This window comes from Populus alba, chromosome 4 (assembly GCF_005239225.2).
Source record: "Populus alba chromosome 4, ASM523922v2, whole genome shotgun sequence".
Lineage (NCBI taxonomy): Eukaryota > Viridiplantae > Streptophyta > Magnoliopsida > Malpighiales > Salicaceae > Populus > Populus alba.
The window spans coordinates 8,266,819-8,338,907 of record NC_133287.1 but is presented as its reverse complement, the minus strand read 5'-3'; the positions used below and the strand labels follow the sequence as shown (position 1 = coordinate 8,338,907).

Sequence of the window (72,089 nt, the reverse complement as noted above, 5' to 3'; positions counted from 1 at the left end):
GTTTATTTAATTTTAAATATATGATAAAAGAATAGGGATCTATAGCAAATGATATTTTTTTCTTATAAAAGAAAGAAAAAAAGACGAAACAATGAGAAAAAATTCATGGATATATAAAATTAGAAATAAAAAAAAACAAAAAGGAACAAAAACATCTAAGTCAACTCGAGAGTATGAAAAATATGTAATATAGGTAATAAAGGCGAGCTAACCCGTGGTAACTTCGCAAAACTTATGACCTAAGTCATGAGAATAAGATACTCGATTAAAAAAATAAAAATAAAAACCACAAAGTCAAATTTGTTAAAAAAATAAAAATTAATGCCATATGATGAAATTAAAAAAATTAAATAAGTAAAAAAAAAAGTCGACCCATGCCAACTTTTAAAAATTATGACTCAGGTTATTAAATTGGAAGCATCATACATGAAAAAATGATGAAGCATAATCCTTAGCAAATTAAATATTTGAAAAATGAAATGAGAGAAAAAAGGATGTAAAATTAAAAATAATAATAATTAAAAGAACAAGGGTGAAAAAAAAAATAGAGGGCAATTAAATTTTTTTTATTGGAGGGTTATATTTAAAAGAAAAATAACTCCAATAAAAAGAAAAAAGAATAAAAGAAGGAGGACTAAATTGAAAAAATAATAATAATAACACACCATAAACTTAGATTGAAAGATAAAATTGAAAACTAATAAAACTTTTTATAAATGGGCTAAGGGAAAAAATATAAATTAAAAGAATAAGGATCAAATTGAAAAAAAAATGGCAAATTATAATTGAAGCACTGCATTGAAAAGAAATAAAACTTTCACAAAATGGATAAGGACAAAACTAAGAAATTAAAATAAAAAATGACATAATTTTTTTATTGGAGGGTTAAATGTAAAGAAAAAATAACCCCAACAAAATAAAATAAAAAAATGAGGATTAAATTTAAAAGAAATAATTTTTTTACAAAATGATTAAAAACAAAAATTAAAAATTAAAAGAAAAGAGGCCGAAGTAGAAATATAAAAATATAAGAAGACTAACCTACAATACATAGGGGAAGAAAAAGAAAATGAGGGGTGAAAAAAAGCTAACTGGTGACAAACTATCCACTTGCCAATGACATGCATCGCACCAAAAGGAAGATACATGGTTGTGCATCTAAAGACATTGCAAAATGGCAAGGTCTACACTGAAAGGCACAACACACGCCGATCAAAGTGCATAAGCGTCTCTCATATGTTGGTGTTTATAGCGCACTTTTTAAAATTTAATTTTAATTTTAATTCATTTGTATAAAAATATCCGAATACCCTAAAAAAAAAACAACTTGAAAAGTAAAAAATAACCCTTAATTGAAGAATTTTTATTTTTGGCTTTAAGAGCATATAAGTAATCTCATTGTTCATCCAAAATTTAAAACCAAAACTACCGTTAGATGCCAAACATATTTTATTGTCTCTGAGGATATTTTAGTATCTTTACTATTTATTTAGAAAACAAAACCTTATTACCCCGTCAACCAAGACAAACATTGTATGATTTAGGGTTTAAAGTAGTTATTATACTATTATACTCCACAATAAAATGTCTTTAGTGCTACAATAAAGATACTGTTTAAAACCCCATCCCCTTTTAGTATATTTGTTACTAATTTATTTATGCTCTATCATTGCTTCTTAGATTAAAAAATATTTAAACATAAAAAAAATATATTTAAGATTGTAAAAAACTTCTTAACATTATTATTAAACTTGGTATAATAGTTTAAATTTATAAAATCTTAAACCAACTTTTTGTTTGGTTTTGATTTTAAATTAAATTATGTGGAAGTCTCCTGGACGTGATCTTGTTAAGTAGGCAAATCCAAAGAAAAAAACTCAAAGGAAAAATATAAATATGTCAGGTTTATTATAGTCAACCCGTTAAACTCTGGATCATAGTTATGGATTTCAATGAGTTGAATTAAATTTTTAAATTTATTGTATGATAAAAAAAAAAAAGAAGCAAAGATCGATTTATAATAAAATTAATATTAAATTATAAAATTCAATATTAAATAATAAAACTAAAAAAAACTTAAAATATCAATAAAAAAAGAAGTCAAAGGCATGCCCGCGATACGAGAGCCTTTGATATTCTATTTTGATGATGCCTTCTCATCCAAAAATATTTTACCATTGAAGGATTCTCTTAATTAGAAAACAATTTTTAGCAGGATTATCTTATATTTATGTGTGTTGATTTGAGGAAAAAAGATATTTTACCATTTTCTCCTTTTAGTTTGACTTTCTTTATTGCAACTAATTGGCTTCTAGATATTTTATAATCTTGTGTGACTTGATATCGTCTCCATCAAATCTCTGGACTTAATTATGATGAATAGTTTTTATTTTATTCTTAGCAGTTTTTTTATTGGTAGTTAGTGTTTGTTTGATAATATGGTGAAAAGTAATTTTTTAAAATTATATTTCTAATTAAAAATATGTTAAAATAATATTTTTTTAATTTTTTTTATTTATACATCAAAATTATATATAAAAAATCACTCTTAATATATTTTTAAACTAAAAAAATTTTTTAAAAACAAATTTAACAACAAAAACATCCACTCACAGCACTCACTCTCGAGTATTATTATAATATATGACAAGACATCTAATATTATTAACAAACAAAGCAAAGGCCGAATGAGACCAGCTTCTACAATTCTATGTTGATAACATAAATAAGAACACTAAAAGGCTCACTGTTTGATAATATGATAATTTTTTTTTAAAAAAAAATAGTAAATTGATATTTTTTTTGTTATTTTTTTATGATTTTAATAATCTTGTTTCTGCATTTCAAAAGTGATTTTAAAAAATTTTAAATTTTTTTTTTTTTTTATTTACTTCAAATTAAATATATTTATAGTGTTTTCAAATCATTTTGATATGTTGATATCAAAAATAATTTTTTAAAAAATAAAAAAATATATTATTAACATGTATTTTAATACAAAAAATTATTTAAAAAATAATTGCAAACACATTTTAAAATAAACTGACTTATTAAATCTAATAGTGTCTAACATTATATATATATATATATATATATATATATATATATATATATATATATTCAATTTATGAAAGTTTGTGCGTGTTCAAATGGCATAACAGATGAGAAATAATTGAAACAGGAAAGGAATCGAAGGTCTTATAAAAAGTAAAAAAAAGTCCAAATCAAAATATGAAAGCAAACACTAATGTCTTCCACTACATGGAAAAGAAAGGGATTGGTCAGTTCCTCCGTGACATGAAAGGAAAGCGTATACGATTTACCCGCCAATCACGCATGATGCTATTGTTTCCTTCCTTCTTATACATGGATTTTTGACCTTTCGAGGAGATTACAAACATGTTTTGAAAATATAGTTATAATTATATTTTAAAATATATTAAAATTATTTTTTTATTTTTAAAAAATTATTTTTAACATTAGTGGATCAATAAAAAATATAATATAGTTATAATTACTTTTTAAATTGTTTTTCACTTCAAAATAAATTAAAATAATATATTTTTTTCTTTTTTAAAAAATTATTTTTAATATCAGTACATCAAAATACTTTAAAAACACTAAAAAATATTAATTTAAAATAAAAATATTTTTCAAAATTTCAAAAATTTTCAAATCACAAACAAATAAGGCATAGAACACTTTTAAAGCAGCGAGTGGTCGTCGTTTTATGAAATGTCAAGATCAAAACGAGGTTCTCTTCTGGAAAAGTGGAGACCAACGCCACATGAGCTGCAAGCTTCCGTCAGTGAAATGTATAAATGGATGTGTAACTCAGTTTTTAAATGTTCAGATAGTTTTATGAGACGTCAAGATCAAAACTTTGCAGCTCAGTTTTTCTCTCAAGGTGATAGCCTCATTGTTCAATGAATCATTCATTACGTAGAAGTCACCAGTGTTAGTGGTGAACATGATTACGAGTTCGTGATATCTCTCTCTAGTGATAGTGATGGTGTTGTTTTCACTTTAAATTAATTTGTTTTTATTTTAAATTGATTTTTTTGGATTACTTTAATATGTTGTAATATGTTGATATGTATATATATATATATATATGCGCGCGTGTAAATAAAAAAATATTTTAAAAACTAATTACTAACATATAATTAAACAAATATATTCTATGCATGCAGGTACCCTCCAAGCCCTATCCAAAAGCAGAACAATGTGATGTGTAAAGATTGCAGTCCATTCCTTACCAACTCTAATATTCGGGCAAGGCATAGGTTAAGGAACAAACAAGGATGGCCTAGGTGGTCAATGTTGTCGAGGGAGAACTTCTTAGGTTTTTCTTTTTTGTCAAAGTAGCACGGTAAATTTAAAGATTTAAGAGAATGGTATTATTTAAATAAGATTTAGTGAAGTGATATAATTTGACATAATTATGTTTTTAAAGCATGATATCCATTAAATGTTATGTTTTTAAAGCGCAACAACTTAAAATATCATTTCACAAAAACGATAACAATTAAAATTTTAACAAATTAAACACCAACAACACATAGACACTCCTTTTCTCTCTCTTAAAAAACCCATGGTCTCTCTCATATGTCTCTTAAAAAACTCGTTAATTACTTAGATTTTGTCCTTAAAACAACTAAATTGAATCCGTCATAGTCTTTAAGTATCATTTGATGTTTTTGTGTTGAAAACTCATTGTTCCCTTTGCTGCCACCGCTGCCCTAACCATTCTTGTAGTCCTATAAGCAAGGTAAATATATTACATTGTTATTATTTTGTATTTGGTTTTATTGAAATCAAATAATTGTTAAGATTGAATATAGGGTTTATGATGAATTTAAGGTTTGTTAAATCAATGATAAATTAGTTAAAAATATATTCAATTAGAGTTTATTTGATATAGTTGAACATGAAAATAAGTTGAATTAATTATGTGTTGTGTTTAATTTAGATTAAATTGGTGTATATTGTTGCAATATGCTAATAATGTAGTTAAATACGCACATACGTTCATGCCATAGAGCATGAATGCAGTTGAATTATCACGAATTACATGTTTCATTTAGTTGTTGATATATATTAAGTTGAAGAATTTAGTATTTTCTTTGAATTAAATTAATTTGCTATGAATTTGTGTTTGATTTAATGAAATTGAGCATGAAAAATATCAATTGATAATGTATTGTGAATGTTAAGTTTGCTTTAACGTTAAATTTTGAAAATTTGATTGAATTTGCTATGAATTTTGCGAATTAAGGTTGATGTAATGCAATTTAGTTAAAATTATGTTAAATTGACTAGAATTCATTATTATATATATATAGAATGTCTAATAATATATTTATGTTATGTCATTATGATAGCAATATTATTCCTAAAGTAAACAGTAGTACCACATACAATGACGGGAGCAGTTTGTTGTTAACTAGTGATTTAGGCATGTTGGGTATAAAAATGAAATAAACTATTTTTCATGGACTTAGGGTGAAATTATAATGATATTGATGTTGAAATAACTTGAAAGTGTCAAATTGGTGAACAACAATATTATCTTGTATCGATTTTGTATGATGGTAGTGTTAAGAAAATGATTGATTCTTTCATTCAAAATGGTTTAGCATGATTATTGTGTGAGTAGTCGACCAAAATCTTTGTGTGTCCTAATTTCTGCTAGTCCTACAAATTCAGTTGGTAGAGGTAAAAATAGTTTATTGTTGGATGATTTACTACAAATTATAGATGATAATATGTTTAACAATTCTTTTGCTAATCAATATAGATTTGACTATTATGAGCCTAGTGACAATGAAGATAATGATACTGAAATTATTCCTCCTGTTCCTGAATTTGGAGATGCTTCGGTGTCTAGTTTCGTTGTTTACATGATTAGGCACTTAGTCATATAAGTATGACAAAAAGGTCTAATTTAGAGGTTGATCAAATATTTAATAGTAAAAATGAATTGGTTAATGTTGTTAAGCAGTGGCACATTGAACACTCGATTGAGTACTCAGTCCAACGGTTGAACTCAACATTTGTTCAATTACAATATGTGCAAGCACCATAATGTAAGTGGTATTTGCATGAGGGATATCATAAAATATCAAATTCATTTATCGTGATCACATGATATTTTCTAAGCTTTTAACAACACCTCTTACCATTATACATGTTAAGGTGTTGGCTATCATTGAGGATAAGGATTTCATGTGATACTTATCTCTTATGAAGAGTGACAAAAACATAAGAAACCCTAACAAGTTTTATCATTTCTATGATGACCACAATCACACACTGAGAAATGTCATGCCTTAAAAAAAAAGAAATATAATAATTGATCTTTAGAGGATATCTCTAATAATTTATGAAGAAAAAGATGTAACATGAACAAATAAGAAAAAATTCTCGTGATGCACTAACTAAAATCAGAAGCTTTTTAAAAATTATATCTCCATTATATTATGAAGTTTTGAATAAAAGAAGTAATGTTTCTCTAAATGTATATCCATATATCTAATGAAAAATCTTCACAATAAGATCTCATGTCCCTAACAAAAAAATCTTTATAAATGAGATTTCCATGTCTTTATTGAAATCCTTATGTTTTCAATCGAGTTTTATGTATCTCAAAACATTTCTTTAATATCTCTAACAAAAATCTCCATGCAATATGGACATTGAAATCTCCACATCTTTATATAATAGCTTCTTACGCAATGCTTTAACAATGTTTTTTTTTTTTTTTTTTATGATCACAAAGCATTCTCTATTTTTAAGAAATAATACACTTTATTGGAAGAGGAACAAACTAATTGATCAAACCCTTATCTCTCTTGCAAAAACCACTCATTTTCTTATATAGGTATGGTCATTAAAGGATACATTCTCATGCAGACATAGCCATAAAAGATAACATTTATATATTAAGTATTTTTTTTTTCTTATTTTTGTTGGTCAAAGTCTTTTGAACATGTCTGTTTAAAATACTTAGGAAAAATCATAATATAATAAAAAGAAATCAGTCAACTTGGTTGGTTTGTCATTTGGTTAGGCTTTCACTCAACCAAACCGATCATGAGTTTATGCTTAACAACCACCTTGACCAGCCAGTCACAACTTTGCCCAATCTTTTCTTGGAACATATCTTCATGTATTTTTTTGGGTTTTTAAAAGCCATGGACACAATTTTTTTCAGTACTTTTTCTATGCAAAAAAATATTCATTTTTTATGTCAATTGCAACATTACTCTCCTGACCATCTATGATGTGTTAATTTATCTCTTGTCTTCTACATCTATTCTTCTTAACTAACCAATATCTCCATCAATGAAATAGTAATGACGTCACCTATATGAGCATGTCATAAAAGCATATGATCTAAATTTCTAGAAAAATATTTTTCTTCTTTATGAGATAAGCTTAAGGACTGGGTGTATAAATACACACCATCACTAGTAAGCAAAGCTAGACCTATTCTTAGTTATTAAAAACAAGTCTTAAGTCTTAGGTTCCGTTTGTTTGCTGGAAAGTAGATTCTTTTTAGAAAATAGATTTCTGGAAAGTAAAATTATTTTCCGATGTTTGGTGATGTCATGAAAAATAAGTTGGAAAATATTTTTCGGTGTTTGGTTATGTCATAAAAAATAATATGGAAAATAACTTATTAATATTTTTTATTTTCAAGTTTATTAAAATAATGAGGAAACAAATCTTACAAATTAAAAAGTTGAATGAGAATGAAATTGAAAAAAAATAATCTAATTTCATAAATTATCTCAGATAAAATAAATAACAATTAAAATAATAGAGATCTACTCTAACAGATAAAAAAATTAGAAGAAGATGAAATTAAAATAATAATAATAATAATTTTATAAATTATTTCAAATAAAAAAAATAATAATAAAAAAAATAAAAATACATGCTCCGTGTAACTTTATTTTTCTCCTTCAACACTTACTAACTTAAGTATTGAAAATTCTTCATTCTAATAAAGAATTGTTTTTTCAAGAACAACCCACGTAAACAACAAAAGATCTAAATTTAAGTTCATCGCTCCAAGCCCATCATTACACAAATCTAGAACACAATCATAAAAAAAAAAAAAAAAAAGTTTAATTTTTTGAGGACTTCATCAATATGCTAAAACTAATCCAATTATGCTTTACCTTACCGTTCAAAAGATAACAAGAGAAACTCGATTCCTAATTTACTAGAATTCTAGGAAAGTTCCATCCAAATTTCATAAAGAAAAGAAAAACGTGTTCAATCAATACTTTAGCTGCCTTCCTCTCAATCAATGGGGACCCAAATGTAGTTTTTGGGCATCCATTTTTCTTTTTCAAAGGGACCCTCTAATGTTTGTTACGTTGAAAGTATTATCATGAAATTTTTAATAATTCAAGGAATGTAATATGGATAATACTAAAATATTTGGGATGCCATGCACCTGCTTTTCTGCAGGAGCTATCTATTTTATTTTTTCCTCTTTATTTTTTTTTAATTTCATTTTATTTAATAAATTTTGTATAACATTAGTTCAGAATAATTTTAAACTGGTTAAATCAATTTGATTATATCAAATCAACTCTTACATGTTTTAATAATTTAAAATGAATAAAGCATTGTGTTAATAAGTTTTTTTTTTAATCAATTTTATTCTTTTTATCTCAATTTTTCTAGGTTTTTTTATTGATCAGTCAAATTGTCTTTGAACTGACTAAGCTAACCGGATCACATTGAAATACTTTTCACACAATTTAATTTTAAACTTAAATTAAAAATAAATTCAAGTATGAAAATCTCAAGGTTTATAAGCCAGTAATAATAACAATAACAAATGGTAATTTATAGCCTGGATATTTTTATTATATTTTTAAAAAATTGATCATGATCAACATGTAAACTTATTACTTATTCTAAAACTAATCCAATAATACTCCCCGTTACTGTTCAAAAGAAAAACTAAACTCCTTGTGTACTAGAATTCAAGGGAAAGTTCCATCAAAATTTCATAAGAAAAGAAGAAAAAGTTGTTCAACCAAATACTCGAGCTGCTTTCCTCTGTCAATCGAAGGGGACCCAAATATATTTCCATCAAATGTTTCTTTCCCGAAGAACCCTCTTGGGAAATTACATCACAACAGGGCTAAAATGTTTATAATCATCTGATATTTTTTATTGATTTCTCAAAGGGCCACCAGTATTCTTAACCCATGTTATGGGGAGTGTATGTTTATGACGGTTGATATGTTATTCAAAATATTTTTTATTTAAAAAATTTTAAATTAATTTTTAGTTATTTTTAATGATTTTTATGAGCTAATCTAAAGATTTTTAAAAAGCCTCCAATGACATCCCCAACAACCAATGCTGATTGTTACTAGCCATACAATTTAACTAGTTACATGACCCGTGTAATATCGCAGGACATATATTTTTGCATAAAATATATATATATAAAAATAAGATTTAAAAGTGTTAGATTTTTCTGCAAAGTTATACTTAAAAGTTTTGGGTTTGGCTGCAATGCCTGACCTAAAAGTAATATTTATAATATTAATAATAATATTAAACTTACATGATCGAAGTTTAAGTGGGTGTGACTGCAATACCAGATCCAATAACATTGGATGTAGGTCTGGCTGCAAGGTGGTGTCATAAGAGTGTGATAATTAAATAAATTAATTAAAAAATATAAAGAAAAATGAAGAAAAAAAACTAATGAAGAAAAATAAAAAAATATGAATTAACTGGGTTAACCCGTCAAACCTGGAATTCATGTCATGAAAGTTTGATAACTAAATAGAAAAAAAATTTAACGGGTTTACCTAGAATTAACTGAATTAACTCATTAAACCAAGTTAACCCGTGAAGCCAGGATATGTGTCATAAAAATCTAATAATTAAATAGAAAGAAATTTAACATCAACAAACTAAACTAAACAAAAAAAATTAATTAAAAAGAAAAAAATCTGGGTTAACTTGTCAAACCAGATTAACCCATTAAACCCAGGATCCATATCATGAAAGTCTGATAACTAAATAAAAAAATTAACATTAACAAAATAAATCAAACAAAAAAATTCATTAAAAAGACAAAAAAAAAATTAAAAATGAAAAAAAGAATAAGACAGTTAAATAATAATAATAATATAATATATTAATAATGAGTAAAGTGAAAGCGCGTAAAAAAAAAAGCTTTCAATCACTTATGTATAGGAGGCTTTAAATTACATAACTTTCCCCATTATTATTATTATTATTATATAATATATTAATAATGAGTAAAGTGAAAGTGCGTAAAAAAAAAAGCTTTCAATCACTTATGTATAGGAGGCTTTAAATTACATAACTTTCCCCACACGTTTTAGAATATTACTTAACAATATCACCAGTCATAGTACTTGATGTGTTTTACTTGATAGCTTGAATGTTGACGTGACATGACAGGTTGCTTGATAATTTATTGACTTTTCATCTCATGTGGTACATCACGTCTTTTATTATTACCTTTTGTTTTATTACAGCCAAATTACCATATAGTGCAACTTTAGAGAATTGTTTTTAAAATTAATAAAGTAACATAACCATTTTTATAATTTTATTTTATCACATTTAAGAAGCATAATATTTAGCAAATATTGTTATATTTAAGTGCGGCATGATGATTGTAGCATTAAAAAATAACTATAACTTAACAAGACATATTTTTTAAGTGCAAAAACTTAACACATAAATTTAAGTTCATTTCTATATTAAAATATAGAAACAAAGACAACAACTCTCCACTATATATATATATAAAATCATCAATTACTTGTTTTTATATCCTTAAAACACCAAAAACCCAAGTGCCTCTTAGTTTTTGAGCATCATATAATGTTTTTCTCTTCAAAAGCCTTTGTCGCTGCTATTGTTGCCCCCTCCTTCCTAGTTATTTAAAAAAGATAAACATACTATATTACTATTAATTATATAGGTTTTATATTTAATTTGTGTTTGGTTTAATTGAAATGAAATTAATGTTTAAAGTTAAGGTTGAATTTAGAGTTTGTTGAATTAATAATAAATTAGCTATAAATGCCATCAATTAGGGTTGATTTGATATAGTTAAACATGAAAATAACATCAATCAGGAATTAAGAGTTTCAATTAATTATGCATTGCATTAAATTTTGGATAAATTATTGAATTAGTGTTTTTATGTGAATCGGTTGGAATAAGTTGATAATGTTAGAGTTGGCGCTTGATGAATTCACACAATAGAACAAGAACGAGGTAGAATTTTGATGAATTATATGTTAAGTTAAATTGTAGATAAATTGTTGAATTTTGTATTTTCTTTGAATTGTTTGAATTTGCTATGAATTTAGTTGTTTGTACTAGTGGATGGACATATGGACATTAGTGGTCCCATTGATATTTTTGAGATGGTTGAGCAATATTTTTCCAGATAGGGTAATGCAACAGTTCAACTATAGATAGCACATTCTAGTTGACATCGATATGAGTGATGCATTGCATGCCGTAAATCATCAATAAGATACATAGAGAAATAATATATTTACATAAATGCATCCTATAATTAATTACGAAGAAGTATATAATTTGATACATAGGCATCACATGTTGGGTCATTACATCAAATCCTGAGCAGGTTCCTCCATTTATAGACATGTAATATGAGCAATATGTGATTCAAAATATCATAAATAATCAAGTTTTTTTATAATTAATATATGTTAAACAATTCATTTTATTTATGAATCCTTTAATTTAACATTAATATTTTATTAATATTATGTTGGCTTGTTGCTACTAGAAGGTCAAGAGACCGCATCCAGTACGAGTGATGGTTTGATATTTGTTGCAATGCTCTTGAGAACTTTGAAGATATGTTAACTCTTGATGAAGTAATGTTAGAAGACGAGGTTACTCGGGCATGAGCAGGAGCGCGATGCATTCGTGTTATTAATAAGGCTAGATCATCTAATAGACGACATAAATATAAATAAATAAATAGGTTATATTGATATATTTTTAGGATTTCAATTGGTGAAATGTTGCATTGTTTAAGTATTTCATATTTCTCATGTATTTTTATTTATTTGTATTCGTCTCATGAAAACATTTTCATATATAATAGTACATAAATGTGGTGGATGAAAATAATGGAATCTATGAAAATTTTATTTAAATTAAAGAATTTCTTAATTCCTAAAAACATGACTGTTTTTTGTGTACATTAATTTTCCTGGCTTGGAAATCTGAGCTCAAACTTCAGATCTTTGGCTACCTTAATTACAGGAATCTGAGCCTCCATTGTTGACTGTTGGGACCTCAAATTCAATCCGAGGGAGCAAATGGCTAGGGTTGAATGCACCAACCCACCCTGATTTATATTTAAAGCAAGTCACCGATGACTAATAATAATAATAATAATTAGTCGACATTATATTAAAAACTATGAAATATCTTTAATAATTTAAGCAAGAAACAAAATATGAAATTAAAATAAACATCATATTAAAAACTATAAGCTCCCTCGGACCTCATCTCTCATCTCCTCTCGCGTTTGTCTCCTTGTGCTCTCTATCTCCCTCTGCACTTGAGCTTGGAGATGCTGTTGAGATGGTGTCTTCAGGGGCTCTGCTCTCGTCCTTGATATTGGATACAGCCTGATTTTTTTCCATTTCATATAAAATTCTTGAATTATTCTTGTTTTATGGTATACACCATTATTAATTAGTTCTTTCCCTTTTCAAATCATTTTAAACATGATTCTATCTTTATGCCAAGTAAATTTGATATTGATTTATTTATTTATTTAATATAAACCCATTCATTGTTACCAAGAATAACTATCAATTAATTGAAAAAAAAATAAGTTATTTTGAATGAATTTAAAATGAAAATTAAAGAGTATATATCATCATTTTAAGATTTTTTTTTGTTGTCTTTGAAATCCTAACAAAAGAGAGTATCTACCTTTTTAACACTACTTTTATAAATTAACAATTCTTTGGAATTTGTTACTTTGATTTTATTATATAAGCAATATAATACTCGATGCAAATAACTATCATTTTTATTTTTGTTTATTAGAGAATTTGTTTTGAGACAGTTCAGAGTAATTTTCATACTTCTAAAAAACATATATATATATATATATATATATATATAATATATATATATTATATTCTCTGTCTCTAATATTTTAAGTTTTTATCTATTAAAAAATAGTAATTAATTATTACCTCAACTATAATATATTTACATGTATTTTCCTTAATCTTGCCTTTGGATAATCTGTATTTGAGATTTTGAATAAGAATATTAATAATAATTAGTTGTTAAAATAATTTTGTTTAATATAATGATCATCCTAAATATTATTTCCTAATTTGACTATCCAAAAATCCCGTGTATTAAATATATGAATGCACTAATAAATCTCATAAATCCAAAATATATGGAAATCTTGCGATAAATTAGCATTATTCCTTCGAAAAATTAATTCTAGATAAATATTATTGTGAGATGAATAGCATTTCAGTTTAATCTTTTTAATAAGTTGACATATATATATATATATATATATATATATATATATATAAAACCAAGATTTCCGCTCTTCCTTTCTTTTTTTATTATCAATCTTCTTCTTAAAATGTCCCAATGTGATACAAAAAAATATTTGTAATTTCCTTTTTCCTTTATTTTCTATAAGAAATAATGTTGTGTCGATGTGATGAACAAAAACCCCGAGATATGTTGTCCCAGAGTTTATGAAAATTTGTTAATTCCCATGATTTCTTAAGTTTTAATTTTGTGTTTCAATATTAAAAAAAGCTTATTCCTTTGAATATATTAAAATAATATCCCTTACGCCCTCAATTACAGAAGAAAGATTACTTAAATGACACGGGCAGCCACCAATATCCAAACTTCCAAGTACTCCTTTTTGACCAGGTGAAAGCTCTCCATGGATGACCAATTAAGAACGTCACATGATAAAAGCTTAGATTTGAATGAACTTTTGCGTAACATATTAACAACAAACAACTAATTAATTAATAATAAATTAAAAAAATATTTACAAAACACTATTTATTTCAATATTTTTTTAAAATACTTATATAAAAAAATTAGATTAATCTAAATTAACTAAATTCAAACTTATTTTGAATCAACTCTCATATCAGTTTAAAAAATATATTAGTATAATGTTTTATTTTAAATTAATTTTAATATTAATTTGTCCAAACTCTGATAATTTATTTAATTAACTAGTAATTCAATTGTGTATTGATCAGTGGCGGCTCAATTGCTCCAATCAAATGGAGGTGAAAACCAAACCGGATAAAAAAATAATGAATTTATTTATTTAAAAAATCTAACCACGTAAATTTAAAACTTTTAGAGAGAGAGAGAGAGAGAGATCCATATTATTCACATTTTATACCTTGCGGTAAAAAGCTTACATGGCATCGACACCTTCCTAGACTTAAGAAAGCAAGCTGTTTTTGGTCATAAATACAAGAGCAGCCATCATTCGGACCCCCCACTTCACGTCTCCACTTGCAAGACACAAGAACCATAGACAAAATCTCCCGTCTTAGCCTCAGTTTTCTTGCTGAAACGAATCATCACTTGCTCTCCTTTTTTGTTTGATCTTTTTCAGCAATGGAGAACTTGATGGGCTTGCTTAGAATTCATGTGATTAGAGGGGTCAACCTTGCTGTAAGAGATGTCTGTAGCAGTGACCCTTATGTTGTGGTCAAGATGGGCAAACAGGTATTACATATGTCCTCTTGGACTGGTTCTTGTGTATCTTTGCTCATTTCTTGCATCATTTTGACTTCTGAATTCTTGGTTCTCTTGTTTTTTTATTGGTTTTTATGTTTGGTTGCTCTGATATTTGATGTTATGAGTTACTTGGGAGTAACTGTACAAAGGGTTTTACCCCTTTCTGTGGTGCTGGTGTTAATCATAGGTTTATTGAGTTATTAAGGTTAATTGGTATTTAAGCATGAACTGGTCCTGTTGCTGTTGCGCTTGGATGACTGCTCTTGTTGTTATTATCATCTCTATTCAATTCAAGGGGATCCGGGAAAAAGAACTGGTCCTGTTGCTGGTGCGCTTGGATGACTGCTCTTGTTGTTATTATCATCTCTATTCAAATTCAAGGGGATCCGGGAAAAGAAAATTCTTTTCCCGGATCCTAAAACTCAACCAGCAATAAACTTAAAAGCATTCTTGTTGTTGACTCTGGTTTTTGAGTCCTGTTTTTACTCTTCAAAGTTCCAGCTGATTTGTGATGCTATCTTCTATTCTGAATTCTCTCCAAGCAAATAAGTTTCTTGTTGTTAGCCTCATCAATCTTATCAATTTCATAGATGCAGATCAGAAAGTTGACTTTTAAAATGAAGAGTTCTTGCACTAAGCAGTCTAATGTTTCAAGAAGTTCAAGGTCGTACACCATAATCTTTTCAGATTTGTGAGAAATTCTTGATTTTCTATATTATGGTGAAGTTGCAGAGCCTTTTCCCACTTGAGATTTCCCCTCACCAAAAGTTTCTCTTGTTATTTAATTACTCATTTCCTTTAAGAAAAAAGGCCGGTTTCAATAATTAAACTATGTTTCACCATCAAAATAGAAAGATAATTATAAACAAACAAAATGTATGGCTGCGTCTTTTTCGTTCTTAGTACTAGTTGTTAAAAAGAAATGGAAATAAAATATTTATGTTGGTCTCTTATAATTTGCTGTGGTTAGATTTTTGTCCTGTGCTACACCAAGAATCTTGGATTTTTCTGTTTTTTTTTCCTGAATTGATTTTTATAATATATTTTCTCTTGCAGAAACTGAAGACTCGCGTTATAAAGAAAAATATCAATCCCGAGTGGAACGATGATTTGACTCTTTCTATTGTGGATCCAAAACTTCCAGTCTTGATTGTGAGTATACTTGTTTTTTCGCTCGATATAATATGCTTGACTATATTGATAGGAAATGATGACACCAAGCTGGAAAGGAAACAGTTTTAGCGAAGATGGAAGGACTGAAAGTTTGAAGTGGCTTTTCGGTGTGTTTGGCACTTAAAGAAGCAGGCATCGAATATGCTTAGCTTTGACATTAAGATTGTAAATAAAATAGAATCATGAAGGTAACAGTATGAAGTTTCAAAAACATTTGACCACAAATCGTTAAATTAAAGAAATTTAGACAATAAATTCTTGTCGCAACAGTAACGCGCACTTAGAGCCAACATGCTTGAAGTTTCACTTGTTTTTCCTTGCCGTATCCTTCTGTGCTTTGACACAATAACTTATAGGTTACTTGCTGTAGATGGATTGATTAAACAAGACAGAATTCCCTTGTTGCATTTGAGTGCAAAAGGTATTTAATTTGCCATCAGCATGCAACGGATTAGCAGTATGAAATGCATTTCATTACTCTAAAAAAGACAGATTTTGCAAGCTTTTGATTGCCATGCGCTGTTGATTGATGTTTTTGTGATGAAATGCTTCTTTTGGTGCAACTGCAGAGAGTGTATGACAAAGACACATTCAGCTTAGATGATAAGATGGGAGATGCAGAATTTGACATCAGTCAATTCATAGAAGTCGTGAAGATGCGATTGGATAACCTCCCTAGTGGAACCATAATAAGAAAAATTCAACCTTGCAGGGAAAATTGCCTAGCTGAAGAGAGCTGCATTGTCTGGGCTAATGGCAAAGTGGTTCAGAACCTGTTTCTTAGACTGAAGCATGTGGAGACTGGTGAAGTTGAACTCCAGCTAGAGTGGATTGATATCCCTGGTTCAAGGGGATTGTAGATTGCGCCTTTCTGTGTTCTTAAGGTCTGCAATAATAGTGTACAGTTAGAGCTCGGAACGGTCCGCCGGTCAGCCGCGGACAAGTTTGTTTGTGATATTTATTGCTATGCGTGGAGATCAAATATGGAACTTGTATTAGAAGTGAGATTTTGCTATTTACATGTTTTGTATTTCCTAATCTGTTGCTATAAAAACTCCGCCGGAGACGGCTTCTTGTGCCATTGTGAGTTTTTGTAGCAAAACAAGGAAAATAAGGAATTTTTCTGGGCAGTGAACATTCTTGAATGGCTCCTGTTGTAGCATAATGCATAGTTATTAAACTCGTAAATTTGGTTTGCCTCGGCAGGTTGACCGGAAACCTGTGAACTGAAGTTCTAATTTATGTACATTTCTAATCTAGTTCATGTGTAAGATCGTTCTTCATTGATCTCAGGTGGCTCGCTATCACACCTTATTCGTTCCCTGTCCTTAGTTATATATACTTAAAGAGGGATTAGAAGCTCCTTCCTTCGGTGCGGTTCATGAAATGCTTTGTACAATCAAAGCTTCAATGTTTGGAGCTGCCTCGGTATTTAAGATATTCAGACGAGGTCTAAAATTCAAAAATGACACTACAGGTTACAAAATTACCTCGCATCCCAATAAATTCTAATTATATAAAAAGTAAACACATATAATTTGTTTTATTTTTTAAATAACCAAAATGACGTGATTTAAACCACACACGAATTTATTTTAAAGACAAACTTAATAACTTAGCAGATCCACTGAGAAAACTTACCAGTGGATGTCTCTAAGACCACTGTAGTTTCCAACTGGGCCATTGTTGTTCATAGCATTGATTTAATGATCCATCCTTTAGTTGGATTTCTACAAAACCTCATCATCAATCACATACCAAAGAATAATTTATTTCTTTTAAGTTTTCCATAAATCTTTTTGCTTAATGAATATTCCATAAATCTTATGAGTAGAAGAGTGTTTTGTTTTGATGGAGGATTTCCTTTCTTTTATTCGAAGGTTAAGTGATAAATTGTATCGAGTGGTTTTGTTGGTCATGCTTACCCGACTGATTTTTATTAAATTATAGAAAAAATAGAAAAAAAACTAAAAACAAAAATCGGTGTGGATATATCTGTTTATCCAAGTACACTTTTTTTTTTTTGTTGAAAAAAAAAGGATGAATTTTAAGGAATTAGCATTCCTTTCTAAGAAAAAAGGAGAAGAAAAAGACATGCTAAAAGCCATTGTCCAAGGCAAAAGGTTTGTTTTGCCTAATAATATTAGATACACAAAGAATTAAAGATGTTCTCTCATCATCATTGAAGATGAAAAATATGTCTCCACCAGTTTTCTTGCTGTGCTGAAAGAGTCAGGGATATCTACTAACAAAACAATGTGGTGTTGCTCTACAGCACAGAAGATGACCAGTATATATTATTTGTGAAGTCCTTTACTGTAAAATTTGTGAAAGAAGTAGAAATTGCTTCAACGTTATTACACAAAATAAAAATAAAAATAAAAATAAAATTGTGAAATAACATTCTAGCAGAACAGGGTTTAAAATGCGGCAACTCTGATCCTTCTGCTCTTGATTTCTTCACCTCCCTGCAAGACTGACATTTCACATGGGGAATCTGCAGTTTTACCTGGAAGTAGAAATATTGATATCTGCAGATTTACATTTCCCTTGTTTTTTTTTTTTGTACCGAAGAGAAACTCGAGAGGATGCCTCAGAAACATAAGCATGGAGACTTCTTTCTGAGGTTTCTCTACCAAGAAAGAGATTCCAAGAAGTGATGGCTAATATATTGGAAGCAGCAGGTTTTCAGGAGGCAGACAGAGAGGGAAACAACAGAAATCATGAGGGAGAATCCATCTATGAGCAACCTTACCTCAAGATTGTATTGGCATTCATTGAAGGTTATTTATTAAAAACAAATACATTTTCTGCATTACCTTGCAGCATCTGGTCCTTTTTTATATGATTTGTGTTGCAGCGGTAGGTGAGAGCAGCTGTGTGTTAGCTGAAAACGACTGCTGCAGAGAGATTAATCTGATTGTAACTCTTGCACTAATTTTATCTAAGCTAGAATAAGGGGATTCCCATCTGTTGTCACACATGTATTTTGCATTTGTACACCTATTTTAAGGGTTATTCACATGGGTTGTCACAGGCAAGGCGAGGCTAGGATAATTTATAAAGGAGGGTCAAAACTAATGTAACAAGATTTTTTTTTTTTTTATCTAATTTACTATACATGAATGGTAACATAAAAAGATTACATGATTTAGTTTTGTGCAAATAACCTACTACAAAGTTACAAACATAAAAAGATCTTTGTATAGAATAGAAAGCTAAGAGTAATATCAAATTGAATCAAAACTATAAAATTAATTTCATCTTCGTGATACATTTACTATTTTAATTTTATTGGTTTTCATACCAGTTAAATATAAACGTGCAAAGTTTATAAGAAACATTAGTTAAAATGAAGTGTTATTTATGTTTTCAATTTTTTTTTTTCAAATAAAGTAAAGTAACCAAAAATTAATAATAAAAAAAGATTCTTACATAATTATTTTAATTATATTCGTCATTCTTTCAATAATTAAAAATCATCGAATTATCATATATATAATATATATATTATGAATCTTTCAACAATTTTTTTTTTATGTAAATAACCAAATTATTTGCAAGAAATCATCTTCCATTTGATTGCAAAATCTTGTTTAAACAATCTTTATTGCCTAAAAAGCTTGTTCAGCAGTTTGTTGAAATAAGAATAGTCAAAATAAGCCAAATCAATCTGTCAACTCGTGTGTAAATTGTTGATTTTCCCATTTTCTACCAATCATTGGCATAGTTCAACAATCGATGACAAGTTCTTTAATTCTAGATGATTGGGTTTGTCAAGTTTATAATGTTATAGCTGGAATCTCAAATCAATTTTTTCATGGTTAGAAAAATATTAAGGATAGAACTTATAGGCATTTTCAGGATCCAAAGTTGTGCTTTACATAAGAAGCTTGGTCACTTGCTTACTGAATCTATTATTTAGCTCTTGCAATTGTTGATCAATGATAGTTACAAATATATCATCTCAGTACTGGTGCTCAACTGTAACTGAATTTTTTTGGACAACAAGATCATCCCACATTAGAAAAATAATCATCCATATTGGAATGTTAATATCTTCATACTTACAAAAGGATGTCATTTATTCTAAAAGAGTTTTCCAAATATCATCTCTTAACTTCTGAATCAAAGTCTTTGTGTTGGGCATTAAAGTCATAGTATTTAAAATGTAAGTATTTTTGTTGTGAGACTTAGCAAAGCATATCAGTAATTCTCATAACATTCTTCATTACATGTAAGATGATTGCAAAATCAAATGACATTAGCAACTTAGTAGATCCATTTGAAGCAATGTTCTCAAAAACCAAGCAAGTCGCCTTATATATTTTTATTATACTCCAGATTGATTTGAAATACAAACTCCTTTTACTATCTTTAAGTTTTTTCAAACCACCTGTTTGATTAGCTCTTTAACCTGTTTCAATCTCACTAATAGCAATTAAATGTTAAATTTTGGCTGCTTGAAAAATTAGAAATTCATCATTGCACTTGCAAGACATACTAATAATGTTAATAATAAAAATCAAATTCTAAACAAAAACGTAAATATCATATACTTTTTTAGCTACAACAATAAGAGCAGATTGTAATTGATGGCTAAACAATGTACATGATATGAATATGGACAATATTTAATGAATAAAGCAGTTGTGTGTTAATTGAAGAACATATGCTGCAAAGAGATTAATCTGATTGTAATTTTTACACTAATTTTATCTAAGTTAGAATAAGGGGATTTCCATCTATTGTCGTACACAAGTATTTTACAATGGTACACCTATTTTTAGGTTTTTTTACATGGGTTGACCCAACAAGGCGGAGCTAGAATAATTTATAAAGAAGGGTAAAAACTAACTTAACAATAATTTTTTTTTTTCTAATCTACTATACATGAATGGTAAACATAAAAAGATTACATGATTTAGTTTTGTGCAAATAACCTACTACAAAGTTACAAATATAGAAAGATCTTTGTATGGGGTAGAAGGCTAAAAGTAATATCAAATTGAATCAAAACTATAAAATTAATTTCATCTTCATAATGCTTTCACTATTTTAATTTTGTTAGTTTTCATACCAATTAAATATAAACGTGCAAAGTTTATAAGAAACATTAGTTAAAATGAAGCGTTATTTATGTTTTCAATTTTTTTTTTGAAATAAGTAACAAAAAATTAATAATAAAGAAAGATTCTTACATATTTATTTTAATTATGCTAGTCATTCTTTCAATAATTAGAAATAATCAATTATCATATCTATTGTGAATCTTTTAACAATTTTTTTTTAAGTAAATAACCAAATTATTTGCAAGAAATCATCTTCTATTTGATTGCGAAATCTTGTTTAAACAAATCTTCATTGCCTAAAAAGCTTGTTCAATAGTTTGTCGAAACAAGAAGAGTCAAAATAAGCCAAATTAATTTGTCAACTCATGTGTAAATTGTTGATTTTCCCATTTTCTACCAATCCCCGGCTTCGATCAACAATCGATGACAAGTTCTTTAATTCTAGATGATTGGGTTCGTCAAGTCAAGCTTATAATGTTGTAGCTGGAATCTCAAATGAATTTTTTCTTGGTTAGAAAAATATTAAGGATAGAACTTATAGGCAATTTGAGAATCTAAAGTTGTGCTTTCTTATCATCTGCTCACTGAATCTATTATTTAGCTCTTGCAGTTGTTAATCAATGATAGTTATAAATATATCAATTCAGTATTAGTGCTCCACTGTTACTGAATTTTTTTGACAACAAGATCATCCTACATTAGAAAAATAATCATCCATATTGGAATGTTAATATCATCATGCATATGAAAGGATGTCACTTATTCTAAAAGAGTTTCCCAAATATCATCTCTTAACTTGTGAATCAAAGTCTTTGTGTTGGACATTAAAGACATAGTATTTAAAATGTCAATATTTTTGTTGAGCGGCTTAACAAAGCATATCAGTAATTCTCATAACATTCTTTATTATATGTAAGATGATTGCAAAATGAAATTACATTGGCAACTTAATTACAAAAGTTATATCACGATATTGAAAATAAGTAGAATATATAGATTCATTTGAAGCAATATTCTCAAGAACCAAGCAAATCCCCTTATACATTTTTATCATACTCCAAATTGATATGAAATTCAAACTCCTTTTACTATCTTTAAGTTGTTGCTAACCACCCTCTTGATTAGCTCCTTCACCTGTTTCAATCTCACTAATAACAATTAAATGTTTAATTTTAGCTACTTGAAAAATTAAAAATTCATCATTACACTTGCAAGAAATACTAACAATGTTAATAATAAAAATTAAATTATAAAATAAAATGTAAACATCATATATACTTTTTTAGCTACAACAATAAGAGCCGACTGGAATTAATGTCTAAATAATGTACATAATATAAATAAGTTAACTTGCCTTAAATTGAACTTGATTCGAAGTTTTTTGGTTGTATCCTAGGAAGAAGCGGCTTCAATAGAAGAATTTGGGTTATAGGAAAACAAGGAGAGGAAGGGATTTTTATCTTTTCCTAGCTCTGTCTCTAGACCCAATTCAATACTTAGATCACTATTTAGGCAAGTGGCCTGCAAGTCAGCAATCAACTCAAGTTATGATTTTTTTTTTTTAGATTTGATGTTGTTTTGATAAAAAAAAAAAAAAAAAAAAAATCGATTCAAAGTAAAATCTGGTTTGGACTAGGCTCTGGATTGAAGAGTTATAGAGTTGACTTATAGTTTTATAACTATAGTTTTTTATAGGAGAATGACAAAATGTTTCCCTTATAAAATGTTTCATTCTTGTTTCTATCTATTTTATAGTCTTTTAATTTAGGTTTCCAATGGAATTTCTTGCATCTCATTCATTTCTGGGTCTATCTTATTTGGTGTTGTAGAGGTGCCGACTCATCTTTAACCTTGGACTGTCTCCAAAGGAAAATAGCTTCACAAATACTGTAGTTCGTGCTCCGGGCAAGATGGCAAACTCCGGTTGTTCAAACTTCAAGTAGTCACATGCTTTGGTCTCATAAAACATCTACCAGTTTAGTTACTTTCACAGTATCTATCAAAAATTCTTTATATCAATCTAAACATAAATTCTATATAGTCTCATTAATCTCAGGTTACTAAAATTTATATAATTATTAATTTTAAAATCTTATAAAATTAATTGAGATATACATAAATTAATCTAAATAATTATTATTAACAAAAAAAAAAGAAAAAAAAACCAAAAATCCCACCCCACAAAAACTGCCTCGAAGAAGGGCCCTAAAAGACACCTGCTGCGTCACCCCTCGGAGAAGCAAGAATCCGGCCCCACCACTCATGGAAGCAAGAAAACTGCCTCGAAGAGTGGTGGAGCATTCTTGCATGTCTCTCCATCCAAAGAGACCTCAAGATAGCATTGGTGCCTATCCTTCTAATCCTAGCAAATGCTTCGCACCTCACAAGGGATAAGAGATTTCTTGCCGGGCTAGTCAAGGTAAGAATCTTTAAAATAAAGCTTAATTAACCTCTCAATTATACTTGTACTGAAGTTTGCTGGAGGCATAAGTTATGACTCGATCCCCACCAGCTATTCTCAAATTTTAAAGCTCCAAAAGAAATAAAATACACACACACACACACACACACACACACTCTCTATTAAAGCTGGAAATTCAATTTCAATGCCGGAAAATCTGTTTTCACCAACACCAGATATCATAAATCCAAAACCAACCATATATTGTGACTCCCAACTATATCATTATATTTGTTTGCATCAACCAATCAAAACCACCAAATAATTATGCAGCTGGAAAAAGGAAAAAAAAAATCCTTGGAAGATAAAGTAACTAGTGGCCCTATTTATTTTTGTATTTAAATGTTTTTAAAAAAATTTAATTTTTTTTTATTTTAAATTAATATATTTTAGTATTTTTTAAATTATTTTGATACGCTAATATCAAACTAATATTAAAAATAATTTTTTTAAATAAAAATATTTAAAAAAACAATTATAACTCTACTTCTCATGCTCATCATGAAATAACATTTCCTTTGAAGATAAAGTAACTAATAAACAGTAGAGTCAAACCATTCCGCGTTGAGCTCAATATCATTGCAATATGCAGCAACCATAAATAAACAATAAATAATAGTTTTTTCTTGATAAAGATTTTAGAAAAAATCTTTTTAATGAGATTTATGTAGAATTATGGTGTGTTGATAAATAAATAATTCTAAATATATTGTTGGAGTAAAACATAGAATGCATACACAAAAAATAAAAAAAAAATAAAAAAAAATAAAAAAAAATAGTTCTCCTAATTTCCAAATTCCATCGCAAAAGTTTCATGAAGAACTATCTTCATCTCATAATAATCAACAAATAATATACCATAATTAATTTCCTGTAAATCTACATTTAGCAAGAGAATTCCAATTCTATTTGACTCCAAATTTCTCTATCCCTCCTTGGTAGATCTTATCTTGGCCTTAATCATGCTTATCGAAGAAACAGTTAGTAGAGATGAGATATTTTTAATTATCTAAAGATCATGTCAAATCTAAAAAAAAAATTTAAACCCAATAATAAAATATATAAACATCATAAGAAAACATCCAAATAAATAAATCAAAAGATTAAAAACTAAGGTTCCTAATTATCTGAAATCATGTGTTTCATCAAAAACAATTACCAGCAATAATCCAAATTAAAATTAAAATTAGCTACTAAATTCCACTATTATTTTTTCTGTTCTTGCAAATTCAACTTACCTCAAAACAGAAAAGAGCAACGATGGAGTTCAAACAAAAATAAAATAAAATAAAACCCCAAACTAGCACCACTAATTACCCTAATTGTTTTAAAGACTACTCCTGAAACGTTGAACCAAGTCTAAGTAAGAAAATAAAACATGGTAATTAATTAATTTACGCTAACCCTTTAGTCATCATCTTCTTAAACTCTTCAAAATTAACATTACCATCACCATCTTCATCAACTTCACGTATCATCTTACGACAATCACTCAAGCTACACTTCAACCCCAACATCTTCATTACGGAGTGCAACTCATCAACTGAAATCAGTCCATTCTTGTTCGTATCGTATAAATCGAAAGCATCCCTCAATTCTTTACTGTTATTGCCACCACTGTCGCCAAGGCCACCATTCTGGATGAAGTCGACAAACTCGTCAAGATCAATGTAGCCATCACCATCTTTGTCGAATTCTTGCATTATCAACTCGACCTCTGCTGGTGATATCTTGGTACCCAGTTCGCTAAGGTTGTCTACAACTTCACTGCAAGAAATTTTTCCATCACCGTTTTTGTCGAACTTGTTGAATACCTTCCTTATGTCGTCCATGGAACCGAAGGCTGTTGGGTTTCTTGATTTTGCCATTGTACAAAGAAAAAACAGAGAGAAAAGAGAAAAGACAGAGACTTTAGTTTTGCAGCTGCTAGAGAAGGAAAAGAGGAAAAGAGTGTTTTCTCTCTCTTGGTGTGTATTGAGTAGATCAATAAGCGTTTTATATAGGAATTTGTGGGGTTGTTTGACTTCAACGCGGCTTTCACGCGCTTTAGAAGATTTTTCTTATTTATTTTTTTAATTTTGTAAGTGACCAAATATGTACTTTTTGCAGAGTGGTGGAGAATAGTTTGTGCTGTTGATCTTTTGAAAGAAAGCTAGGAGTTGGGACACGTTTTTTTAAAAATTTTAAAATTTTTTAGTTTTAAATTATTATTTTTTAGATATTTTTAATATGATAATATTAAAAATAAATTTTTATTTTATAAGAATTTTTTTATGGAAAAGAGTGACATGCAATACTTTAAAGTCTCATTCACCATGTCTTTACACTTAGGCCTTGTTTGTTTCCCGGAAAGTAGTTTCCGGGAAACCATTTTCCAAACTTTCCTGTGTTTGTTTGTCATTAGAAAAGTTGGTCAACGGAAAACAATTTCCGGTCAGCGGAAAAGACTTTCTAGTCAACGGAAAACACTTTCCGGTCAATTTTAGTCAAAAAAAAAATTGACTTGGTTTTCAGGAAAGTGTTTTCCTTTTAGCTGTGTTTGTTTTCCGGAAAGTGGTTTCCGGGAAAACACTTTCCAAACTTTCCTGTGTTTGTTTGCCAGTAGGAAAGTTGGTTAATGGAAAACACTTTCCAGTAAAAGGAAAATTTGGCTTGGTTTTCAGGAAAGTGTTTTCCTGAAAATTTTGAGGGGAAAACACTTTCCGGAAGTTGTGAAAAATTTAGAAATGTCATTATTTGCTGATTATATCAAATTTGATCCTCAAACTTTTGATTATTATATATATTTTGTTTTGAATATTTATTTTTCAATTTCATCTCTTAAAATTTATTTTTATATTAACTTTGGTCCTTATTTTTATAATTGCTATTTGCTTTTTTCTTATCATTTTTTTATTGAAATTTTTTATTTATCAAATTTGATCCTCATTCTTTTGACTGTTACTTATTTTATTTGAAATAATTTATGAAATGTTGATTATTATTATTTAATTTCTTCATTTTTCATTTTTTTAAAATTTTTTACATTTGATCCCTATTATTTTGATTATTATTTGTTTTATTTGAGATAATTTATTAAATTATATATTTTTTTCAATTTCATTATCATTCAACTTTTTAATTTGTAAGATTTGTTTCTCATTATTTTAATAAACTTGAGAAAAATAAAATATTAATAAGTTATTTTCCAGCTCATTTTCCATGACATAACCAAACACTGGAAAGTGTTTTCCAGTTCATTTTCCATAACACTACCAAACATCGGAAAATACTTTCCCGGAATTCACTTTCCAAAAGGAATTCACTTTCCTGCAAACAAACGGAGCCTTAAGTAACATATTCTTTAAAACAAATTTATAATATTATGATTTTTTTTATAAAAAATCTCATAACTTATTTGAGATGTGATCTAATAAAAAGTTACATTTCAAGATTTAAAAATAAGAGTTCTACTTTAAATTGTTTGATTTATTCATTTTAGTTTATATAAAAGCCTATAATTCTCTATGGATCCACTTGTTAAGGTTTATGGTATGTAAAAAACAATATTTGAAACTTATGAGAATATAACAATATATTTTTTTAAAAAAACATAACAATATTTAAAAATGGTGTATTATTTATCAAGGCAAAAGATATTAAATAAACTAAAACATTACATATGATCATGTATTTAAAAAAAGCATCGGAACTATTGTTAGCTAACAAGTGGGTATAGTTGTGAGGACATAGTTGTTTCCAATGTTTTTTCTTGAATACAGGGTTTTACTGATCACTTTCAATTGTTTTTGTAGGTCTTGAATAGTAGGATTTTATCATACAAAAACAAATTAGTCAATATCTTTATTGATGGAATCACTTATTGTTTACATGAACCATGTATGAAAAACATTATTTACTATTTTATCATTTGTTTTTATAATTTAAGTTTACATTGTGTTTTAATTTCGTGTCATTTCAAAAAAATAATTTGATACCTTTGATTAATTTTATTATTTTTATTAAAATAATTTTTTTTTTTAATTTTTTTTAATTTTTTATATTAATTTATTTGGATTTGATTGAATCACTCGAGCTGCTAAGAACCTGATCGAATTAACTAAATTCTATAAAGTCAAATAGTATCGGAACTCAAAACCGGATTTATATTGGGTTTTGGATTACAAGTTTTTCAGGTTCGGTCAGGTTCAACAACCACGAAGTTAATTCACTTAGTCAAAAGTATTATTATGGACAATTAAGTCTTAATTATATGTTGACAAATAATATTCATTAATTAGGACAGCCATTAGGATCTTAATTTACGAAAAAAGACCTCTTGCAAATGAGGGCACATATGCTCTCCTCTCTCAAGATAGAATTATTAGAAGGTTTCAATTTCAATTAAAAAATTGTTAAGGGGCTAATTGTATTAAAATGTTTGTTCTGTGACTACCTGTTCCTTGGCAGGATGGAGAAGGAAACAATAAATAAATAAATAGTCGTTTAGAAAATATCAGACGAAATTTGGGGATTTCCTATGCATGGGCATAATATTTTGTTACCTAAATTAATTTTTTTTGTTATCGAAGAGGCCAAGGAATTAGGATTTTTGCATTTAAAAATACAGGCTAACCCTTATTTCTAATAAATTTAATTTTTTTTATACGTTTTGTATTGTTTTGAATGTGTTGACTTCAAAAATAATTTTTTTTTAAAATTATTTTAATATATTTCGACACAAAAAACACTTTAAAAAAACAATGGCAACCACACTCCCAATCATCTGATACCCTTCTTTGAGAATTTCTTTTTTTTTTTTTTTTTGTTTTATAGTAAATCTTTGATATGCTTATAATATTGATGAATATTTAATGCCGTCCTTAGAAGGAAATTATTTTTTCTTTTTTTCTTTTTTTTTTTTTTTTGGTAACCCGGGGTGTTCGGGCCAGCTTACGCGCACCACGACTATTCCCCGGGCCCACTGAACATCCTGCAAGCCCAGTAGGCAAGTAAGGCACCGCGGGGGTGACAGACTGGTACTCTTGAGGATCGAACCCAGGACCTTCGCAAAGACAAGCTTTGCTGTTGACCAATGGGCTAGACCCTCAAGTGTGGAAATTATTTTTTCTTGTTTGCTATTGATAGGGACTCTTAACTATTCACATGTGAAGAAAAGTAATTGGATATAATTATAGAAGTCTTGATGGAGATTGTAATTGAAGGGATGCAAAGGTAAAATAAATTATATTTAATTATATTGATCAGTGTTGTGCATGTGAAATTAAATTTCTTATAATTCCACTTATTCTGTAAATTCTCTTGGAAATATTCATAAAGATTAACCATGTGATCAAAAAAATATATCTTTTTAGCTAATTATATTATTTTCTTCATTTTGTTTAATTCTTGTATGTCCAAAAAAATCTTGAAAATCATAAAAAAAAAATACAAAAAAATAACTGGGATTTGAAAGTGAACCCTAAAATTATAACTAAGGCAGGCATCTAGACTAGGAAGAACAGCCAGCCCACTATAAAACACTTGGTGCTGCTTGTCCACAATCCACAATGAAGTCTCTTTGCAGTCGAAGTTGGCCTTTGGAGGCTGCGAACAGATATGCTTCTGTTGAGTCATGTTCCATTATCCAAATTCCTTTCTTTCTCCGGAGCATATATTTACCAAAGTATGCTTAGACTAACTTTTGCCTTATATTTTCTTGCTGTGATGCTAAATGGCCAGAGATCTAGTTCATGTGCTATAAAAATCAAAGGTGCTCAGTGTTAAAAGCTTAGAATTAAAGAGTTTGTTTTTCTTGTGATATCATATTCGAGCCCTATAATTGATAATATTGATAGTCACTGGACCTAATCATTAATTTTATGGCCCGTAGAGATTAGTTGTGTGCAAGTTAATCCAAACACCCCATCTATTATTAATAATAAAAAAAATACAGAATGGCTTTTTACAAAGGGGAAAAAGGATTTTCCAAAAAATATAAAATACTATAATAAAAAACTAATAATTAAGGAATAATTGCTCAACGCACGCGTAGTCCTATTTGTTTATGTGCCTTAAAAGCGTGTAATCAATCATGTTGAAGCAAAGAAACGAAGCAAGTGAGAAGGAAATCTTCTTGCATGTAAGCCCAGTGTGGTCATCAATGAGGTCTTTTTTTTTTTTTCGTTTGCTGCCATGCCACTATGCTGAGGAGTTTTGGTCGTTATGGCAGTTTGAGTGAAGCTCTCAAAAGGAACTAAAAGCTAACTTCTTGTATTCTAGAAAAAGTAAAGTCTGCTCAAGCGGGTGCTTGATTAACAAATCCAGGAGAAAGCTTATTAATTTTTGCCTCGATTAATTGTTGTATATATAATAGTTTTTATGATTAGGGTTTAGAGAAATATATTTAATAAGAAAACTATAAATTATATCTTTTTCATAATAAAGTTGCTAGTCTTTTTGTGTAACATTGGACAAAACATTGGGCCTTTAATTGCAACATGTTTTTTTTTTTTTTTTATGAATGTTTTAGAATCAGCTTGCACGTGTATTACGACTAATTTTACGGTCCATTGAATATTTTACAAGCTCAATGCATGTAAGACACCCCAAGAAATAACAGATGTATACATAAAATTTGAAATCCCAGATATAGAGAAAAGAAAACAAGCTCCTTCACCACTTTGACCAATATTTCTTCATCCTCCAGTAAGAGGACCAACATGATAACGCGTCATCCAAAAGCATATAATTACCGGCTCAACTGGGCTGCCGCCGGCGAACAGCAGGTGCACTTTCTGAACAACATAGATGAATTGACTGTATCCAGACTCCAAGCCAGGAGATGACAGAGTGGCGTCTCTAACTTTTCTGATATCAAAGCGCGTAAATCCTCGAAGCAAAGCAAGTGAAAAGGATGCCAGTTTGTTGCCCTCTTAGAAAACAGACTGGTGACACCTTAGAGCCAGTCAATCCCATGAGTGTTTTGGGCAGGAACAAAAACAGAGAGATATGTGATGGCTGATGGGCGTACGTTCTTTTCCGATAGTTTAATTTTGAACAGCGGAATGGCTGTTAAGCGGCTGTTTGAATTTGAAATATCGGTTGCTTTTTTAAATATTATTTTTAATTTTTAAAAATTATTTTTAAAAATCTACAAATTCAAAATATCATAAATATATTAATTTAAAGTAAATGAAAAATAAAAAAATTTAAAATTTTATTCAAAAACACTATCAAAAACAAATTTTAACTAAACACATACTTTTTTAAACTTATTTTCTTAAAAACTAATTAAAAATATTTTTTAAAAATATAACCATAAAAAAATGAATACACAACTAATATACACAAAAAATAATAAATTTAATTAATTTTAAATTTATATAGTTCACTTGGATTTTAAATTTATTTAATATTATGTTGGTGATTGCTTTTTAAAATATTTATTGCTTTAAAATATATATATATATATATATTAAAATAATATATTTTTTTTATTTTTAAAAATTTATTTTTATTATTATTATATCATAAACTTTTAAAAAATTCAAAAAAAAAACCCTAAATTTTAATTTTAATCACAATACCAATCAAACTCTTTTTAAGTACAAGACAACCTAGTAGAGTAAGTTGAGTAACTGAAGTAGTCTTGTCCAATAACCACAAACTGACACCACAACAAACTACTTCACTCTCTTGCATCCTCCGCCCAAATCTCAAACACCGTAGTTTTTATCCAACAACACTCCCTAGACTCCTCGTAACACCTCCTATCTCTCCCTGACAACTAAGAAACAATACCCAGCCGGCTGATCAGATCAAAAAAGAAAAAGCAACCAAATTTTGCTTACAAGTTTTGATTTTGAGGTGCATGGCTGCTCTACACTCTACTGCTTTTTGTTTAGGTGGTGTGGCTTTGTCTTCTCGTCAAGAACTTTGTTTCAGACGTGGGAATGTTAAAGCCTCAACTTTTTCTTGCCCCCCTTTGGTTTCCATTCCTCGATTGAGCTTCCAAAGTAAGAATTTTGTTTCTTGGAATCATAGATTAGTTTACTTTATCTTGAGTTTTGATGCACGTCAATGTGTTTTTCTTTAATGGGTTCTTCACAATCAGTCTAAATCGCACTGGTTCTAGTTGGAAATGAGTGTCCATGTCTTGTGAATTGAAGTTTTGGATTCCATCGGTTTTAGTCTCATAATAGAAAATTGGACATCAAGGAGAATCTCAAGCTTTGATTTTTCTTTTTCTTTGTCTTTTTCTTTTTTTGGGTAAGGGATCAATTCAAAAGAGTCCATAGACAATCTTTTTAGCTTTTAGGGACCTTATAAAGTCTCGGTCTTGTAGATGCCATATCATGAAGGGCTCAAGTTCTCTAATTGCTTTATTCTACCATTTTGTGAAATCAATTCTGCTGGAAGAACAAGAGGAAATAATTAACGTTTTGCCTTCATAGTGCAAATTCCCTTAGGCATCAGCTTCTTTCACCAAATTCATTACATTTCTGCTTTTACTATCTATTTGGAAATATGAACCTTTTCTTTTTATGTTTCCAACTTGTTATGAGACTCTCGGCTCTTTCTTTTGCTTCCTATTTTATGTAATCCAGGTAAAGCATTCGGGGGTGATGGGTCACCAGAAACGAAAGACTCCTCTCTTGTGGTTTGTTTTGGGGAAATGCTAATTGACTTTGTCCCAACCATTAGTGGACTTTCATTGTCTGATGCACCAGCATTTAAGAAGGCTCCAGGAGGTGCGCCTGCTAATGTTGCTGTTGGTATTGCTCGACTTGGTGGCTCGTCGGCATTTATAGGGAAGGTACCATTATAACAATAATGATCAATGTTTATGGCAATGATTAGAAATAAGAAAGCAAGGATGAAGTAGTTTTTCAGATGCCCATGTAGCCAATTTGTTGAGGAGTTGGTAAAAAAAATCTGCCAACGGGTTTTTTGATTCTCTCGGGCTTGGTAATTTAGGATTGTAGTATTCAAGTTAGAGTCCTATTATAGTGTCATTTATGTTTCCCTTCTCCTTCTTTAATGATTTAAGACACACAACTCCTTTTCTTGTTACACAGACATCATTTATGCTTAATAGAAAGTTAAGTTGCAAAGCTGATTTCAGTAGTTTCCTGAGTTTATCCGACATAACAAGTTTATCTGGCATCCACTATCCACAAACATACGTCCTAGGCATTCATGTTATCTGAAGGTGAAAAGCTGTCATCCACCTCTCCGAGGTTGAATTAAAGTCCTTTGAATAGAGCTATGGATAGCTGGAGATAGAATCAATCTGTCACTGCAAGGAGCTGTCAAACAACAATTTTCCTTGTTAACAATTTAGTTCTATTGATCATTCTTTCAACCTAGTGCATTCTTGACAAAATATTACTTCCCTCTTTGTTCTAAAATTTAACAGCGTGTCAGTTTTGTAGCATGCCATACCCTGCTTATATTATCTTATTGACATGTAGTTTTCACAAAAATTAACCATAGAAATTTTATCTGTCATCTATCCTCTCAGATCTCGAATCTTTTGTACAACATGCACAGGTTGGTGAAGATGAGTTTGGATACATGCTCGCGGAAATATTGAAGGAGAATAATGTGAACAATGAAGGGATGCGTTTCGATCCTGGTGCACGGACTGCTTTAGCTTTTGTTACATTAAGAAGTGACGGGGAACGTGAATTCATGTTTTACCGTAATCCTAGTGCAGATATGTTACTTCAAGAAGCTGAACTTGATGTAGATTTGATTAGAAAGGTATGCAAGGGTTTATACTTGTAGTATTTATTTTAAACTTAAAAGCACAAAAAATACTTTGTTACATAAAAAAATCATTTTTCTCCTTTTTATGTACCTTGGCAGGCAAAAATATTTCATTATGGCTCCATAAGTCTTATAACAGAGCCATGCAAGTCAGCCCACATTGCAGCAGCAAAAGTTGCTAAGGATGCAGGTGTTGTTTTGTCCTACGATCCTAACCTGAGGCTTCCACTATGGCCTTCTGCTGAGAGTGCCAGAGAAGGGATTCTGAGCATTTGGGACACTGCTGATATTATCAAGGCAACATGCCATCTTGAGTAGATTAATTACCTTATTGTTGTTGGCAATTTTTTTGCTTCCCCTAATTTAGAGGCATGGTGCAATGCAGATAGAAATATCACCCTGATGGTCACATCTTGTTTATGTCTTCCAGATAAGTGAAGAAGAGATATCTTTCTTGACTAAAGGAGAAGATCCATATGATGATGCTGTTGTTCAGAAGCTATTCCATCCAAATCTTAAATTGCTTCTTGTCACTGAGGGACCGGAGGGCTGCAGGTATTACACCAAAGTAAGTACCAGAAATCTAGTCTTTAAAAATCTACTTTTGAAACTTACAAGACCATCCCGTGTGCTCCTATCCCATGCATGTCAATGAGAAATTGTTGCTGTACTATTGCTTTGAGTTTGGATGATGACAGGAATTGAAATAAGAATGCACATCCAAAACTCCAATCACATGTTGCTTACAGGAACTTAAAAGAATTGAAAAAAAAGGAAAGGAGGCATGAGAGAGAGAATTTTGTATCGATGCAGCATTCAAGATTGTAGACCAACAGGAATCAAGAAGCAATCTAAATATTGCAATATAGAGTGAATTGGAGAATTTTGAATATTGTGACCGGACCTTTTTCTTATCAACTTTTCCATAAAACTGCAATTTGAGAAAACCTTATCTGCCTCTAAAAGTTTTCTTTGTTGATGGCAACTCTAAAAGGCTGTCTTTCAAGAGGATTTGACTCATAAATTAAGTGAAAATGCACTGCGATTTTAAAACTAATTGACCTAATATAGTGCTAATGCCTTGTGATATTTCCCTCCTATATTGGAGGTAATGTTTTCTTTTAATATCTCTGTGACTAAATTTTCATTATCTCATATGTTTTCAGGAGTTCAGTGGGAGAGTGAAGGGTTTAAAGGTGGATGCCGTGGACACCACTGGTGCTGGGGATGCTTTTGTTGCTGGAATATTGTCACAACTAGCTAAGGATCTCTCCTTGCTCCAGGTAATGCCATTAACAATTAGATTAAAGAAATGGTAGTATCTTCAGGTCAACACTGCTGTGCGTGTGCAAGCACAAATTTACACATGCATTTGGTATCTTCGTCATGATGCAGTTTAGTCTGTAGATATGTTTTGCATAATCCTAGCTTTGTGTCAACATATCAGCTGCTGGCTCAGACATTAATTTGAGTTTTGGATCTCCCCTAGGCAATCTCAATAACCATATATGATCCTAGCCTATCATTTCATTTCATGCAACTATATAACCATTATAAGGTTCTTTCTTCCATTGTATTGAAGAAACTTGATCTTCAGCTGTACTTGGAAGGTATAATATTAGATAGGGAGTTAGTTATAATCATGCAAGGAATTCATAGAGCTGGACAACGTCAAGAACTTCTCCAAATTGTTTTGTTCTAAAATGATAATTTCCCCCTTTCAGATCATCTGAAAAAAACCAGTTTTCTATTTATGCATGGTTTCCGGTCCCGTCCAGGTTATTGTTGTGCAAACCAGTGCAAGTCATGCTTAGTTTTCACAGTTATGCTTTTAAAAACAACAGTGTACTTTATCTTTTAACTTTGTAATGCACTTTCACACTGATCGACTTCTTTTAATCTTTAAGAATGAGGACCGATTGAGAGAAGCTCTCAAGTTTGCGAATGCCTGTGGTGCATTGACTGTGAAGGAGAGAGGTGCCATTCCAGCTTTGCCAACCAGAGAAGCTGTGAACAGTGCCATCATTCAGCTTGTTGGATAGAGTTTTCGTGATCTCTGTGATTAGGTAACAAGTTCCATGTCAATTCTTTAGATCGTTCGACGATTCTTGCAATGATGGATGGTGCTAGTGTAGGATCTATTTACTCCAATAACTTGCAACATAGCTACCCAGCTCAGTGTTGTACATGCAAGTTTTACCACAATCTGGTGAGTGAAATCATTTCAGTATTGTAAACATTCAGATGAGGTACATCGCCAATAAAATAAAATTTATAATTTTGTGATGTCTTGTCTTTCCCTGCATCATATGTCTCTCCCTGCTAGTGAAGGCGTCTTGACGAGTAAGGCCTGCAAAATTTTGATTAAAGTCTATCAGGCTGTCATCTTATAAACAGAAAAAAAAAAAAAAAAAAAAAAAAATTATGATAAGAACGGTTAATTTTCATGATTCAAGTATAATCCTTATTTTTCTCCCAACCTTCCTGTAAGAAATCCTCGCCTTGGTATGACTCACATCAGCACAACTGTAAATCCATTATTGTCAATTTGCTTAATACTGTACATCACTTATTTGAATCATAGTTATCATTCTTGATTTGGGGTTGATCCAGTCAAGTGGCTGGAACTAAGTTTTATGGGTCAATCTGAAAAATTTTAAAAAAATATTTAAAGTTTTAATATTTTATATGAAAAAATTTAAAAAAATCCATATGAACATAGGCTATACATGTTGTAAATAATAAAGTTTTAAAAAATTTTTTTTATTTTACATTAAAAAGATACTATGTTATCCTTTTAAGTTGAAGTATTTAAACCAACAAAGATTTTTATCCCACATTAAAAAAACATAACTTTTTTCTTGCTGGGCAGGATTGGGCACGGGGAGAGAAAAGTGGAGCGGGGAGGAATTTTTGTTTTTCTTCTAAATGAATACGATATTGAGATTTTTTACTAGCGAGCAATTGATTTCTAAGATCGCTCCTGGCTTGAGGCCTTTTACTAGTTAGTCCCGGTAAAGCCCCCAGACAACGTATTTTTTTGAAACGAGGCCCTCGGTAACGTGACATAAAGACTTTTTATTTTCTTTATTTTATTGAAATTTCATAAACCTAAATTTAAAACTGAAACTAAAGGATAAATATGATAACTGAGGCAAAATCTAGTTTCATCTATATTGACTTCTTCATCCTTCTCAGACACTAGCTTCAAAAGAAGGCACATTGAAAAAATAAAATATTTTATAATATTTATATAGTGAACTTTAAAAACATATTAATAACCAACTAAAAATATATATAAATAAGGGTTTAGGAGAAAAAACACATTTGAAAAAAAAAGGGTTTCGTTCGGGTTTGCTCAGGTCATGGGTCGACCTGCCGGGTCAATCGGGTTTTGCCTGGTTATTGCATCGGCCGATATTTTAACAAACTCGGATCGGTCTAGCCACTAGGTCGATAGGGTCCTGGGTCGACCCGCTAAGCCGATCTGGGTTTAATAACTGTGATTTGAACTCAAATATCTTGTTTTTCTCCGGCACATTAAAAAAAAAAAAAAACCTAAAAGAAGGCGGGTTATGCTATTTATTGGAATAATATTTTGTTTTTTTTCTTTGATTTTTATTCAATGAATGCTTTTTTTATTTTATTTTTTAATAGTTAAAATTATTTTTTTATTTGGTTGTCGTATTCTCATAATATGGATCATTAGTTTTTGGGAGTTAACTTGGTTGATTAGATTTTTTTTAATTAATTTTTTATTATTTTATCCTTTAATATTGATTTGATTGAGAATTAAACTTTATATTTTTTTTTCTTTGTTTTCTATTATGTTTTTTTGGTCTCATGACTTGAGAATAATATTTGACAGGTAACCCAAGTTGAATTAGGTTGTTTTTTATGTTCATTTTTTCTTAATTTTTTTTCAATTTAATCATTCAATATCAATCGGTTGGGAATTGAAGTTTCATAATCTGTTTTGATCTGCTTTCTACAAAGGATATCTTAATCTCATTATTAGGGTTGCAAGTTTTGACATTTTAACTCTGGTTAAATTGATTAGTTTTTTTAATTTTCTTTCTAATAAGTTATCTCGGTCCCAAAACTCGAGTGACGGGTCCTTCAACGTTGGATTTTATTTTTATTGAGTTGTTCTCGTCTCATGATTCAGGTTGCAAGTTTAGTGGATTAGTCTAATTGACTAAATTATTTTTTTAATTGACTTTTTTTTTTTTCTAGTTTTATCATTTAATATTGTGTTTCATTTGAAATTAGACTTTATGATTTATTTTAATTTACTTTTATTAAGTTATCTCGACCTCATGACCTGAGAATAATGCTTAATGAGTTAACCCGGATTGACTTGACTTATTTTTTTATGTCATTTGTTTAATTAATTTCTTACAAATATCTTTGTTCAACATTGTATCTGACATGGTCGATTGAGAATTGAGTTTTATAATTTGTTTTGATTTATTCTTTATGGAGTTATCTTAGTCTCATGATCAAGATCACATATTTGGTAGGTTAACCGAGTTAAATTAGTTTTTATTTTATTTTATTTTATTTTTAAGAGGTTATCTTTGTCTCATGACTCAGGTTATAAGTTTAATGGATTAACTCGGGTTTTTTTTTTTGTTTTTTAATTGATTTTTTTAATCTCATATTTCATCATTGGGTTGATTGAGAATTAGATTTTGTAATTTTTATTTATTTACTTTCTATGGGGTTATCTCGGTCTTATGATCCGAATCGCAAGTTTGACAAGTTAACTCGGGTTGTTTTTTAGGTCTTTTTTTATTGATTTTTTTTTTAATTTCATCTTTTAACATTGAGGTGATTGAGAATTAGGCTTCATAATTTATTTTAATATATTTTATATGAGTTTATCATATTCATATAACCTGGATTATGGATTTGACATTTTAACCTATGTTAATCAAAGTCAATACAATATGTTCTTCTCTTAATATTAAAAAAAAGATATCATATTGAATTTGTTTTAGTCAAACTGTTTTTGAAGGTCGTCTAGGTTTTTTTTGAATTTGTAAAGTCAATTGAATCATATTAAATCAACTCTCACATGAGAATTTTTTTCCTCTAAGAAGTAACATTTGAATATTTTTTATGTTCACTTGACATGACCTAGCGCATATGAATTATCTAATCTTAAACTACAAAATGAAGCAACTTCTCCTATTCTTACAAGATTTGAACCTAAGATCTCCGAGCGCAATCTATATTTGTGGTCCGCATTCCGCCGCAAGTTGGTTAAATGTTTTTTTCAAAAATGTTAAAAAAAAAACAATTGAGATATGAGTCATTGAATTAATTGGTAATTTAAATAATATGAATAAAAAATGCAAACAAAAAATAAATTAACAAAAACAAATAATGAAAAAAAAAGTAAAAAGAACCTGACATGAGCTCATTTGAAGTATAGAAAAACCCAATATTGGAGGGCAAAATTACAAAAAAAAAAAAGTAAAAAAAAATAGTTAAACCAGGTAAACTCACAAATTCCGTAACAATAGACATAAGATTAGGATAACCTCATAAAAAAAAAAAAAAAAAATCATTTGAAAGGAAAGGAAAAAAAGCACAAAGATCAATTTTCAATACATTAAATGTTGAATGATAAAATTAAAATAAATAATTTTAAATAAATGATATAAAAACAAGAAATTTCACAGAAGAACCCTAGATAGTTGAGTCATTTTCAAGACCAACAAGAAATTCCATAGAAAGCAAGTTAAAAAAAAAAAAAAAAAACTCAGTCTCCAATTGAATAAATACTTGAATGATGAAAATAAGAAAAATATAACTTAGATAAAAGGAAAAAAACCAAGTGAACCAGGGAAAACATCTTAAACTTGGTTAAATTTTTAAAACCTGCAACTTGTGAAACCCTGGATCCAGGTCCAATCAAGAAGTGTATTACAAACCAATTTAAAAATATCAATTTAAAAAACTTGTTAAAGCAAAAAAAATTGACAATGAAAAAGAATGAAGATCAAATCTAATAGGAAAAAAAATAAAAAAAAAGTGAAATAGTAAATAAAAGTAATTTAAAAAAATGATTTTAAACAAAACAAATAGTAATAAAAATAAGAGGAACCAAATTTGAAAAGAGGGATGAAATTGGAAAAGCAAACCAAATTTATAAATTATTCCAGATAAAAAAAGAGATCAAATCTGAAAAATCAACAAATTAAAGGGTTATTCTGAAATTTTTAAGGGATTGATATGAAAATCCAGGTAAACAGATAGAGAAAAAGGGAAAACATGGTCGCTAACACCAAACCATCAAGAATTTTGAAACATATGCCACCTATGAGGTTGGAGCGCCTTGAGACCTTTCAAATATCATTTCAAAAGGCGATGTTTGATGGTTGGAAGGCCTCGCACACGCCATCCGAATAGCTTAGGGATTGTCCAAATAATGGCGAGTGCAATGTAACCTTCAAATATAAAATAAAATCAATGTAAAATAAAATAAAAAAAAATTCTTTGTTAAAGAGTTAAGTTGGTTTTGTCTTTAAAGGCATCAAAAAAATCATACTATTTTAAAAAAAATAAATTAAAACGTGTCTGAGTAATAGGCATTATATATTTTTATTTTAGGTTTTAATTAGTAATTTTATAAAATAAATACCAAACTATCCCCATACAATTTATAAAAAATAATTGAAAGCAATTTCATCACTTTATTATTCAATGAATAGGGAAATTAATGTCCACTACGATAACTTCTCATTCTCTTTTAGTTTTTTTTTTTTTTTTTTTTAAGTTTTTAATTTTAATTAATATCAAGTCTCTCGGTATTTGAACATTATTCTGACTTTGAGACCTCCAAGTGGAAATCTAAACTCAATCAAGTTGTGATGAAGTGCTTAATATTGTTGAGACAACAGAAGAATTTTCCCATTAGTTCCTGTCAAAATTGAGACATTTTCCTGTACACAAGTCCAAATGATAAAAAAAAATTAAAAAAATCTACAGTAGTCATCACTACAATTATAACTCTGCATTATTTGACAAGCTGACTGTTTTAACCGATAACATATCTTATTTTTCACTGTGGGACTTGTGTCCTGCCTTCCACGTCAAGTAAACAACAAATAGTTAGTGATTGTGTCGAATGATTGACATCCAATGTTTTGTCCTGATTTTTCTGTCGTTTCTTCGAACAATTTCTATGTTTTGATTGGTCAAGTTCAACCCTAGGATATCTGTCGACAAATAGTTGAGAGTTTTCAGGTGATCCGTTCCTATTCCGAGTTCATTGGTTATCATCCCTTTAAGAACCCAGCTCCTTTAACTCCCAGTCATCCTCCTTCAAAATCACAAGGCTAGGATCCAAAACACACTCACACCAACATGGCTGACGAAAGGCCTGAGCTGGAGCGCATTTTCAAGCGTTTCGACTTGAACGGTGATGGCCAAATCTCTGCAGCGGAGCTCGGCGATTGCTTGAAGACCCTCGGTTCAGTCACAGCAGAGGAGATCAAGCGCATGATGGCTGAGATTGATACTGATGGTGATGGATTCATATCATTCCAGGAGTTCTTAGATTTTGCCAAGGCTAACAGTGGCCTGATGAAAGATGTTGCTAAGATATTTTAATGTTACAACATATATCCTTTCCTCTTCTTTGCACTGTTATTTTTTACTCGGGAAGTAATGTAATTCGTGGTTGTGAAAGGCAGAGGCTAAGTCCATCTGAATTTTGATTGACACGGACTTGATCTGGTAGTTACAGCACAAACATCTTTATCACCTCATGTTTCAATATGAGCAATTTGGTATCTTGAGTATTCTGAAAGTGATAGGGCAACAGCAACGCGGTTCTGTGGTAAAAAATAGACGTTGCCCCTTGCATGCTTTCTAATCCCCACGAAGCATTCTTAATATATATTATTTTAAATTATTTTATAACCTCAATTTCAAAAATATTCTTAACCAAACACATTAAACTACTTTTTTCTTTAATCTTAATTTCAACCACAGTTTTAACCAAATATCTATTTTTTCAACCCAACCTCAATTAAAATTTTTTTTTATAAAACAACTTTTTTTAAACCATAATTACAATAGTTACCGCATTACCATCCACACTATAAAATATAACCCCTGTTTCAGAAAATTTTAGATGCACAGAAAAAAATGACCATAGTACCGTTTTATGGTCATAGGATGTTCAATTCCTTGGCTATTTACTACAGTGTGATCTTCCAGTTCTGCAGTCATGTTGGAAGATTCATTCAAAAACCATATGCTGGTAATCAAGTTATGGCCTCGATAATTCAGAATTCACATTTCTTGATTCAAACTTGTTTTGTTCCACTTATTAAGGCCACAACACACAACACACACAGGCACAAGCGATATATGCATACATTCAAGCTTTTCTGCAATCAACAAGTAAAGAAAATAAGTCAAACTGCATACTGTGTTTAAGAAAATATACAATCAGACGTCTAACCTTGAAATGAATCTATTACTCAGGGTCTTTAGAATCAGAGAGGGAAGATAACTAGAAAATCAGCACATTGCTTCGAAGAATATAATATTAGAAGTCTAACCTTAAAATCATGTTTGCCATAGGTGCTGTGGCAGCCAAATTTTAGCTATTTACACAATTCCCAGCAAATTCTTTTTTCCTATTTACAATTTCAACACTCTTTTTGATTCTGATTTCTAGGATTCTCTCTCCAAGCAAAAAAACCAAAAAGAAAAATCAGAAAGTTGAATATACCATGTTTTTTTAACGACAATAAAGGTGGTCATCATCCTCAAATTCTGAAACTCCTAACATAGCCAAAGCTAAGTGACTATTCATCTCACTTTTTGTCTGCTGTAGTTGAGGGTAACAATCTATAATCCCGGAAAAATTGGATTTCTTCCTATTTGAGTAGAATGGTTGTTCTTCACCTCTCAATATGCCAATAATTTCGTCTATTCCTGGTCTTCGAGATTCTTCATTGCTTATGCAGGCAGCGGCAGCCTGGATCATCTGGGTTATTTTAGTTGTATTTCTCAAAGTGCATTTAAGTCGTGGATCAAGCAACTCCTCAATGGCTACCTTTCCCTTCTGCAACAGGGGTTTAGCCTGGAAAAAGATTGCAGAGTCCATGATGTCAATTTCACATCCAATAATAAAGGCATAAATGTCATCATGTTGTGAACAAATGGCCAATATCTAAGATAGAGCCGTTTGCTATTTGCTCAAGTCAAAATGATTTTTCATAATGCAATCAAATCCTAATATGAGTGACCTTGTTGCCAAAGCAACAGCACATGGTTTTATTAGAGATTGAAGGCAAAAATCATAGTGAAGTTTAACGTTGATAGAATTCTTCAAAATAGTAAACCATGAGACAGCAAAACAAACTCATCCTCCACATGATGCATCAGCTACAAGAAATTTGGTCAATTTGTGCATGATTCTGGGGTGAAAATTGCATAATAGTTCATGCTTTGACTAAAGAAGTCAGATAGTTGAGGTTGAAAGTAAACTAGAAGGAATTGATGAAGTCAAGCGAAAGCCTGTTCATAAATCCATTTCGCTAGGACCAGCAGAGAAAAAATGATGCATAAATCCCTGTTCATAGAACAAGAGGACAGAACAATTCCATCCTAACAAAGCAAGTTATATTGCTTAAAGTTTACAAAGAAACGCTTTTTGCTCAACATCTGATTCAAGTCTTGACCTAATCTAATAGTTATTCTCAGAATGTGGTTTGTAGACTATGGCATTGAGTAACAGAAAGCCCTATTTATCTATGGAAGCTTATAGCAGGGTCATTCACTCAAACATCACAAAGTCAAAGGGACCGATGGAAAGTTAAAAGGAAACTAATTCAGTAACCTACCCATAGGACCAAATTCTCTTCCCCCAGTGGTTTCGTTGCTTCAATTGGCTTCCTTCCAGAAATTAGTTCCAATAGGACCACACCAAAAGCATACACATCGGTCTTATCGGATATTTTCCCATGCTGGAAATACTCAGGAGCCAAGTAGCTGCACATTTAAGATTTATATTAGCAAATGAGGGGAAAAAAAAAAGAATAAATTTGTCGAACCATTAAAAAGAACATATATGGTTTCTTTTGTCATAAGTTTGTTTCAGTTCATACCCAAATGTTCCCTTGACAGTTTTACAAAGGAAAGGGACTGAAGGTGCAGAAGTCCAAGTAGCCAAACCAAAATCACACAACTGCAAGCATAATTGTCATTTTTTATCAATAAAAATAACATGCATAGCTTAAATTGATTCTGAATACCATAGAACCACTTAAATAAGAGATTGTAATCCATGAAACAAGCCCTTACCTTGGGAACTTTCTTGGAAGAAAGGAGTATATTTGAGGGTTTAATATCTCTATGAACAACACATCTTTCAGTTCCATTATGCAAATATGCAATTGCTTGTGCAATTCCAAGTGCAACCTTATATCTCACAGACCAGGGAAGGCCTGAAGAACCCTTAGCTCCTCCCTTCCCTTTCTTCTTATCTACAAAAGGTAGTACTCCAAAAATTACTAAAATTCCAAAAATTCAATCAAATTTCAAAATCCCAAATTAAAGAACAAGAAAGTATACCGTGCAAATGGCGCTCTAAGCTGCCACCAGATACATATCTGTACACCAAGAACAAGCCCTCATCTGGATCAATACAGAACCCGACAAGAGGCACAATATTTGAGTGGTAAAGAGAACTAGCAATCATTAATTCTCTACAGAATGCCTTTGAAGCCTCTTTATCCTCCTTGTCTAATCTCTTAATTGCCACAGCAGTCCTCAAGAACCCAACTTTACCTCTAAAGACAAAGCTCAAAGCTCCCCTGCCCAAAACTCTACCTACCCATCACAACAAAAACAAATCAAAATCTCAAAAAAGAAACAAGCTTTAAGATTCAAAACAAAAAACAGAAGTTACCCATTTCTTACCTTTTGAGAAATTATTAGTAGCAGCAAGAATTTCACTATAACTGAATCTGACCAAAGAATTTGCAACTGGAGAGATACTTCTCTCAAGCGACTGAATTCTCCTCCATTTAAGCTCTTTAGCTCTAGTCTCATTCAATCCATTGTCCAAATTCACCATCAAAACAGTAGCTGAAGAATTCATGTTCATTGACTCAAGCTCAACTTGAGAGCATAAACTGAACCTGAAAGAAGAGTGAACTGATTGTGGATCAGCATTTGTTAACTCTGCACCACCACAGCCACCAGACTCTGCCAACAACCATGCCTTGTTGTGCTCTAAATCTGCGTTCTTCTTATTACTTTCCTTACTGGTTCCATCACTCTTATTTGGCACAAAACAGGCCAAACCAAATTGCCAAAACATTTTTGACCAAAAAGCTTTCATTTTTCGCTCATAATGATGCTCGAAGTATAGGTCTTTGGCTCTGAAAGTAGCAGTGGACAGAGCATCACTAGTAGAGCTATTTGGGGGCTCTTCTGTGTTTAAACAAGAACCTTCAAGGAACCCCATTTTGAAACAGATCTCAATGAATGCACAAACACCCAAAAACCAGAAAAGAGAGAGAGAGAGAGAGAGAATATAAAAAAGTTAAAGCTGATGCCTCCTTTGCTTCAAGGGTGGTGGAGAATTTGCCATAATCTACATAGACTAGAGAGAGAGATGGGAAAGAGAGAGATGGACTTTAATGGGTTATGGTCCTTGTGTACATGAATTAAGGAAATGTATGTATGTATTTATGTATAGGTGAAGCCTTGACTAGTTTAGATTAGAGGGAGAAGGTGGAAATGAAGGAGAGAGATGAATGTGTATTTTCCTTGAAGCTTAACCTATAAAAATGAAAAGGGCTTCATTGGGGTTTGGTATTAGTTGATACTTTACTAATAATTAAGAGAAAAGAAGTTTATTTTTGTAGGGAAAGAAGAGATTCTTCCTGCTGTTTGAGAAGCGGACAAACAGCACCCAAAGTACAAGCCTTGTGCATCAGTGGATGGAGCTAAATAAAAAAAATACCATTAAAAGAGGAGAGGGTACCAAGCAGGAAGATTGTGGGTTAATGAGTGTTTTTTCAGATTAGGTTGAGAATTAAGAATGATTAGTAGGCAATAGGAAAGAGATATGATGAATGGGGCAAAGGTGTATTATTGGGTGTTATGTTATCTGTTAAAAGAGGGAAATAAGAGGCGAAGATTATGACTTTATGGGGTTTTTTTATTGTACGGGAGAATGAAAATTCAGACAAGAAAAGAAATTGATTAGGACATAAATCGTACCAAGGATTGCTTTGTAGTTTGGTGACCATCCAAATGTCTTGCCAAATTGTAACCACCTCTTTTGTTAAATTTATTTTTAAAAAAATTCAGTTTATGCTGTCTTTTCAAATATAATTCAAAAAACTATTATGGTGTAAAACACATATTAAAATTATATTTAATATTGTGATAATTTTTGTGGGTTTAATTTTTTAAAAAATATATATTTTAAGAAAAAATTTTTAATTGTGATTAAAAAATTAAGTTTTAAAAATTAAAATTGATATGAGATGAATTTTTGCATGAAAAAAAATCTTAATGAATAAAAATTAGGTTATTTTAGATTTTACAAAATTAAGATTTGAAATATAATTATATGTTCAATATAAAAAATAAAAGTTATTTGAATAATTAATTTTTTCTCTTTAGTTAAATAATAAACAAAAGCTACCATTACCGAACATGATAGTATAAAAATTTGACATTGGTAGGTGAAAATTGATTAAGAAAGAAAAACTTTACATTTAAATCTTTTGCTCGCTTGCCTGGAGTAAGTTATAAATTAGTTTATCTAGTTTTACAAAATAAATTAAATAATCTCTCTAATTCTAAAAAGTTATTAGCTAGTCTTTTTAAGATCATGTTTAATTTAATATTATTTCTAAAAATATTTTTTTTCATTAATATTTTCATTTTATCTATTTTGTTTTCTCTATTTCTTGAAAAAACAAGTAACTTGGAAAAATAACATGAAATGGATGAAAATGGTTAGGTTGCAAATATATTTAGAAATAAGTTAATTATAATTTACTCTCACAGTAGAGTTGACATCAAGTTTTGTTTTTTCTACCTAATAAATCTGAAACTATTTTTTATTTGGAAAGATGAGCAGTTCTTCGTTTATCGTCGATATGTTAGGTTGCGACACAATATCTCATTTATTTGCTTTCGCTTTTTTAATCAACGGTCAAGAAATCATAAAATAACAAAATGTAGACAGAAAACTTCAAGGATGATGTGGATTTTGGCATGGCTAAATGAATAGTACTTGATGGCTGTTATGGTTCGAGATAATTGGAATACTTGTAAGATAAATTATTTTAACAAGTCGACAGATTCTTTAATGATTAAGTTTTATATATATATTATATATATTGACATTCACAAAAGAATCAATTGAACTGGGTTTATAGGAAGAAAGGTTTTTTTCACGTGATTTATTTGTTATTTTATATTTATTAAGGTGCAGCTTATTTAAAAAAAAATTCATAGTAAAATTACTTGAATACTTTTAAAAATAATAATAAAAAAGCACAACCTAAGGGCTTTTATATATATATATATATATATATATATATATATATATATATATATATATACTTTTTTAAGCACAATATAATGACCCAATTGCTCTTAGAATCAAGATTCTCAAGGCATGGATTCAATATCTTTTGTGTCATTTCATAGAGGTTTTTCATAGTAATTATTTAGTTCTAAAAGCAACGTGGTAATTTACTAGAAGTATTTAAAATTACCACGTTGCTTCTAGAACTAAATAATTACTATGAAAAAACCTCTATGAAATGACACAAAAGACCTTCAAGTCATGCCTGGAGAATCTTGATTCTAAATAAAATTACCACGTTGCTCCTAGAACTAAATAATTACTATGAAAAAACCTCTATGAAAATGACACAAAAGACCTTGAAGCCATGCCTAGAGAATCTTGATTCTAAGAGCAATTGGTCATTATATTGTACTTAAAAAAGTAAAAAAAAAAAAAAAAACAACTCTTAGGTTATAAGTGTGTGTTTTTTTTTAAAATACACTTACTTATAAAAAAAATTTATTAATGCGTGCATTACACATGTCAGTCGCTTCATTGTTTTTAGGTGGTGTGTGCGACTAACTCGAGGGATTAAAAAACTTTCTTCCATCGTGTCATTGAATTCTCCACGACGTCTTGTTTCTTTAGAGATAACAAGTGTTGGTTGTTTTTCACTGGATTGTCTCCAACAACATTTTTTTTTTTTTTCATTTTCCTTCTCTCTTCTCCCTTGAAATTCGCGCAGACCATTTAAGATTTCATAGTAGTCCCTTTAGTTGCTTGTATTTGAGTGTCGATCCTTATTCTTTTGATTTGCAATATTTGTCCTTGGCCTTTTTATAAATTTTTTTTCAGTTGCATCATTCAATATAAATTTATTTATTTTTTTGTTCTTCAATTTTGTCCTTGAATCTTTTTTATTTCTTGATTTTATTTCTTGCCCTTTTTGAAAAATTTCAATTGTTTTCAATTTCATCGTTTGATGAAAAAAATTATATATTTTTATTTTTTTAATTTATTCCTTATTCTTTTGGTGGTTTCTTCTTTTAATTATATTGTGAATTTAATTTTTCTTTTCAATTTAACCCTTCAATCCAAAATTATTCATCCTCTCATTTGTTTTTTTTTTTTTTTAATTTGATCATCATTCTTTTAATTGTTTTTTTCTTTCTTGGATCCTTATGTGTGTGTGTTTTTTTTTAATTTTATCCTTTAACATTTGATTTATTAAAAATTAGGCTTTCTCCAGGTTTGGTGTTTCTAACCCAATTGCTCGGGTCACAGGTTTTATAAGCTAACACGGATTGACATTTTTTTTTTACTTATTTTCTTTTTTGATCTCATTACTTGACATTGAATTTTTTTTTTATATATCAAAATAGGCTTTATGGTTTTCTTTATTTTTCTTTTGACCAGATTATCTTGATCTCATGACCTAACTCGTGAGTTTGGTAGGTTAACTTGGATGGACTCACACCTATTTTTTGGCTTTTAATTACTCTTTCTTCTTTCGAATCCTTTTGTGTGGTTGAATTTTTTTTTTTTAATTTCATCCTTCAATATTTGGTTTGTTAAGAATTAAGCTTCATGATTTTTCTATATTTAGTGCTTCTGGTCAAATGGCCCAAGTCAAGATTTTCATAAGTTAATGATGGTTTTTTTAAAATTGAATTTTCATGATTTTTTTCATTTTTCTTTCTATTAGGTTACTTGATCTCTAGGTTTAGTGGGTTGAGCTTATAATTGCTAATTTTCTTTTATCCTTTTATATGATTGATTTTTCTCTCCAAACCATTCAACATTTGATTAGTTAAAAATTAGATTTTGAGGTTTTTCAAAACATAATTGATGTTTCTGGTCAATTGACTTGGGTCACATGTTTAATAGGTTAACACGAGTTGATATCACTTTTTTTGACTTATTTTTTTTTATTGGAAATTAAACTTCTTGATTGAGCTCGTGTGTGAGATTTTATAGGTTATAAATTTAGAAGATTAAATTAAGGTTTTTTTTTTTTTTTTTTTAATGAATTGAGCTTCTTTGTGTGTGTGTGTGTGTGTGTGTGTGTGTATTATCGAGGTACCATTTTGGTTTTCATAAGAATGATTTATTAAACAAAACAAGATTAAGTCAAGCTTTTACCTAACTTATTGGTTGTATTATTAATGACCAAAGTGACCCAATTTGGCTCATCACCAAAAAGATTGGGATATGATGCCATTCGGGACAGAAATATTGGATGTTACAAAGTTAGCTAGGATTATGGTGATACTTTTGATTGGTCCAAAATAAGGTTATCTAATTTGATAATTATAATTTTGGTCATGCAAGTGTAGACCCGGTACCTAATTAGGACCAACCAAATATTAAGAGGTGATTTGGTAGTATTTAAGATTGTGATAATGATTGTTTTTTTAAAGTATTTTTCTCTTAGAAATATATTAAAATAATATTTTTTTTTATTTTTTAAAATTTACTTTTTGACATCAGTGTATTAAAATAATCTAAAAATATAAAAAAATCAATTTGAAAAAAAAAATTAATTTTTTTTCTAAAACACTTTTTAATCACAGAAACAAACACCCTTTTGAAATTCTAAGTATGATTGCAATTATTCTCTCTTTTTAATGAAAAGATGATATGCATGACACAATTTCAATGGTTAAGTATAGATTGGGTAAGAGATGTGTAGACTTACTTTAATGGTGATTGTTGTTGTTATTATTCTTTAAGAAGTGATATGTAAAGAATATCATCAAGATGAACAAGTTTAAGAGAAAAAGGTCTACTAAAGAATAGGTTTCATTTTCATCCAATATTGTATTTCCTATCAATTAAGTCCTACTAGAATGAATCAAATTTTATGAACTTAATTTCTAGAGAAATTTGAACTTCTTCAAGAGTAAAGTGTGTAATAAGTGTTAAAAAATATGCATTGTAGCCAATTGGTTGGTTACACATAACATTGATTTTATTAATGTAAAATATATTTATTATTAATAAAATACTTTATTTATCTTTAATATTCAATTATATTTTATTAATGAATGTAATGCTTGATTAATGGATCTAGAGTGAAGATAAAGTTCATGAAACAAAAATGTTTTACATAGGAAATTATAAAGTTGTTGTAATTATAAAATTCATATTTTTAAATATTATTAGTCAATATTCTATTTGAATTGAAAATTAATTAGAACTGTTGAAACCAATGTATATTATGTTTCTTCCTTTATGAAATAAAGCAACTACTCTTATAAATTAAGGTACGAGGGACACTTGGAACTAATATTCATATACTTATCAGATGATATTTACATTAAACTGACCCGCTAGAGAATTCTATTTGGAGATCACCTATGTTTATGGAAAAACTCATGTAATAGTTACGTAAGTGATCTCTAGACTTGAGATCACTAAGTTATCTTATATAAAAAGAATTATGTTTTGTTTGTGACCACACATTGTCTTAATCAATGGTAACAAACGAGCAAATATTAAGTATAACATAAATTATATGAAGGTATTTGAATAATCAAGAGAGGATTCATGATCCTGGCTGAATTAGAAAAAATGTTTTAATTTTTTTTCAAATAATATTGATTGTGAAATCCTTGGCTATTGTGGAATGAGTTATGAAAAGAGTTTCAAAATCTTATTCAAAGAATCAATAACTATAATGTTAAGAATTAACATGATTTAACAAATGAAGGGATAATGTTTAAATCAAAGTATTCATGATGAAATGATAATAATTACATTAAGAAATTGATCACTAAAAAGTTAAGTCAAACCACATATGACTTTCTTAATATTTAGGGGATCATGATAAGTTATTAGGATTGTGATTTTTATTTTGGCTAACTTATTAGAGGACGTAATGGGTCACACATATAAGAATTAGTGGTTAGAAATTAAAATGAGATGATTAATCAATTGTGATTTTATTATAAATAAATTTTAAAAATTAAGGACTAGAATGTAATTAATATAGAGGATTACAATTCTAGACCTAGAAAAAATTGAGTAGAAACTTGATTGAATAAATTTATAAAATTATTCTAAAATAATATATGTGATTTTATTTAAGGGAAAAATTTATATTTTTCCACTCATAGGGTTTTTAGATTTATTTATAAATATAAATGTTATACCTCTTATTTTCTATGATGAAAGAGTACAATATAAAAACACCTAAAAAAAAAGAAGCTAGCTCTTTAAGGTAAAACAATTCCTCTCTACTCAAAGGATTTATGAGATTTTTCAATGGTGGTTCATGTGAATTATTATTAGATCAAAAAATTGAATGACTTGTAGTTTGTGATAACCTAACCTTGAAGCAAATATCCAAATCTGAAAAAAAAACATCTGATCTTTAGGTAATCTTCATATAAATCCTAAATAACTTTAGATCAGTTTACCGAGATTCTTGAAACTCCTAAAAAAAAATTTACTATTTTTGTTGCGTGTATATGTTTCGGAAAATTCAACAATAAAATGGTTATGATATAGACTATTAGACTTTAAACATCATCTCTTAATATACTATTGCGCTTCACAACACTTTTTCTCATTAAATATATTTATGTATCATTTTTTTCCTTTACTTTGTCTATGTTTTTTATTAAAAAAAAAAAAAAACAATGGTTTTCTTATATTGCAAGGGTTGATTCTAAGCCTAATTTATAGTTTAATAATTTTTTTAATGCAACTTTCTTGATCATATAGATAATTTGGTTGATTGTTTTTATATGTTGTATGGATGATAATGGTGTTCCTTTTAATAAGTCGGACAACATCAATATTAAACGAAACATGGAAGATCAAATTGATCTATTCACAAAATATAAAATAAGAAAACTAGAGAGAGATCCAATTGGTGAACTAAAAACTATATGGTTACATTGAAAAATATCCAAAATTTATACATATAATGAGAGGGAAAACTTGGAATCAAATCCTATATTGAGTTTATATACGGAATTTTGTTTTTGTCCAACTTATAAGCTAGAAATTGATTTGTCTACATCACGAAGACAACAACTATTTGCGACATTGATCAATTTATTTCGTTGATGTTTTTGACCACAATCATTCTGCCATTGAAGCTTGGTAACATTTTGGAGGCCCACCTTGTGATTCAAGCCATGATTGAAATTGTGTTGAAAAGATGACGTTAAGAGTAGTTAACCATGATAATTCATGGAGTCCAGCTGGTCATACACTTATCCTATTCAAAAATTTAGACCGCCGTGCAATTTTCTTCTTTATATTTGTTCTTATTTTAATTATTATTATTATTATTTTAATTTTGAACAATCTATAAAATTACATATGTTTATCAATTTCATATCTCTACTATTTTTTAATCTATAAATACTCTATCAAATTACAATTTTTTTTTTAATCTTTCAAACTGGATCCTTATTTTTTTTATTACTATTTATTTTGTTTGGGATCATTTTCAAAATTATATATATATATAATTTCAACCTCCCTTGGTTTTTTTTTTTCTATCAATTTTTATCCCCATTATATTTGTTCTTGTATTTTTTTGCTTTTGCGAGTTCTTTATTGATTTTTTTCTTCATAATTTCATCATCCAAAATTAAATTAGTGGGGATTTGAATCTAGGTTTAAGATTTAACGAAATACAAATTTTAAAGATTAAACTAGGTTTAGAAGCTTTGTTCGAGTTTGATTGAGTTTTTTTTTTTCTTAATCTAATACTTTTTATTTTTATCCTTTTTTTTCTTTTTTTTTTAGTTTTGCCTCAGTTTGCCTTCTATAAGGTTAACCCCAAGTTCATGACTATAATCATTAGTTTCAAAGGTTAACATGAGTTGATTTTTTTTTTTTTTTTTAAATTGATTTATTTCAATTTCTTTCTTTAAATTTTCTTTTTGTTTTTCTTTCTATGAGATTATTTCAATCTTATAACTATGGTTACAGAGTTTGCGAGTTCACTCATTTAACATGATTTTTTTGTTGTTTTTTTAAATTATTTTTTAACAGTTTCATCCTTCAACTTTAAGTGGTTTAATAATGGGTTAAAGTCTAATTCTTTTTATGTTTTATTTTTAATTATTATTTTTAATTATATTTTTTATTTATATTATTCAAATTATCAACTGAACGAATAACTAATGTTTTGAATTTTTCTTAACCTAGCATTCTTTTTTCACGTAGAAAAAAAAAAAAAAAAAAAAAAAGGTCCGGTACTACGGGGCTAAATTGTGAGAGCCTTCATAAGACAGTCTTACTTCTAACTAACACATAATCCTATATTCAATAACAGACATATACATTCCTGGAAATAAAAATAATGGTTGTTGTAATGTTTACCTTATAAAGCATACAATATAAAAGTACCATGTGATATATCTTCCATCCTATATTCAAGTGCCAAAATTAAGCAATATTAATGGATTCTTAATTGTTTTGCACTGATAAATTAATTTGTATCTAAGTTAACGTTTACGGGAAACAATTATCAATAACAAAAAGTGTCTTAAAAGGAAAACAACACGTTGTCTTCGTCAAAACTTCTTCTAGAAATACTCTTTTTGCCCACGTTTTTTCTTTTTATAAATTTATCGGATTTATATAAGAACATCTTCAATCTATTCTCGGAAAAAGAAAGATAGAACATCTTCTCTGAAAAAGGGAAAATTAGAGAGAGCCTCCTGCCTAGAGTACATCAGCATCTCATCATCTCTTTTACTTTTCTTTTTTCTTTTTCCTTTTTCAAGGGAGCATATATATAGCATAGCATCAGATTTTGATGAACGTTTAGATTTATCCAGGAAAAGATTGAACCAAATGCAAAAGAAAGGAGATTCCCACGCAAAGAATAGGAAGCACAAGAACAAAAGGCTTACTAGATTCTGTTTAGACGGGCTAGAGGGCATGCTCTTTGAGCTGTGATGTCTCCTGTGACATAAACCCACAAACCGATTTCTTGAAAACTATGATTATTATTATATTTATGTTCCATTGAGAGTCTTCTGTGCGAAAAATGTAGGCAATTGTGCTCCCCAACAATCCAACATTCTTTACAATGGCAGTTGTTGCCGACTTGCAATGAGACTTTCTGATAATTTATTGGTGTGGATTACCTATCGTCTTATATATAGATAAAAAATAATATAAATTATATTTTAAAATTTTATTTAATTATTTAAATTATTGGATTGATCAATTTATTTTTTAATATAATATCAGAATTTTAATGTTCAAGTAGTCATAGGTTCGAATCTCATCATCCTTTTTTATTTAATAAAAATTAAACTTAAAATAATGTAAGTCTGTGAAAATTTAAAGTCTAATTAAGAGCTTTTACTTAAGGGTTGTGTTAAATAATAATATAAATCATATTTTAAAATTTTATTTAACAGTTTAAATTATTGAATTAAATTGGTTCTTTGACAACCAGTAATAACTTAAAAAACTCCAAAAATATATAAAATTGTGATTTTTTTTTTAAGTGGCAAGGAAGCCTTTGGGCAAGTTTTCAGACGTATTCATTGTGTTCTTCGTTGATCCGAGTTGAAGCAGTCAATCCTCTCAATCAGATTGATGTATTAATTCGTAGTTGTTTACATCTAAAAGAAATCCTTGTTAAGGACCAACATGTTTGTCTAAGGAACAATAGGGACAAAATGCAATACTTCAAGGAATCCAAGGACTGAATCGGCACAAGCAAGACAATTGAATTGAGCAATTTGTCGGCGGTGAAGTTGTGAAAGCAAGGTAGATATTTTATATGCTGAGTTGTTTTTATTTAATAAGTATTATTCTATTGAGATTATATTATAATTAGCTTAGTTTAATCTTTGAGTTTGTTTAGCCATCAATCCTGATATTTCTCTACAAATTAATAGAGAAAATTATTATTGCATTAATTCAATGGCTTGTTTCAAATATAAATTTATCTTTTTTCATGCATCTTAATTACGTTTTACATTTATCTTTATGCTTTATCCTTAAATTTATACCTTTTAATTTTGCTTTATTTTTTTCTTATAATTAAATTTATACCTTATAATTTTGCTCTATTTTTCTTATATATATTTTTTCCCTTTTCCACATTGTATCTTGTATTCTACTTTCTATTTTTTCTCTTCTTGTAAATTCTTTCGACATATGAGATTACCACATCTTAATCTATGTGTCTATCAATCCAACACTTGAAAATTGATTATAATTGTTGGTTGCACGATCAAACCCAACAATATTCCAACAAAATGAGAAAACAAAATGGGTCCTCATTTTTTCTTAATGATGAAATGTCCCAATTGCACCGGGTGGACCATGTGGGTTCAGCATTTGATGATTTTCAAACTCTTAAAAAATCTTGACATCAAAATGTACAACGGAGCTGTATTTTCAAGCAAGTGCTTTGATTTCTTAAACCTGTCTTGCTGACTTCAATGCACATGAGCATAATACACTAATTAATGCCCTAATAATTGTAACTTTATTCAAAGTTAATCACAATTAGATTCCATAATCATTATTGCCATGTTAGAGCCCCTTTTTTCTTCGTTGGATTTTGATTTCTTGGAGAGTTCGTCCCGTGGATTGAACCTTCGTATAAGATCATCAATGATTGTAAATTCAAGTTATCAGAAATGATCAATTTGGAAAGGGAAAAAACTCAAATAATTAACCAAATTTACAACTCTTCCTAAGAATCATCCAAATAATCAAATAAATTATGTTTCTTAGGCTGCGATTGGGTGAAAAAATGAAAGAAAAATGTTAATAAAATAAGATTTATACAAATAAAACCCACACACGATATCGAAAGCATTAACACATCAATTTAACCAGATCCATTGCCCCTCGTGACCTTAACAGCAGAGCATGGCGCATGGCATGTGAAGTGATTCGACCTTTGCCAATCGTCGACAACATTTAATCGCATCCTAGTTCATGTTCATGCATGCTCCTATTTAAATTAGTAAAGAATTTCCTGTTTTCAATTATGGGACACCGAGAGATACCCCAGTGAATTGTGACTGATTTTATGAACTACCACGTGGGTATAGCATGGATGAGAAAAGTCTTATATTTCCCATTTATTTCTTGTATTGTGCATTGAATTAAATGCCATTAATTAATGGAGGGTTTTTTTTTATTTTATGCTTAAAATGTTTTTAGAAGTTAAATAGGCCCATATTTTTTTTTTCTATTTCCATTGATAAATAACAATAAAAAAAAACAAATAAATGCATGTAGCATGCACATGCAATGTCCCGACAAATATTAATTAGGCATGTGTACAAGTCCCGTCTTGACATTAAATCTCAATGCTCAAAGTTTATCTTATTGAGATGATCTCGAATATTTTATGCATTCACTTCGATTTGCTTCCAAGACTCGCTTTCGGCGATTGAAAGTTTGTCAACACATAATATTTACATTATTACTATCATGTATTACCGTTTACATAACTAGTGGGCGTGCCGGAGTGGTTATCGGGCATGACTAGAAATCATGTGGGCTTTGCCCGCGCAGGTTCGAATCCTGCCGCTCACGGTTTTGGCTCTTAACAGTTTTTGAAGGCTATATATGATTCTTTTGGACCTCTTCATAGAAATCGAAAACTTTGCTACTTTTGAAGTCACAATTTCCTCGGAAGAATCTCTTGGCCCAGGAAACAATAGCTACTGTCTATTTAGCCCATTTTATTCTTCAATCAGATTGCTCAAATCTCATATGCCCAAACATACCACATTCTTCCCATACTTGCCTTGTAGAATTATCATCCTCTGCATCGGTTTGCTATGCTTGCCTTGAGTCATTGTAATTATAGTGTTTTTAATGTGAAATAATAACATGTTTAAAATATAATAAGTGTAAATACCTGTTTATTAATTCATAGTCACTCATAAGTAGTTTCTTTATAACTCGAACAATTATCTCTTTTCTTACCCTACACTTTCTTTCTTTTTTCGAGAGAGATTTAGATGGATGAGAAAGGAGCTATTGAGAATGAGAAATTAAACAAGAAAGATAGGTATTCAAGATAGGATTGGAAGTACCTCTCTAATCACTTCTTAGTTATAATTTTTAATTCTTTTGATAATGTTTACCCATATTTACACATAATATGACTACTAAGAAAAATTATCCTAATTAATAGGTTTGAGTCGCATAGTATATATTATTTTATTGAAATGTGTTTTTTTAAGGAGAGAAGTGATTCTTGTGTTGTATATTGATTTTTATATTATATAAATGACTAAAATCCTCATCTTTTAGTTGATGTAGAATAGTAACATCAACATGTGTTGTTAATGATTATGTGATCATTCTTATATATGACAGATTCTTCAAGAAGTAGTATTTTAGCTGATGGGTTGGAGCCATATAGTAAGTTTTATTTTTAAAAAAACACCTCTTGAGAAGAGACGTGATCCTTATACTATATAAACAACTAAGTTCTTATCTCCTAGCCAATGTGGAATAATATTATTTTTATTTTTTAATTTGAATGGAATATATTTTTAATTTGGATGAATTAACTCTTATCCTTCTCCTTTTCTTTAGCCAAACAACAAGAAAGATGGTAAGTCGTCCATTATTTCCCATCCATTCTTTCATTTTACCCAAAACATCTTTCTTAGTAAACATACCTTAAAGGTAATGAGAAACATTTATTTTATTAAAATTGTACTCTTTGTAATTTTATAACAATCATGATGCAATTAGCTAAATTAACAAAACAAAAAGATAATTTTTGAAGTGCATTCAATAAATCTATTTAATAGATCATAATTACAAAGTAAATGGAATTTATTTTACTTTTAAAATTAACATTGTATGTTTTGAGTCGTGATTTTACAATAATATTAATAATAACATCATTATTTGATAATTAGTTAAGCCATTCAAGCGTAGGATAAGTTATAACCATACAATAAATAATTATAATGTCAGAATTAACCATAGCAAGTCTAGTTACTAATATATATATATATATATATATATATATATATATATATATCACTTCAAGAGATAATTATTTGATAATTAGTTACTAATTATGGGAGAGAAAGGGTTAAAGCTTCAAGAGATCACTTCTTTATCCAAGAAAATGACTTCCATATTCTGTGAAATATATTGTATTTTGTGCAATGTACTTTTTATGGGCTAAAAAACGATATAATTAAAGTCCCGCAAGAAACAGGCAAAAAAAAATAAAGGAGGCGAAAAGAAAATTGAAAGCGCTAGAAGGAGGGCTTGAACCTCCGACCTTGTGGTTAACAGCCACACGCTCTAACCAACTGAGCTATTCCAGCTATTTGATCCACCACTTCAAATACTATTATAAAAATCAACTGGAATAAAATTCACATCATAGATCAAACTCTTGACTTGGTTAACCTAAAATGATATTATTTAATATTTTTAAATAAATTGAAATAATTTTTTTTAAATAAATTATAAATATATATAATTTAACTAGATAAGCTTCTAATTTGATTGGATATAAAATCTAATTTATATTAGATTCTAAATTGGTAGGACATCGAATTGACTTCACGATCCATATTTTATTAAAATGATAAGTGTATTATTAAGGAAAAGAAAGCACAACAAGCACTACATGAGAAATATTTCAAGGGGATTGAATTACTTGAATTGAGCCTCTCCTTAAAGTCAAGGTTTGGGGTATAAAACGAAGAAGAACTAAGTTAGTATCATCAATCATGTTGCAAATCTAACCTGGAGGCTGTAATAGATAGGGAGCCACCGTGTCAATGTGGCGTTTATAGCACCAAAACCACTGCAAACAAACCACGACATCTTTTGCATGCGTATTTCATCCATTTTCTTTTGTGTTCATATACCAAATGAAGCATTACATAGCATGCATTCAAGATGATATGTGCTTCAGTATTGCATATAAGCTTTTGAAGTGTTATGTGTTCCATGAAAAATAGCTTAACAAAAGGCTTTGTTTAATCATACACGTATAATGTGAATATGTGTGTGGAGAATCAATAGATTAACAAAAACATATAAAAAAATATAAAAATATACAGAACCATTAACTATTAAATCAATCCATAAAAAATATGTAAAAATATATCATTAAATAATACATGTTTATGTTCAAACACTTGACAAAAATACAATCTAGCCTAACAATACTCCGTACTTCTAAAAATTAAAAAAAAAAAACCTGCACGCCCGCCTTTTGTTGGATTACAGGCATAGATTATAAAAGCTGTTTGTTTTTATGTTTTAAAAATATATATTTTTTAAAAATTGAATTTTAAAATGTATCTAACACTCACAAATGCACTTCCTCTTCTATTAACCATGGATAATCTGCCCTTACTCGAACCCTCTAACCCAGCTTCCCTTCATCCTCCTCCTCCTTTGACTCAATCTCATGCTGTATCTCCTTGTAGTACTCTTGGTTTGGGTTTGCATTTGGTTCCAGCTCAAGGAATTACTCCTATTTTGACTCCACTCCACTCCCTGACCCGACCCTAAATCCAGCTGAAGTTCCTGATTCCGTTCCATCTTTGATTTCGGCTGCCTCTACCATTACCCGTAAGTCTTGCGTTTCTTAAAATATTTCTCTTTCTCGAATACATTGGAGAAAAAAATTGGATTTTTAATGGGTTTGCATTATGGTTTGAGGCTATGTTTTTGGGTGTTTTAAGTTTTTAATGTTTGGGATTTTTGAAATGGCCTTTTGTTTTGTGGGGATTAGAAAGTTTGTATATTGAAGGTTTATGTATTTTTTTTAAAAAAAGAGAAAGTTGAAAAGAATAATATTATTTGATGCATTTTTTGCTTGTTTAGTTATATCTTGCGTTTTAATAGGTTGATTAAATGTCAAAAAAAGAATAATCTTTTGTCTCCTAAAAAGAGAAATGTAAAAAGGAATCATTTTTTTTTTTTGTTTCTAGGCTATTAAATGGCAAAGTAGTTTTTTTCCTTTGTGATGCAGGTGGTGTTTCCTTATCGTATATAGAAATAATTATTCATTACTAATCCTTTATTTTGTTAGTTTCATTATATTTGTAGAAATTGTGACAAATCAATAAGAATGTGTTATTTATAGAAATTGTAATAAAACAATAAGAAGGCATTTTGTTAGTGTAACAAATCTCTCTGCTTGGCTATGAAGATAAATTATTTAATGTTACTAGAATAATTGTTGGAGTTGTGTATTTAGATTGATATTATTGAATAATTACTTGATTAAGGAATAAGCATTGATTGTTTGATGTAAACTTTGTTTATCTTGGTTTCGTAAAGAGGTCACTCTACTATTACTGAGAATTTAAATTCAACTATTTGATTCTTGAAATCTAATGATCTTTGTTTCCACAAAGTTATTGAATTTGTACGCTTAAGCTAGCAGATGGTCTTGTTCATCTTGCTCAATGAAACCTCAAGTGACATTAAGTTTTTTGCATCTAAGACTTTTGATTGTATGGGATGGCTACCTGGGTGCCTTTATATGTCATATTTAGTTTGTTGCTTGCACTCTTTGTATATAATTGTTTGAAGTTTAATTATATTTGATAATGCAGATGAGTTAAATTTTATTTGTGTGATTTTTTAAGGCCTTCTAGAGCGCTTGTTGCTCAAGAATCGTCTGCAAGAATACACGTAAAGATCATCCTCATAGCTCCCAGTATATCAAACTTTCAATAAAGGATCCTCACATGCACCAAGGTTTAGATCAACTATATGGGTAGATGGAGCACAATATACCTTGCCAAACACTTTCTTTTGTCGAAAAGAAGTTGAACAAGATGTTGCGAAACTGGCACTTGAAAGTATTCTAAAAAGGGTAAAGGATGTCCACTTCTACATGAGGTTTGTGAACAAATTGTAAATTTTACCTCTTCAAATGCTATTAATTCTTTTCTTCTTCATCCTTTTGTTGTTGTTCTTTAGGGGCTTCATTCATGTATTAGTTTTGTGTTTTAGGCTTCTGACATTCTTCGTTGTGACAACTTGTATGGCTTCCCTCCATTTTCAAAGCAATATTACTTTTTTTTTTTTTTTTTTCAAATGAATATCATTGGTTGTCTATATATCCAAATACCTAATTCACAAGTCATTCTACACTATTATTGATGTTTTAAAATCTCTTCTGATTGATCATGTAAGTGAATAGAAAATGTTGCCTTCTTACATTTCCACAAGCTTCTGTTTTTTATTGTTTGGTTATAATTTTCAAATCTATCCTGTATGAATTTGAAGTCAAGGTGAATCTGGAATGCCCCAGTTACAGCACTGTGCAGTGACAAGAATGTTTACTATGCTTCTTACTTTTCTACAAGTTCCTCTTTGTTCTTGTTTGGCTATATATACAAGACACGTTGTTTTGCAAATCCATTCTGAATGAATTTGCGGTGAAGGTGCATCTTGCAAAGCCTACTTACAACACTGTTCAGCCACTAGGGCTATTGCCTATTTTTGTGTCCACTTTAGTTTTCAATGGTGGAAGTTATACTAGTGTTTCTGGTAGAAACAAGAAAGAGGCTGAACAATTGGCAGCACGCCCCGTGATACTCTCTCTTCCAGGTATCCTTACCTACACGAGGAATTGAGAATTTGCTTCATATTACATATTATATTTTTGCAATTTGTTTATTTCTTTTTTCATTGGTGGTTGACTAATTAAAGCTGGTGAAACAGGTGATTTTGGGTCATTGAAAATTCTTTATGAAATAATAAAGTCTAAAAGAAAACACTACGCTGCGTTGGATAAGGTCAAGGATCCAAGCCATTCCCAACCTAACATTGTGCATGGGGGAGTAAAATTTGGATGTTCCGAGATCACAGTCAGTCAAGAGCAAGAGGTTAGAGCTGCTATTGTTAGGTATGTTGTACCAAAAAATGCAATTTCACCTGCAGCTTCAGGAATGCGTCCACCGCACCATGAGCTCAAGAGATTGAGACCAGATCCAGCTTTTGAACCGGCTCCATTTTCAATTGCATTCAAACAACTTGTTTCAGAACAACCTATGGTTATAGATGTTGGCTCTAGTTCCAGCCAAAAAGAAGAGGAAGAACAAGAAAAAGGCTAGTGAAAATGAGCAAACTGATTCCCAGTGTCACACTCGAACATCGTGACAATCAATTAAAAATTTTCTAAGAAAAGAACAAATATATGATATCTTGTTTGTCGCACGTGTGCGGCATCGCGGTGAAATGCGTCCAAATCTCCATATATGTAAATTAGGAAATGGGGGAGACAAGGATTTCTTATCTTTTATCAGTGGAAAGAGGAATGAGAGTTGCCATCGAGTATTTTGGTCACTAGAAACCTAAACTGGTTTTAGACATCGGGCACGGAGACTGGTTGCATAAAGGGAAGGTATAAATACCCCAAATAAGTCTTACCTGATAAAAGCTAAGGTTTAATGTATGATAAAAGCTAAGGTATTGCCATGTTTCTATTTGTTGGTATGTTTATAGTATAAAAAAGTCCTCATTTTCTTTTGGTTTTGTATAGTAAGTTTGTAAAGAAAAAAACGTGGAAGCCCTTCATTTTTTTGTTTTTTTGAAAAAAATGATCAAATTGTTCTAGGAGACCTGCCCGGTAGTAAAGAATTGCAAATACTTTTTGCAAGTGGTCTAATTGTTGCAGGCGACCTGCCTGATTGGTGAAAAATGCATATATTTTTTTTAAATTTTTTTTGAGTGGTCTTATTGTAATAAGTGACCTACCTAGGTGGAAAAATATGGAAATTGATATACCTACTACTTAAATGTAAATTGTCTACTTAGGAAAATATTATTTTTATAGAAAAGGGATTAGGGTTTCTTATGATATAAAAAGAAAGAGAGAAAGGAAAGGGGAGCGGCTATCCAAGAGAAAAAAAATGCACCTTCCTCTAAAAAACCCGAAATCATGCATTTTTTTCCCTTTTTGATTAGTTGTTCAATAGACATGAAGGGCTAAACTCTTTTTCTTGGTTGTAAGGACATAAAAATCTTCAGTTTTTAAGAACTGTGAGATTTATTTTACCTTTTCTTTTTAGTTTATATGAAGAATGAATATGCTTGAGCTCCTATGCTTATTTCCTATGCTTAATTATTTTAATTGCTAGAGCGGACTCTAAGTTATTATTGTGAGCAATCTATTGCTAAGTTAGATGTCCGTATTAATGATTGATCTCTTGACAACCAAGTTTAGTAATGTAGTTCCGCCATAATTATCAAGCTTAGTTGCTTCGCAAGTTCATATATCATAACTCCGGTTTTGATATCAAACTTTGTAATAGATTGTTTAGAATAATAACTTAGAGTCTGCTTTTGCAATTATCAACAACAATCAACAATTATCAACAACAATTATCGAGCTTAGTTGCTTCGCAAGGTATGGATTTTATCTTTTTAGTTCCACTGGAATCACTTCATTTCGACCATTAGAACTCATGCTCTGCACAAAACATCAATTAAGCGTCAAATCTGCTAATTACCTCTAATTTACATTTTTTTGCATCTTTCATTCGAAAGTGACTTAAAAACATAAAACAAAAAATATCAAGGCATTTTATATATATAACATGGGCAAAATACTAGTTAAATGCGAGTGAAACTATCGAATAATATGGTTACATCAAATACCCCCATACTTAGCTCTTGCTCGTCCTCGTCCTTGAGAAAAGGTATATAAAATCAAATTGAAAATAATTATGACCAATCTCTTAATCTCCCATCAATGTCCAAGAATATATTCATTATAAACAAGAATATAATCAAGAAGGATGAAGAGTATAAATTTTCATGAATTCATTTACATGCAAACTTCGAAACTCAATTAATTGTCGGGATTTAAATGAAATATATTCCATGCCAAAGAGATAGGTCCTCTCATTGATATACACTCTAACACTCATGTGTTTAGGGTTTATATGTTTGAATATCTCAAATTCAATCAATGAATATATTCTACCATAAGCTTGCTCTTTAATCTCATCTTCATTACTAACATATTACAAGCAATGCATGAATCAAAAAGTCTTATTTTTCAGTTGTAATGGGGCTAAGGTTAAGGTGAGGAAAAAGAAAGTAAAAGGAAAGGTTCAAACCAAAGAAAGTAGAGCATTCTGAAGAAAAAAAAAATATATTTCAAACAAGATATTCCATCAAAGCACATAAATTTTTCATCTTTAATCACCAATGCTTAATTTCTTTTGATTTCAAGCTCTTTCAACATAAAACCTTAAGAACATAAAGGAATACTTTTTTAAAATTTATTTTTTTTTTCTTCTTTTTTTCCACCTTTGGCAACTTTGCCCATCTTTTCATCAAGCATCACTTCTTCTTTCTTTTCACATAATTTCCAACCATAATTCTAGGAGATATCACAAGTATATGCTCTACTAATCCTTGGCCAGGGAAAAAGAGAAACATATAAAAAGTTAAGGCTTATATATGGATAAAGCAAAGAAAAGATAAACAAGCTCAAAACGGGCTCACTAAGGATAATATGCTTTAGGTTGGCTTTTTGGCTCAAGTGGTTAAAATTCCTAACGCCTTTATCATCTTCATGTATATATATAATGTGAATGTAATCTCAACAAGATATGGAGCAAGTTCTATAGATACATATCATTGAAAGAATGCACACTCAAAGAATATAATGTTGAAGGTTCAAAAGCTTCCATTGGTATAACACTTTAAAGTCAACATGACATAAACTCAAAGTCAATCCCTAAACCAATTAAACATTAAAACTTGCATGCAAACTCATTCATTTGATTTATATCTTCCTGTATCTCAACTAACTCTCATACATAATACTCATATTCTCAAAAACCAATGGGAGTTCAAAAGATCAAACATATTTTTTTTTTTGAAAAATAACAAAGAAAACCAAAATTCTCTTAATACAACACAATATTGTTCTCAATGTTGAAATAAAAGAAAAGGAATATAAAAGAATGACAAAGATAAAGTAAAATACGAAAAATAAAAGATAAGAGAAAAAGAAAGCAAATCTGAATTTTTTTTTCTTTTTATGTTGGGTTGCCTCCCAGTAAGCGCTTTTGTTTTATGTCATTGGCTCGACATACTGCATGCTTATTCTCTATAGATTGGTTCAGCTAACTCCACAGAACCGGTGAGTTCTGCTGTCCAACCTTCATAGAAAGGTTTCAAGCGATGCCCATTGACCTTGAGTACTTTATTGGTTTCTAAACTTGTAATTTCAACTGCATCATAAGAAAAAACATTAGAAACAACAAATGGTCCAATCTAATTAGAGCGTAACTTTTCAGGAAAAAGTTTCAAACACGAATGATAAAGGACTTTGTCTCCAACATGAAACTCCTTTCTTGTAAGCATTCGGTCATAAAGACTCTTAGTCTTTTCTTTGTAAATCCTTGCATTCTTGTAAGTATCATTTCGAATCTCTTCCAACTCTTGCAATTACAACTTTCTTGCAATCCCAACAACATTATAATCCATGTTACATTGTTTAATGGCCCAAAAAGCTTTGTGTTTAAGCTCTACCAGTAGATGACATGCTTTCCTATAATCATCATATAAGGTGACATCCCTATAGGTGATTTGTAAGTAGTTCGATAAGCCCAAAGTGCATGAACAAGTCATAGACTTCAATCTCGCTTGTTAGGTTGCACTGTCTTCTCCAAAATAGACTTGATTTCTCGATTTAAAATTTCAGCTTGGCCATTCATTTAAGGGTGGTAGGCTGTTGAAGTCCGATGAGTCACATGATATTTGCGTAACAATGCTTCCATTGAATGATTGCAAAAATGAGTGCCACAATCACTAATGATAGCATTAAGGATTCCAAACCTGTCAAATATGTGAGTCTTGACAAAATCTAAAACAACCTTAGCATCATTAGTTTGTGTGGCTTTCGCCTAAATGCTCTTGGACATATAATCAACAACAAGAAAGATATAAAGACTTCCAAAAGAAAAGGGAAATGGACCCATAAAATCAATACCCCAAACATAAAAATTTCACTTACAAGAATATTCGTTAAAGGCATTTGATTCTTATGATTGATATTACCTATTCTTTGGCATTTCTCACATAATTTGCAGAAGTGATATGCATCTTTAAAAATAGAAGGCCAATAGAAACCACTTTCAAGTACCTTATGGGTTGTTTTTTTTGCTCCAAAATGCCCACCACAAGAATGAGAATGACAAAAAGTGAGAATGGAATGAAATTCATCCTATGGTACACATCTCCTTACTACTTGATCGACACAAAATTTCCACAGGTACGGAGTGTTGCAAAAATAATATTTAGCATCAGCTCGTAACTTGTCTTTTTGGGATGTAAACAATCCTGGAGGGAATTCTTTGGTGACTAAATAGTTCACCAAATCAGCATACCATGGTCTTGTAGAGGAATGTAACACATACAACTACTCGTTGGGGAACGTCTCTCTTATTGTTTTGGTTTGTATATCCTCGGTCTTCAGTTGGCTCAAGTGATCAGCCACATTGTTTTTGACACCTTTTTTGTCTTTGATTTCAAGATCAAATTCTTGCAAAAGCAAGATCCACCTAATCAATCTTGGTTTGGACTCTTTTTTCTTCAAAAGATACCTTAAAGCTGCATGTTCAGTAAAAACAATGACTTTTATACCAAGTTGATATGACCTGAATTTTTCAAGAGCAAACACCACAGCAAAAGGTTCCTTTTTGGTTGTATGGTAATTGTATTGCACTCCGTCCAACATGCAGGAAGCAAATGCAATAACATGCAAATTCTTCCCTAGTCTTTGCCCAAGCACAACGCCTACTGCATAGTCACTCCCATCACATATTATCTCGAAATGTTCATCCTAGTTTGGTGGTTGGATTGTAGGGGCAGATGTGACATGCCTCTTAAGCTCATCATGGGCATCTTTACATGCTTGATCAAACACAAAATCAACTTCTTTAGCTAATAGTTTGCATAAAGGTGTTGTAATCTTCAAGAAATCTTTGATAAAGCATTGATAGAAACCTACATGACATAGAAAAGAATGAACTTCCCTCACATATGAGGGGTAAGGCAATGATGAAATAACGTCTATTTTAGCTTTATCAACCTCTAATCCACGTGAAGACACAACATGCCCAAGAACTATTCCTTGTTCTACCATAAAATAACACTTTTCATATTTCAAGACAAGGTTAGTTTTAATGCACCTTTTCAAGATCAAAGATAAATTTTCTAGACACTTATCAAAAGAATCACCATATACCGTGAAATAATCCATGAAAACCTCAATTATTCTTTCAACATAGTCAGAAAAAATACTCATCATGCATCTTTGAAAAGTTGCAGGTGCATTACAGAGGCTAAAAGACATTCTCCTATATACATGTGTACCAAATGGACATGTAAATGTAGTCTTTTCTTGATCTTTAGGATTAATAAAAATTTGATTGTATCCACTATATCCATCAAGAAAGCGATAAAAAGACTTACCTACCAAGCGTTTAAGCATTTGGTCCATGAATGGTAATCGAAAATGATTTTTATGTATAGTAAGATTTATCTTTCTGTAATCAACACACATTCTTCATCCACTCGAGATGCGAGTAGGAATGAGTTCATCATTTTTGTTTTTCACCAATGTGATTCCGGTCTTCTTGGGCGCCACATTGATTGGCGCCACCCATTTACTGTCCGTGATGGGGTATATGACACCTGCATCTAATAGTTTCAAAATTTCAGCTTTCACTATCTCCATCATAGGCGGGTTCAACCTCTTTTGCATTTCCCTTGTTGGTTTTGCATTGTCCTCTAATAGTATGTGATACATACACATTGAGGGACTAATACCCTTGATATCGGTTAAAGTCCATCCAATGGCCGTCTTGTGATCACACAACAACTTCACAAGTTTTTCCTTTTGCAATGATCACAGGAAGTGTATTGTTGTCACCAATGAATACATCAAATTATTAGGTAAAGGTTTCAATTCTAGCCCGGGGGCTGTAAAATAGATGGCAAAAGCTTTTTATGTGAAAGTATTAAATCAATAAAGACATTACCATGGGGAACAGTTTTCAAAGCTAATGTTGATTCATGCATGTTTTGGGGAACACCTATGTCCTTCTCCATCTCTTCTATCTCAGTAAAATCATAGCCATAACTCAAAGTTACGCTTAATCCATCCTCACAATCAAAATAAAAAAACCTCTAAGACAAAGTATCCTTACCACAATCAATCTTTATATTGGCATTTTTCAAGAATGATCTCCCAAACAATATAGGAGTGCTATTTAAAGAATCACAAGAATCATGTTCCATATCAAGAATATAAAAATCACATGGAATAACCAAACTATCAATCTTGACTAGGATATCTTTTATCACACCAAGTGGATAAACAAAACTACGAATCACAAGTTGTATTGCAATACTAGTTTTATTCAAAGGCTCAAGACTATGAGAATCATAAACATGTTTAGGCATAACACTAATGGATGTACCTAAATCACATAAGGCCTTTTTAAAACTAGCATTACCATTAACACATGGGATAATAAATGCACATGAGTCTTTTTGCTTCAAAAGCATATTCTTTTGAATAACAACAGATACAACTTCACTCATACTTACCGTTTCGTAACCTTTCAGTTTGAAAACTCTCTTAGTAGTACACAACTCCTTCAAGAATTTGGTATACTTGGGAATTTGCTTGACAACATCAAGCAAAGGAATGTTGAGTTCAACTTTCTTGAAAACCTCTAAAATCCTTTTTCTTTGTCTTCTTTCCTTGACCTAGAAGAACTCATAGGAAAGGGTAGAATTATTTTAAAACTGGAATTCATTGAGTGAGGAGTTACCTTTGGAGTGTTGCTTGTTGTTTCAGTTTGGGAAGGAGGAGGATATTTCTTTTTTGTACTTAATTCGGTTTTTATCTCTCCTTCTTCCTCCATCTCAATCTGTTTCGACCTTTGTCTTTCAAGTTCTTACCCACTTCGCAACATTATTGCACTAACATTCTCTTTTGGATTCAAAGCTTGGGAGGGTAATTTTCCATTCATTTGTGCTTCCAATTTCCCTACACTTGAGGTTACTTGCCCTATTTGTTTTTCCAAGTTGTGAATACTTGACCTTGTTTCCTATTAAAAAGACATGACATTTTGTTACAAAGTCACAGTGTTAAAAGCCAAAGTTTTCATCATCTCATGAAGATCATCATTGGATGACAACCCCATAATAATAGAGTTTATCAATTGAGGGGGTTATCTTGCTTGATAATTCTGTTGGGATTGAAATCCATGAAGATGGAACTATCAGCTTTGATTGCCTTGTTGAGGTGGGTTCCCATAGCATAAGTTGGGATGATCTCTCCATCCAAGATTGGCATGCAGCCTCGGGTATCTTATCTACCAATACCCTTCCATTTGCAGCATCAATGATACTATGGTCAGTAGGCATCAATCGTTCATAGAAATATTGAATAAGTAATTGATCAGGTATTTGATGATGAGGCATTGAATGCATAGTTGCTCAAATCTTTCCCAATACTCTGAGAGTGTCTCTCCATAAGATTGTTGAATCCCACATATTTCTTTCCTTATGTTGGCAACTCGAGATGCTGGAAAATACTTTTCAAGGAAGATATTTTTCATGCCATTCCAAGTTCCAATTGAACCTAGAAGAATGGAGAAAAGCCATGCCTTTGCTGCCCCTTTTAAAAAGAAAGGGAAAGCTTTCAACTTAACATGTTCTTCATCAACACAAACCATATGAAACTCCTTGAGTTGAGTATGACGATCTTCTCCTGCAAGACCATTAAATGTTGGTAGCAAATGTATAAAACCATATTTGAGCTCAAAGTTTACATTACTACTGATGTTTATGCACAATGGTTGATTTTCCACGTTAGGAGCAGCAAGTTCCTTGAGTGTTTATTGTCGTGCAACAACCATGATGTTGAGGTGAGCTTCCTTTCGTAACCTGCATAAAGTTTTTTCTATTTTGAGATCCAACCGCACTTAAATTTGATTAGTAGAACGAGTTACCAGCATAAATCATCAAGAAAACTCAAAAGAAACCAATCACATAAGAGATAAAAAACAATACAAATTATACAAAAATCCTACGCTAGAAAACTAAAATTGCCCGAAAACCCTAGAAAACAACAAAATTTGGCATTGATAGGGTGGGGCTAATGGTGCACCATTAGTCCTGTTCAGAACGTCATTTCACTTCAGGATAAAAAAGGTCGACACCTAATACCACTAAAAAATCTATTTTGAACAATACTACTGGTGTAAGTGAACAGTACCACCGCAAGCAAAAATTATGTTTTTTTTTCAGGAAAAAAAATAATAATCACAGCAAATAGAAATAACAGTACAAGCACAAGAATCAACTAAAATTACCTCCCCAGCAACGGCGCCAAAATTTTATTGCGATATCACAGTCGCACAAATTAATTACCCTAGCTTAAAACACAATACACAAGATAGTATAAAGCAAGTAAAGGGTCGATCCCACAAGGAAGGTTTAGTTTAGATTTTTATGCTATATGTTATGCAATGGGGGGTTTTAATTTGTGATGATCTAAACTATGAAAGAAATGAAACTAGCAAACAAAATCAATTGAAACCGAAATTTATCAAGAAAACAAACTTTGATCGCAAGCGTCCACCAACAGAAATTACAACCAATCCTTGAAACGAAACTTCAATTTATATTCTGAATTTTTTATCTTTTCTTAACTAACCTTAACCAATAAACAATCATAATGTCCGTATTAATGATTTAGTTCAATGGCAGCCTTAAGAACTAGATAAATTGATTGATCTCTTGACAACCAAGCTGTCCACAACTTGTGTTCCTTTGTTCGAGTGCTCTCCCTAAGTTTAATAATGTAGTTTCATCACAATTATCAAGCTTAGTTGCTTCGCAAGTTCACATATCACAACTCCGATTTTGATATCAAACTTAGCAATAGATTGTTTAGAATAATAACTTAGAGTCCGCTCTAGCAATTATCAACAACAATCATAGAAAATATACATAAAGAAACAATCATACTCATTCATAATATAAACTGAAAATAAAAGGAAGAATAAATCTCATGGTTCTTGAAATCCAAAGGTTTGTTGCGTCCTTACAACCAAGAAAACGAGCTTAGCCTTGCATATCTATGGAACACCTACTCCTAAAGATAGAAGAAAACATTATTTTAGGTTTGTAGAGAGGAGAGCTCGTGTTTCTTCACTTCTGGTTGCCACCCTCTTTTTTGCCCTCTTTCCCTTCTCTCTTTCTTTTTATATGCTAAGAAACCCTAGTCCCTATTTTACAAAATAGTCCTCCCTTAAGTTGATAATTTACATTTAAGTACTTCAATAACTATTTTCCTAAAAAGGAGAAATATATTTGCATTAAATCTTCAAGATTTGATTTAAAGGAGCTAAATTGCTGAAATAAAAACTATGACACTAGTTTAGATGCTTCGAAACATAATTTAGACATGTTCATTCACGAAACCTGTTTGCTGGCAGAATCCAGCTGTCATTTTTTAAAATTAATATCTCCCTCATATGACATCATTTTTTGCTGAAATGTGGAGTGTTGATAGGTCTTTAATTCAGGAATCCAACCAAATTGAGTTTGCATTAAGTGGACTTTTGTAACTCTAGATATTGAATTTTGAATGACCAAAGGTCAACATTGGTAGAATGCAAGATTTGACTTTGAAGGATGTGATTTCCATGATCTTTTTCTTTTTATTTTTCTTGCATTAAATTTCCAGAAAGGTATGGATATTAGCTTTTTAGTATCACTGGAATCACCTCATTTCGACCTCTAGAACTCACGCTCCACACAAAACATCAACTAAACGTCAAATCTGCCAATTACCTTCAATTTACTCCTTTTTGCATCTATCATCCAAAAGTGCCTTCAAAACATAAAATAAAGAATATCAAGGCATTTTATATATATAACATGGGCAAAACACTAGTTAAATGTGGGTGAAATTATCAAATAATATGGTTACATCACATATACTTGTTGATATCTCATGGATTATGGTTGGAAATTATATGAAAAAAAAAATAATGTTTGATGAAAAGATGGGCAAAGTTGCCAAAGTTGAAAGAAAAAAAAGAATAAAAAAGAGAAAAGAATAGAAAAGAAAAGTGTTCCTTTGTGTTCTTAAGATTTTATGTTGGTGGAGCTTGAACTCAAATGAAGTTAAATATTGGTGCTTAAAGATGGAAAATTTATGTGCTTT

At 30.1% G+C, this 72,089-nt stretch overlaps 5 protein-coding genes, 2 non-coding genes and 1 pseudogene across 7 annotated transcripts; 5 read left to right on the top strand and 3 right to left on the bottom strand.

Moving 5' to 3' along the window:
• The first annotated feature begins 14,560 nt into the window (after nt 1-14,560).
• On the top strand, nt 14,561-17,193 carry LOC118048908 (protein C2-DOMAIN ABA-RELATED 4). The gene is made up of 3 exons (XM_035058763.2): nt 14,561-14,820; nt 15,889-15,984; nt 16,575-17,193. Exons 1-3 carry the CDS (start codon nt 14,710-14,712, stop codon nt 16,863-16,865), a joined length of 498 nt encoding a protein of 165 aa, XP_034914654.1. The 5' UTR covers nt 14,561-14,709; the 3' UTR covers nt 16,866-17,193.
• Nucleotides 17,194-24,712: 7,519 nt separating this feature from the next.
• On the bottom strand, nt 24,713-25,526 carry LOC118048915 (probable calcium-binding protein CML23). The gene has a single exon (XM_035058769.2). The coding sequence runs from the start codon at nt 25,404-25,406 to the stop codon at nt 24,933-24,935; it is 474 nt and encodes a 157-aa protein (XP_034914660.1). The 5' UTR covers nt 25,407-25,526; the 3' UTR covers nt 24,713-24,932.
• Nucleotides 25,527-31,163: 5,637 nt separating this feature from the next.
• Nucleotides 31,164-35,577, top strand: LOC118048924 (probable fructokinase-6, chloroplastic). The gene is made up of 7 exons (XM_035058775.2): nt 31,164-31,535; nt 32,127-32,335; nt 33,073-33,285; nt 33,391-33,588; nt 33,722-33,859; nt 34,458-34,574; nt 35,199-35,577. Exons 1-7 carry the CDS (start codon nt 31,391-31,393, stop codon nt 35,331-35,333), a joined length of 1,155 nt encoding a protein of 384 aa, XP_034914666.1. The 5' UTR covers nt 31,164-31,390; the 3' UTR covers nt 35,334-35,577.
• Nucleotides 35,578-40,322: 4,745 nt separating this feature from the next.
• LOC118048934 (polcalcin Syr v 3-like) lies at nt 40,323-41,267 on the top strand. The gene has a single exon (XM_035058786.2). It carries the CDS (start codon nt 40,669-40,671, stop codon nt 40,912-40,914), a length of 246 nt encoding a protein of 81 aa, XP_034914677.1. The 5' UTR covers nt 40,323-40,668; the 3' UTR covers nt 40,915-41,267.
• A 554-nt stretch (nt 41,268-41,821) lies between these two features.
• Nucleotides 41,822-45,395, bottom strand: LOC118048945 (probable serine/threonine-protein kinase PBL7). The gene is made up of 6 exons (XM_035058796.2): nt 44,242-45,395; nt 43,894-44,151; nt 43,624-43,805; nt 43,428-43,507; nt 43,164-43,311; nt 41,822-42,400 (listed from the first exon to the last, which is right to left on the bottom strand). The coding sequence occupies exons 1-6, from the start codon at nt 44,789-44,791 to the stop codon at nt 42,056-42,058; spliced, it is 1,563 nt and encodes a 520-aa protein (XP_034914687.1). The 5' UTR covers nt 44,792-45,395; the 3' UTR covers nt 41,822-42,055.
• Nucleotides 45,396-56,319: 10,924 nt separating this feature from the next.
• TRNAS-AGA (transfer RNA serine (anticodon AGA)) lies at nt 56,320-56,401 on the top strand. Its single transcript has one exon. It is a non-coding gene; the product is annotated as a tRNA-Ser (tRNA).
• Nucleotides 56,402-56,832: 431 nt separating this feature from the next.
• Nucleotides 56,833-61,978, top strand: LOC118049376 (double-stranded RNA-binding protein 8-like; annotated as a pseudogene).
• TRNAN-GUU (transfer RNA asparagine (anticodon GUU)) lies at nt 58,094-58,167 on the bottom strand. The gene has a single exon. It is a non-coding gene; the product is annotated as a tRNA-Asn (tRNA).
• Nucleotides 61,979-72,089: the final 10,111 nt, after the last annotated feature.

Coding starts and splice junctions, on each gene's coding strand:
- LOC118048908 (XM_035058763.2), top strand. CDS start 14,710: ATGGAGAACTTGATGGGCTTGCTTAGAATTCATGTGATTAGAGGGGTC. Junction 14,821..15,888: donor TGGTCAAGATGGGCAAACAG/GTATTACATATG, acceptor TTTCTCTTGCAG/AAACTGAAGACTCGCGTTAT. Junction 15,985..16,574: donor CAAAACTTCCAGTCTTGATT/GTGAGTATACTT, acceptor GTGCAACTGCAG/AGAGTGTATGACAAAGACAC.
- LOC118048915 (XM_035058769.2), bottom strand. CDS start 25,406: ATGGCAAAATCAAGAAACCCAACAGCCTTCGGTTCCATGGACGACATA.
- LOC118048924 (XM_035058775.2), top strand. CDS start 31,391: ATGGCTGCTCTACACTCTACTGCTTTTTGTTTAGGTGGTGTGGCTTTG. Junction 31,536..32,126: donor TCCTCGATTGAGCTTCCAAA/GTAAGAATTTTG, acceptor TATGTAATCCAG/GTAAAGCATTCGGGGGTGAT. Junction 33,589..33,721: donor ACACTGCTGATATTATCAAG/GCAACATGCCAT, acceptor TATGTCTTCCAG/ATAAGTGAAGAAGAGATATC.
- LOC118048934 (XM_035058786.2), top strand. CDS start 40,669: ATGGCTGACGAAAGGCCTGAGCTGGAGCGCATTTTCAAGCGTTTCGAC.
- LOC118048945 (XM_035058796.2), bottom strand. CDS start 44,791: ATGGGGTTCCTTGAAGGTTCTTGTTTAAACACAGAAGAGCCCCCAAAT. Junction 43,806..43,893: donor CTTAGAGCGCCATTTGCACG/GTATACTTTCTT, acceptor TACCTTTTGTAG/ATAAGAAGAAAGGGAAGGGA. Junction 42,401..43,163: donor AAGAGAATTTGGTCCTATGG/GTAGGTTACTGA, acceptor ATCTTTTTCCAG/GCTAAACCCCTGTTGCAGAA.